We start from the raw sequence: 56,685 nt of genomic DNA, 5'->3' as shown, positions 1-56,685 counted from the left end.
AAACATTTATGTAAGATTTTGAATTTTGATCTATAATATTGTTTCACGCTCCATTCAACCCACAACGTGAAACCTTGAATATTTTAACCTAATCCTTGATAAGGCTTCGAAATAAGATTATGATTTATAAATTATGAATTACAGGTCTACAAGAAAGATGAAATGTTCAAGTGTTTTTCCAAAACAATTATAAGTGGCTTTTTAAAAAAAAATCATTCAATGAAAGTTAGATATGTGAGTTCTGTCTGTAATTTTATAATAATTTATTGGTATAATATGTATATACATGCATGCTGATCTTTCAAATTGTATAATCAGTACTAGAATATTTATATATTTTTTTGTGCTATTCCAATGAATGCGTATTTTGCATGAGTATATTGTAATTAAACAGCCTTGTGTGCTTGATTGTTTTGACCATATTTTTTTTACTACACTTCGGGAAAGTAATTTTGTATTACATTTGATTTGAATCACATATATATTTGCACAAAATAAAATGATTCTAAATAGTCTTCGCTGTTCAAATTTTGTCCATTTGTCAGAAGGGAAACATACGTTGTGCTTAAAAAAAAGTGCTTTTATCTTAAAATTATGCTTCTTGCAAAGTGACAGACGAGGTTTGATCATTTTACTTGCTTATACTCTTTCTCCCTCTGCCTAACATGTTTGTTCTTTTTCAGAGATCTAGCTTACAGGATGCTTGACGATTTGCTGTTTGTTTTGGGCGTGGCCATGGAGTCCATGCATTAGGAGCTCCCTCACTTGTACACGTCCAGCATCAACACGAAGATGCCTCAGGATTGTGTGCATTCAGAGTAAACGAGAGCATATGGGCAATTCCACGATTACGTTACATTTTTGATGTACTTTTGAGTTTCATTGGGTTGTAATTACCTTACTGAAAAGGTTTAATAACTGTTATCCCCATAGTAGATAGAGTAGACCTAGACTTACCTAAGCACCAAAGATGACATCCAGAAAAATGTGTTATGTATGATAAACAAGACCCACGAAATCGGTTACTCACGTTACATTTTCGTAACGTGAGTAACCGATTTTGTGCAACTTGTTTATCAAATTACCATACATAACACATTTTTCTGGATGTCATCTTTGGTGCTTAGGTAGGTCTAGGTCTACTCTATCTACCATGGGGATAACAGTTATTAAACCTTTTCAGTAAGGTAATTACAACCCAAGGAAACTCAAAAGTACATCAAAAATGTAACGTGAGTAACCGTGGAATTGCCCATATTAATTTGTGGCATGGGTGAACCCATGCATGCATGCAGTGTGTCTTTACAGGGCGAGTCCAAAAGAAAGTGACCAAATTAGAAAACAAGTAGTTTTAATTAGGTGGCTTGCTCCATTTCATAAAAAATATTAACAGGCATATAGTACATGTTGTTGACTGGTACCTGCACATTTTATTAAAAAGATCACAAAATCAGCTGTCCACCACTGATCATTTAACGTTTTACGAACTGACAAATACCCATGAAATACAATGGAACATGGACGTTTTCCAACCTCCATGGATGAACGAGAAATATCGGAAAACATACACAAATCACCTTTAATATGTCAAGGAAAAGAAATTAATTGTTCCTCATTCAAAACAAGCTGACAGTAAAAAGAATGTTTTATTCTTGATTTAAATGATAGAAATCTCATTTGCAATTTAACACTTGTGTGTCATGTAATTCTCACTTTCAATGACTTTCAATGGACAGCTATGAAAATAGGTTCTTTTAGTAAAACATCATAACTTCTGATAGCATGGATCAATTTCGGTAATCCTTTTTTTTCCAGATGAGCGGAAGAACATGCTCTCTTAAGACATACATCATTTGTGTATCAAATTTTAAATGCTTTTTAAGGATAAAATATAATCAGGGTCACTTTCTTTTGACTCGCCCTGTGTACAGTTCTTGTGGGTAGCCACACAACATATCACTTCAAGTAACACGGAGTGTTTTAACTAAGGTTGGGGTGGGCGGCCTACTTTGAGATCTCCCATCCCCTCCCCTCCAGATCCCCGCCCCCCTCTCAGACTTTGGGGTGGGCAAAAAAATAGCCTTTTACTGTTAAAAATGCATTGAGTGCCCCCCCCCCCCACCACCACCTAAGTGTCCTCCCTACAAATTGAACCCCAGTTTACGCCACTTGTTGGTAACACCCTCTAAAATAAAGTGAGCTCTTGAATAATATACAAATATTTGATCATACAATAAAAATCATGACGATCGTTAAACCGCTAAGACTCTAAAGCCCTGTCCGAGTTAATTGGCTATGGCTCGCAATCAGACAAGTGCCTGTGTGAGTAGCTGAAGCCACTTCCCATATAAGCCTACGTGTGTTTTCTGGTAGCCATAGCCGTAGGCATTTGGACACGGCCTAGTTATCAGTGATGATGGTTAGTCTGACTCGAGGCTCTTCCCTTCCCTGTCATCGGACACCACAACCTTGGCCAAGATGCTGCTCAGAAGGCTGAGATCATCCTTCAGCTCATCGATGACACTGTTGATCTGCTCAGCAGACTGAAGTATCTCCACTGACTGGGTGTAAGGGTTGTAGCGGATGGAGAAGGGGCGACGGATCATGCTGGCGTAATCCCTAGTCAGGATTGAAGAAAAGAGAATGGTGCAAAGTGAGAAATTGCAACAATTAAGTCAAATTTAAAGGGACCAAAGCCTTTACGCATTGTACCCGACTTTGCAATGCTGTATCATTTTTATGTCGGGAAGGAAAGTTTGGGAAATAAAGTAACGTCGGTCTGAAGTATTGGCGTGTGTTTACTCGCCAAAACAACCGCTCAACTTCCAAGCCCACCCTTGTGTGGGTAGTTGTTGTTGAGGTCAAAGTTAAGGTTAGGGTTGATTGGAAGAGGTTGTACAGGAAATAACCAGGTAACTATATATCACAAGACTGGGCTAGTCGAGCTGGACCAGAAAGTCTAAATTCAGGACATTAGGTATACTCAGTGACTTGGGGAGTCAGTCAGTCAGTGACTCGGTGAATTAATTAGTCCGTCAGTGACTCAAGCAGGGACAATCGGTTGGCCTTTTTTGGGTTGCCTTAATAGATTCAAGTATCAGGCAAGAATACCTTATCATTTCTTTAGCTTCTTCAAAGCTCTCAGAAACAAAGTACGCATCTTGGTATGTAGTGATACGACATTCCTGCTTCGTAGCTGCTATTGGGGAGAATGGTAGCATCTTGGCTTCGCTGGACATAGCATGCTGGGATTGGCAACAAGAGAAAAAAAAATGGTTGAAAGTTTTGATTAAATGTAAAAATTTAATTGATCGTTCATTTTGTGAAGATATAAGTGTATGATCAATGCACTTGTTGGGTTGGCAGGTGTTTTCTTTTGGTAGGTCTGTCGGTTGGTCTGTTAGTTAATCTGTTGGTTTTTCACTTTGTCTGTTGGTCTGTCAGTTCGTATGTTGGTGCGTCGGTTAATCGCACAGTTGATTTGTCAGTTGGTATTTTATTTGGTCTGTTGGTTGTCTGTTGCTGGGTATGTTGGATAGGTTATCGGTTGATCTTCTGGTTGGCCTGTTGCCAGGTAAGTTGGTTGGTCTGTCGGTTGATCTGTTGTTTGGTTTGTGGGTGGTCTGTCAGTCTGTTTGTATGTTGCTGGGCTCTCAGTTTGTCTGTGGGATGGTCAGGATACGAATCATATGATCAACTAAGGCCTGAACAAGTAGCATCTGTACCACATTACACAATTCAATGTTATTTTTCGTTTTAAATAGTATTTATTACATACCTGTAGTTCTCCACTTGATGACAGCAAACCAGCACCGTAGACCTTGAGCTGGCCCTGCTGTTTACAGAGACCAAACTCAATCGTGAAGAAATAACACTGCGAAGAAAATAATGAGTATAAATCTGCATAATATAATCAGTGTGATTAATTGGGTCGTTTGTCAATTATTTTTGTTAATTGGTCAAGTAGGCATAATGTAATAAGTCAGTATAGGTGGGTCTGATATTTGAACACATACCTAATTTTGATTTTCAAGATATGTAATTTGTTCTCAAATCTATATCGCTCTCTGTTATTTGTGATATAAAAATTATTAAAATGCTGTACAGATATTAAGGCCAAAAAAATTGTTCTGCTTCCGATTACATGGCATTTGAAAATAGGGTAGGTAGGTAGGGAAATAATTTTTGTTTGCCAATTTTTTTTTGTGCGATCATATGGAGGTGTCTGTGTGTAGTCAAGGGTAAAAGATAGAAATTGATGGTTTTGGGTGTTTTTTTCTCATTTTTCCCATAAAAAAATAGGGTAGGGGCTGTCAGAATAGGGTAGGTAGGGAAACCGGAAGCAGAACTATTGTGGCCTAAATATGAATTGGATTGTTCAATCTATTTGTTAATGGCGAATAATACATTAATATTTTAAGGGCTGACAACTCATTTCGATCTTTAGGAACTCGAGCAGTTTACCTACCGACGCTAATTTCTTGATATCCTCATCAGATGCCCCAAGGGATGCTAGTCCAATTTCCTGCGGGAATGAGGAAAAAAGATCAATCAGTTAAAAGGTGCAAAAAGTAACTTGATGAATCCTATTTTTTCCTCAATAAAACAACTAATCGCGTTTATTTCTTTATACAAACCTTAGTTTTTTAGGTTTTTTTTTTCAAATTAATGTTAAAGGGAAAATACAACATTTGCAAACATCAAAAAATAAACTACCAAATCATTTTGAAATACCTTGCTGGACTGTTAGTGAATGACAGTGTAAAGCATCCTGTAAAATCATGGCACCTGGTATACTGTCATTTTCAAGAAAAGTGGTATTTTTGTATCAATTTCCAACGCTGGTCGGCCGATCAGCGTTGGAAAAAAACTGGCTTTTTTTCAAATACTGGCCCCAATTGACCATCGCACTTGTTTGCAATCGATTACACACCTATGAACGGGTACAAGCCATCTAGACTGGTTCCCTGACCTTACAATTCCCCAATGTATGTAAACTGCTCTGTTTCTTCTTATATGGAGTCAGGGAACCAGATTACAGGAAAATGATTGTTTTTCTTGGTTTTTATAGCATTTTCAAACCCAAAGCCTCAAAAAAGTCAGAGTAACTATATTTGCTATATATTTCCAACCCCCCAATTCCATCCATTTCTGAAAATTACAGCAAAAGCAAATGATGTATATTCCCTTTAAAACATTTTCATCCAGGAAACAATTGCTCTATCAAGACGCATGGGTTCCCAGGTGAGTATTTCAACGTGTAAAATTCCATTTGAGAGCTGGTCTAGCAGAATCGATCACAAAAATATCAACAATTTTCAAGAATGTACTTGTGACACTGTCGGATTGTCCATTTTAATTATTATTTCATCGATCAAAATGACGCACTACTCCTCTATTATCTTACCTGTGAAAACTGCGCGAAGCTTTTGTCCGCCAGCATCGGCACGTGACCAAATAACTCGTGGCAGCAATCACTGGTATGGAAGAAAACAGTTGATTACAGAGTTTTTGGTTCAATCAATATAATTTTTTTTTTATTTGTTGAAATTTGTGGGCTTTAAGATGCATAACGTACGGTTCTGGTGTGTAGAACGGGTTGGAGGCATGACGAATGTACTGAGTGCAGTGAAACACTCGAAACGCCAATCCCGCTAAAAAGTCACGTGATGACAGATAGCCAGCTACCGGCCTGAGCAGAAAACCCGAGCGTTCTGAAATATTATTAAAAAAATAAATAAATACATAAAACAAAATATATCACAAGTAAGGACTTTGATTACAGAACGGTTGTGGAAATGTGACAGTTGTTTAGCAAGCAAGTCACGTGTTTTTCATTTCATTTCGTAATTTTTAAATCAGTCAAATTTATTCAAAGTTCTTTTTCGAGTAGGCCTAGAACTATCATTTTGAAAATCACCTTTTAAGAAGACCGAAACATCTTCAAGTTGTGGTATGTTGTCCTCTCTGCAGGAGAAAAAAAATTGCAGTGATGATTTTTAAAATATTGGTTTTTATAACTAATGAAAACCGATCAGAGGCCTGATTATGCAAATGTTATGCATGAATTGACGACTGAAAAGTATCGCGTCAACTTTGGACCAATCAGGAAATGCCTTGGCTCAGTTTCAACCAATCATGGAGTTGTTTTTACCTGAAGCCGAAATGATCGCGTAGAATCTGTAGATTCTCGTTATATTCCCTGCAGGCATAGAGCGGGTAAAGACCTGTCACATCGGAAAATACACGTCCCCTTGAAAAAAAAATGAAAACCGTAAGAATTATCTGAAATGAAAAAACTGATTAGATCAGGAAATAGAGTCCAATCATCTTAGATTTTTATCGTTGGCTACTTCTGTGGAATACAAGCTGGCGCTAACGTGTCTCGTTAAAGAAATCTTGTGTTGTTTTAGCCTGTTTTCATCGGCGTTTCCCTTTCCCAACCAATTCGTATTCAAAGTTTGACATCGCCTCGCAGAACCGATTGGTGTTGTCATTTTTAAGGAGTAAACAAAAATCGTTAAATAATATTAAAAATTGTAAAATCATTGTGAAAGAATATTATTTCACAGTATTATCAACACAAAAAGATACAAAATGATGTGGCAAGTTATTTGCAGAAATTTGCACCAACATTAGGCCCACGGTGGTTTTAACAATTAGAATATATTCGATGGACTTATGTCATTCCTAGCTCTCTCGAAAATATAATGTTCCTACCATGTTTTTGTTTCCTCTTCGGTGTATTTAACACGAGGGATTGGCTGACCACTGTATGGTGAAACAAAGAAGCACAATTCAATTGCATTGCTGTTTGGAAGTTCATAATACTTACATTTTAAACCGATTATCCACAGACTTTAAAACCAATTATTTTTTTTTAGATTGACTGCTGAGATTCCTGCCATTTTCATAAATTCCACAAAACGAATACTTACTGACGATACTGATAAGCGATGTCGGCGAATACTTTCCGTCGTTGTCGGTACTGGCTGTCTTTAAACCCCTGTTGAAGATCAAGAATAATCAGCCCTTTTAACATTTTGGTCACATATGTTTTAAACATGTAGGCCTACACAGTTTGTTCTTTAATCCTTTGTAGTTATTTTTTTATGTTATAAGCACGCACCACGTAAAATAAGTAACCAAGATTTTAGGTCCTTTGATTGGTAGGCTCGTTATTGGACTAGCACTCATGCATATTCATCAACCGGCATGCCAAGTGCTTTGTATTGTACGTTTGATAGTACATGCGTGGCACGCGAAAGCGAATAGTGCATTTGAAAATGGCGGTTTTGTCGTGCGGCCACATTGTTTGTCACGTCATGGTCACGTGCAGTGTAGCAGGACTGATTTGGAAACGTTATTCGAGTCAGTTCATACTTCGTGGCAATCTTTAACATCTAGCGAGGCACAAGAGTCAAGTCGTAAATTGTACGGTGAGTGCTTCAAAAAATGTCTTGGTTTTGTACAGAGGCTATGAATAGTGTTCATCCTTAATCCCTATAGCCAGGTGCAATTAATGTATAGGTTGACATCAAATTACGTACATGTACATGTATTTGAAAGTCCTTTTATAGGCACGTCCCTGCTTTGAGGATATAGAATCATGTCTCCGTTTCTGAATTAAATCTGAAAATTATTTCAGACCATAAAATGCAGATTGCTTAATGCATGCCTTGGAAGGATCTGTGCAGGATGCCGCCATGCTTGTAGAATCATGAGTAATTCATTAAAAATACACATTTTTATATTTATCATGTCTACATTTCTAAACTTAATACCGCTCAATCGTGTCAATGTTTTAAAATAATAAAATCATTATTCATAATTTTTAAACTGAACTGAGAAACTCTTTTAGAAAAAAGAAAACCTGTTTTCTGTTTTGCACCAAATATTTTGAGGATTTAATATGTGCACTGGTGCTCATGCGAATCAAAGTTGCGTAAGCCGTGCTTTGCGGTACTGACAACAAACGACATAACGAGGTACGTCTCATAAAGTGCAGAACAACGCCCCAGAGAGAAAACAAATTGGCAATTTTCCACACTTGCAGATGATTCAAAAGAATGTAAAATGCACCAGGGGCCAATTACCAAGCGGAGTGTTTACACTTGACGTCAGTGACTCGTTATATTGGCCAATTATAAAAGGAAAAAAAATAGCCCCAGTGATAGAAGTCGATTGAGAAGCTTGTCTCTGATTATGTGCTTGAAAAGGTGAGAAACTCGTCGCCATATTGATTAATGACGTCCTGGAACGGCGTCTATACGCGTTGCATCATGATGGGATGACACACCCGTATTTTGAATGATAAATTGCCGATCAACAGCGATCAACAAGTGATCAACATAATATGTGCACCAAGAACGGTTCTCTTTCAATCAAAATAAAAGAAGAGGATGTTGGGTCCATTGTAGTTTTGTTTGCTGTTGAGTCTTCAACGGGGGGGGGGGGGGGGGGGGGGGATCACGCTGGGGACGGCTGTTGGCTGTCAGCATCCGTCAACCCCCCCCCCCCAAGTAATTGGCCCTCGTCAATGAAGTGTTTCGAATTGTGTTTACTCGCCAAATACATTTTCTGTAGGCCAGACAAAATTTAATATACACACAGAGGCAATTCGGCTACCTTTGTCCCAATGCCTAGAATTAAATTTGACCTCTCTTGGAAAATTACTCATTGGCCTAACTCTGTACAAAATTATCAGATTCTGACATTCAATGTCGCATTTTAAAGTGGAAAGGCGTATCTTTCAAACCATACTATATTTCTATGTTGGTTACACATTCTAAGTCTGGCATAGTGGCATTCCGTTATATTTAGTTTGCATTTTTTTTTGACACACTGTTTATCACAACATAATCTGACATCAAATGGTGAATTGTTTTGGAACGATTTAAGGGTAGATTTGAAAGGGTCTTTCCCGCTACATTCTTTCTCAAGGAAACTGAATCATTTTCTTTGAAGCATTTACGTTAAACATGGAGACTTCCTCAACGTTGATGGTTTTCATTGTTTTACAAACATCGATGTAACCTTGTCTGGCCTTATAGCGTCTTGTGTTCCAGGTAGGTAATGTACTTGTGTTTTGCTTATTTTTTGTGGGTGTTTTTTTTTGGTATGCCATGTAGGGGTAAGTGTAAGAGCTTTTGCTTCACTTGAACCCTACCTGTCGGTAATTAGCAGATTAATCATTTACGTAAATAATTTGATTTATTGTAGTAAAATTATTATTATTTGTCTGTGTACATGTTTCTTTTCCCAGAACGAAACAAATGTTCATTATTGTACGTCCTTGCATAACTCGGGACGCGTCAGCGTCAGCGTTTATGTCAATTCGGGGCAACTCCGTAATCCAGTTCTCTGCGTATATACGTCCGACCAAAGTCGTGAAGGTGGTGGTAGCTTAGTTTGGTCTGTAATATTGTTTCTACTCATAAGATGTCACATATTAGCGATGTATCACGTTTACTTTCCCAACAGCAGCTCATTGAAGTGTCTGCGTCCGAAGTTACGGAATTGCCCTTTTACAAAAATCGCATTTACGATATTCACAAATACTGATACTGGGCCAAGTCGCAGATTTCGCTGCCGCGTCTGTGTTGAATACCGTAAAACCCAACAAAACAAAGCAAATTTCCTTTCTTTATAAAACAGCACTAAATGATATACCGGTAGGCCTAGATAAACTGTTAAAGTTATAAGATTGGTGTTCACGCTTGACATAGCCACTAAAAGCAGGCTATTACGATACATAGACCTAAGCTTATGTTGTAAGACAGTTCGATTTAGGTACGGTTCGATTGTAATTTGTAGGTGCCCTGGAATCCATGTTAAAAAAAAATAGTAGACATCAATCGAACGGGTGACAAATAATTTTTTATTTTGCAGTTTATTTTTTCTTTTGCAAGTTCTCATTTGCTTACCGGATGATCAGCATCAAGTTCCGCGCCGTACGTCAACACGCGGCACGCAGAGCGGTTCAGTTCGCTGATCTTACGGGGGAACCAAGGCCCGTCATCCACGTTGCCTGCGTATTCTGGACGGTAGAGAGAAAAGGAGACCAGTGCCATATAAATGAAAGATCGAAATCACGATTGTCTGTCTGTCTATTTGTCTGTCTGCCTGCCAGTGCCCATCGCCTATGGCCACCCGTACCTCTTGTCCTTTTTGCCATTATCCACTAGAGATGTGCTCGTCAATGAAGTCGATATTGTCAGGCGGTCAGGTCGCAAACAATAATACAATCATATTCAATAATTAAACGTTGCCGTTGCTTGTGTTTCGTTCAATATATTTCCCAACTTCTGTTATGCTAATAAATAGAAATTTGAAAAGGAACGTATCTTTCGAGGTAAAATTTAAAAAAGGACGGACAGTAAACAGACTTATTTATACCTTGTCATCTTATTTTCTGGGGGAGGAGGAGGAGGTTGCGAGATTTAAGATTATGTTGAAGCCTCACCTATGCCATCCTCCTGGCTGATGTGTTCTAGCGGTTCCTGCACGTAGCTCATTTGCTTCTGGAGTTGCTTGACGAGTTCCGTAAACAGTCCTCGCTCGCCTTCACAGTCCACGTACACCTCGAGCTCCGACTTACGACGCTGGGAGCGACGCGACTCGATGTGTAACACCTGGATCTCGTTCTCCTGAATAAAAAAAAATAGATTTTTGAAAAATAAAGTGTTTGTATATTGATTGGAACAAAAAGTTTGGATTTAAAAACAAAGTAATGATTTCCAAAAAAAGGGCCGGATCTTATTACGTTACCAAAAAAAATGGGCAATTTGTCGCATGGGTTCGGGAACGTTTGTCGATTTTAACTGCCTTTGGAGCAAATTCTTTTCACTCTTGGAAATTGTTGCGTGGAATAACATTTTCCACCATTTGTTCCACCAAACTAAGTGTACCAGATTTCGCTAACCATACGTTTGTGTCAGTTCAGAAACGACGCTCTTTTTTTTAGTAATTCATGTCATATTCATCCAGAAAAATAAGCAACTTTCATGGACAGGACAGGACCTATCCTAATGTGTCAATTCCTACCTTAAATGTCTTCAAAGCTCGAGCCAGAGCACCGACGTTGTTCTTGAGCGAGAACACGAGAGGTCTCCTGGTCAACAACTCAAAGGACACCCTGCGAACCAGACGGGAACGCCTCAACTTGGTCTGATTCTCAGCCTCACGTTTTGCCTTTAAAAACAAAACCCACAATGAACAAACATCTGGAAAATGTATTTATAGTATTGGCACTGATCATTTTTTTGTCAACTGTTTCACAGACCTATCAAGTCTCCGGCATCCGGCGTATGAATATGTCACATCACGCCCCAGAGTCAATTCACATTCTCACACCCACACGTTTGTTTTACATACCTAGTGTGGACATTCCTTTGTTTTCGTGTAGTTAAGAAAAACCAGTGAAAAAAACCCTCTTTTTTTCTCAAACTGTGAAAACTCTTTCAACCCAATTTTTTTTCTATGATTCCCTCTAGTGTTTCTCTTCATTTGGCCACTGATTAACCTACCCCAAAATGCTTCTAAACCTGTTTTTCAGAGAGGGGAAAACCTTATAAGGACGGGGCAAGTCCACACAACGTCGCTGCTACCTGGTTTAGGCCTATGTGGACATCTTTTGTTCGGAAGCCCACACAGTGAATGTAATGCTTGTCCACACCTGTACCTATAGCACGCTTGTTTATGGTGTAAATCACGGATTTTCTTTTGTTCCTCTTCCCTTTTCCTTTGCTTGTACTTAAACTGTTTCGCAACAGCGCTCATTGGTTTTGCACGCGTGTTCTAATCGAGGGCGTCCTCGATTCGGTTCCTGTCCTCGATTCACCGACGATGTTACACGTGTGTGTCCTCGATTTACACCATAAACAAACGCGTAATGGCACGCCTAAAGCTAAAATGTTGTTGTTGGGTGATCGGGCCGATCTTGTTCACCCTTTGTTTCTGTACAATTTATTCTGTGTCCATGCATGGTGTTTTTTTTGTTTTGTTAGTTGTTTCGGGTACATAGGCCCTACTCCGAAACAGCTCTTGTTTTCGATAAAGTTTTTTCTCCTTCTCCCCCCTTTCTTTTTCAGACTCCTCTCCATATGTTTTGTACAGGATTTTCTACCAGCCGCACACTTTGGCACTCTCGTAAATCAGATTGACTTCAGAGTTCAGACTTGGCACACACTTAGGCCACCACCTGAAGATGTATGCCGAAGTTTTCGTCACGATGACGTAATCAGGTGTCAAGGTACGTCACATTAGAGGTGCTCTTTTTTCTCCATAGATTTTGTACACGTTTTCTTCAAACCATACACTTTGGGACATTCGAACGTATGTGTTGATTGACTTTAGACTTGGCAGACACTTAAACCCTCAGCCGCAGATGGTCCCTGATGATTTTCGTTACCATGACATTACCAGGTGTCAAGTAACGTCACATTAAACGTGCATTTTTCAATGCCCTATATTTTCTTAAGTACAAGCCCGATTAGGCCAAAAAAAAAAAGTCTCCGGTTTCTGGTATGGAGCTTGCCCCAAAAGTGGTGCGGCGACGCGGCTTTTTTTTTTTTTACCTGTTTTTTTTTTTTTTTTGGCTTCAAATGTCGGCTGATGACTGCAAATGGTGCCCGACTAAACTTAGTGCAAATATATGGGAGTCCAGAGAGGCCACATAAATCTTATTCTCGATCATAACCCCATCTAAAAACACGTTAAAATTGTGCAGCAGCAGAATTCCAGTCAAACCAGTGGGTTTGGCGGTTTTGAAACATCATCTTGTATTGAAAAAAAAACTTTTTCATTTTACCGACGCGCATGGCTACGGCGACGCGCGCGCATACCAGAAACCGGAGACTTTTTTTTTTGGCCTTAGGTGGAATCTTTGTAAAATCTTTGCCACTAAAATGTAACATTTTCAGACCGTAAATATTACAGAGAATAGCGACAGGGCCAATCCAAACACTAATTCTTTTCCTGATAGGAGGCTTTACCGATTGTTAAACTGTAACTTGTTGTTACAGTTGTTACGATTGTTAAAAAGACAACGCTAAAAAATACAAATAGAGACAATATCTACATTAATTGTTGCTTTATTGACTTTAAACCAATTGGTAGCCTTGAATAAACTGAAAAAAAAAGTGATGGCGTCGTCGTTTGCGTCACAGTCGTCGTCCAAGCAATCACTCCATGACTATTGTCAAGGTGAATGTAATTCTCACTGTAAAACTAACAGTCATATTCTTCGTCCAGCGTCGCCGCCACTTATGTTGTGCACATTGTACCGGTCACAGTCACGATGATTGTACATTATCGTCTCCAACTTTATCTGTATTGTTGTCAGCCTCACGACAACTTCAAACACACCTCTACCTAGTGTAGTGGTAGTCTGTCGTTGTCACAGTTGTTCTAGATCCAGATACAAAGTTATGAACTTACCAATTCAATGGCATCATCTGCGCTGTGCTGGCGTAACGCTGTCTCACCTCCCCGCCTAGCAAGTATTTCCTTGCTTCTAAATTTCTCAGACATTATTAATTGCTTCAACTGAAAACCAAATAAAAAGCTATGGGCAATTTGGCCTTTTTCATTCGAATATCTAAGACGTCTAAGTGAATTAAGAGTGGTTCTTGTAAGACACTAAATCCAACTGCAAGGCATTGTGGTTTAAATACAGGTTCGAAAGCGTCCTTGATATCTATACCAAATGACGTAGACTCGATTGTTCGTTAGTGACCATACGTATGCGTATATACAATTTCGGAGAAACACCTTCATGTGGTTTGCCTCCCTAGAGAAAACTTAATTCAATGGAAGTGTTAGATAGGATGATGAGTTTCCGTTACCATGGAGACAAACACATCATTATCACAAATCGAGGCATCGCCACTCTAATTACGGATTTGGGATAATTACCACAGCGCCAGTCACAATGGAGATGTTTATTACGCGTACGCCATTCAGGGGGCAGATTCGTGATTTGAAAATGGAGGAAGAAGGTTTCTCGTTGTGGATCCAGGATTTCGCGGGGGAGGGGAAGGTAATGAAGTTAAGGGTTATTCAGATGTGGGGAGGTGATCATTAGGTGATGAATTTAACAGATACAGGGATCAAAGTCCTCGTGCAATAAATACAGTTATAAAATTGGTACGAAAGCCCTGTAGTGCCATCAAGTATATATTTAGTCCAAGTTCGTTTTTATGAGATATATTTTTCCCAAAGTTCGTTTTTACGAGATACATTTTGTCGAAGTTCGTTTATATGAGATACATTTTCTTGAAGTTCGTTTTTATGAGATACATTTTGTCGAAGTTCGTTTTTATGAGATACATTTTGTCGAAGTTCGAAGACAAAATGTATCTCATAAAAACGAACTTCGACAAAATGTATCTCATCAAAACGAACTTTGACAAAATGTATCTCATAAAAACGAACTTTGGGAAAAATGTATCTCATAAAAACGAACTTCGACAAAATGTATCTCATAAAAACGAACTTTGGGAAAAATATATCTCATAAAAACGAACTTGGACAAAATATATACTTGATGGCACTACAGGGCTTTCGTAAATTGGAAAGGAACGTTACATTTTTCCCCAAGGCCTTATAAAGGTCGGACATAAGCCACTCCAACCCGTCCCCCTCGCATTGCGTGACAGGGGGTACTAGAGGCATAAAGCTAGAAAGACGCTAATTTCGGAGCGGTTGGAAAGTTGATTTCCGTGAGACTAAGCGAGAAATGCATGCGATATAACACTGTGAACGGGTATATACATGTATGTGGTTTTGCATCCATACTGACGTGCACAGTCGTCATAACGTCAATTTCAACGTCATACGTTCAGAATCAAATCCGATTCCTCATTCCTCGTCTTTTTCAAATCTACATCTAGGATTAATCCAACAATCCAGAATCACTTTCTGTTATGCAATCTGTGATGTGAGTTTGGATCGTACTGAGTTTATACTCCAAACTTCTAAGGGAATTTGGATGCAAGTGTTTGTGTGCATGGAAATCGATATCCTTTTTACGACCCTGTTCGCTCTGAATGTAAATATCATAGTACATGTATTCCCAAAACTATGTAAGTGGCTACAGACAAACACATATGAATATTCCAATCGTACAAAGTAAAGGGAGGTTTTCGTCATTCATTTCCTAACGTTCTTTCCAAGATACTTTTTAACGGACTTGGTCAAGCATTCGGTTGTTTCATCTTGCAATAAAAGGAAGAACGTCTTTCAGTCTTCTATGTGTCTTGAATTTCTCCTTGGTGTGGGGGTTGGGGATGTCGTATAATCTCGCATTATGTTTTTTTCAAATCAGGGAAACCCGCTAGTCCGCCACGTACGCTTACAAATTGCATTTAAACCGGGAGCTAGGTTGAGTTTAATTAACAATTTGAGCAGAAAAGGTTTGATGGTACCAATCGATGGCCCGTCGGGGGGGGGGGGGTAGTTCCGAAATGGCCATTCTTAAGTTGCCCTAGGTCGGATTGGGGTCAGGGGACCAAGGTCAAATGTCAAAAATTTCGAGTTTAATTAACATGTCACGCACAAGCGCCGTTTTTGGACTTAAGTGTCGAGATTGACCCCCTGAAAAAGTCGGGTAAAGTTACTTAAGAATGATTAAAATATTGTATTTATACATGTGTATATGTTTTATATATACATGTATTACTGTAAACAAATGTACACGTATATATCCTGGTCAATAGTGGAGCTCTTTATGCCCATTATTTTTGCCCAAACCGTGCCCAAATATGTGATAAGAGCATGAAATATGGCGTGCAGATCCAAAACGGTCTGAGAATCATAGAGGTGGGCCCACCTTGAAACCTGCCAATTTGGGGGCGGAGCTTGATTTTTTTTTAAAGGGAGTGAAAGGAATAAAAACTCAGAAGAAGTGTATTAAACATTCATTTTCCTTCTTTTCCCATGCCTTGAAATAAATTTGGACATGACATTAAACATTCTAGCATTTTAAAGTCATATTTTTGGTTAGTTCAGACATTTGTCTGAACTAACCATATTATTCTGAGTGCCCTGGCAAGTGGCATTTTGGAGGGTTGAAAATGAGGTAAAAAAATGCAATTTTGCTAGTTGTAAACACATGCTGTATTGTAGTGCCTAAAAATAATATAAAAGTGATTTTTCAAAAGTGTTTCTATTTTTTTCTTGTAAGAATGATACTTTATTTCTGTACGAGTTCATCGGTGCAATAAGGCAGTCCCTTCATGAAAGAGGTTTTTGCCTGCTCCTTTTCTTTTAGAATTGTAAACATTGCATGGTAAATAAATGTAGGGCCCTCGTACCCCTTTTTGAAAATACCGCACTAATCTCATTCAATGAGCAACTGGGCTTGCTTTCAATTTCCATTGTTACATTCGAGTTCAATTTCCATTGTTGTTGCATAGTTGTTGCATTCTTAAGTCTTATTACGAAAGACAAAGGTAACCGTACACTAGGAGCTAGTTGATTGGCCAAGTTTTATTGAGTAGGCGCTCGTTTCAGCGAGGAATGTGATTGGACAGGACGACCGACATGATGAGTTGTCATGACAAACCGTCATGACTAACCTTCCAAAACGAAAGAACGCCAGTGAGACCTTTGGGTACATGTATACGGTATGGCATGGTCATTGAAGCTATAAGCAGATACCACAAACGTATCTAGCTCTATCTAAAGAAGTGTGTATCATAAGTTGCATAGTTTACACAAAACTTAAAAACGCAGCATCTTTTATGGGAAAGTTGGAAAGACGCACTTGTAGTGCTGCGGCCATAAAAAGTAACGTTGAATGTAATTCAACATAACGCACTTCGAGAATACTGTAGAAAATGTGCAATGAGTTCAAGCTGTTTAATTATTATTTAATGTCAACTGTTGGGCTAATACTGCACGGTCGTTTGTCTTGCGTATTTATCATAAATGTCTGGCAACTTCACGTCAGCATTCGAGCTTCCCACGTCATCTCGTGACGTGTTCAAACCTGATTCGCTAGTCCTCGTGGTTTTAGATTTCCTTTTCTTCTTTTTGATTCGTCCCATCGAGTTGTTTCTCTGTTCCTTAGACTGGCGCCGTAGTTTATGGATTCTATTCGTCACTTGATCCAAGTTGGAAGGGTTGGGAACCTTGACATTGGTATACTTGGTGATGGGATTACCGGTGACGTCATCGTAAACTTTGACCCCGTTGACGCCGAGTGCACTTTCTCTTGGTGGCGGGCAGGGAGTCTCGTAGCCAAAAGTGTCAACAGAGATTTCCTCTTCGTCTTCGGTGTAATAGTCCTCATCCTTAGATTCCTCGGTTAAGGAAGCTTCAAGTTCTTGTCTGCTTGCTACATGGATCTCCTCTGTTTGTTTTTGATATTTTGTTTGGGAGTCTTCGGGATCTTTGTTGACACTTTCCGTCTTTAAGGGCTTTCTTGTTTTGGGAATCCCAGACCTTTTGAAGGACCTCACAGGCGCAAAGTTAGGACTCCGGTTAGTGTGGAGATGAGTCCTTTGCGTCCTCAAGGTAGTTTTATGGGCGTGTTCCCTGTCTTTATCTTGTCTCACTGCGTCGCCGTTTACTGAATTAACGTCAGTAGTATCATCGCAAACACGTTGAGACGCGTTTGGCTGTTGTATGATTTTGATATTGTCCTTCATTCTCACGCTCAGTTCGTCCAGTCTGCGCCTCATCCCGTTCACATCCACTTCGTTGAGGCGTCGTCGAGGCTTCAGATCCTTGCGGAATTTCAACAGTTCGCTGGCGAGCTTCAGTCGCTTGTCGTCCTCATCTAGATCAACTGTACCAAACGGGGGCATAATTAACGATAACAAATTATTTCCAGCCTTTCTTTTGACTTATTTATTCTATATCTGACGACAATGTAAGGCAATATTTCTTTTGTTAATGCACCGTATACGCAAGGGCGGATCCAGGGGGGGGGGGGGGGGGGGCCAAAGGGGGCCATGCCCCCCCCCCAAAAAAAAACCGAAACCAACTTTTTTTTTTTTTTGATGTGACATCGTAATAAAGGCAGGCAATGAGTACACCACCATCTTTTCCTCAAAATAAATTGGTTAAAGTGGTCAGAAATTGCCTCAGATCGCACCACAGAGCATCTAGAATCCAAAAAAATTTCGGGGCCCTTAAGCGGGCCCCGAACCCCACGCCGTAATTTTTTAGACCCACTTTTTTGGGGGACCAAATTTTTTTTTGGCCCCCCCCAAAATTTGTGTTCTGGATCCGCCCTGTAAAGTGTAAATGGTAAAGCTTTGAAAGTAAGACTTTATTGTCTTCATGATAAATTCAATGGATTTGCGTTCACCAATAGCACTTTTTTTCCTGTTTCTCAACTGTCTTTTGTGACTTTGTGTGGTTCTGAGAACCAGTTGGTAACTCGACGTTTCGAACAGTATGCTCCGAGTCCGTCTTCAGGAGACTTGTGAAGTTTGCCAGCGCCATAAAATTACCTAGGTTGATTACTTGTAGTTATATTGAAAGATGATGTTCCCATGCCTGTAGTTCCCTTATAGAACATACATAAACACATGCATTACCAAATTTGTATGTTGGAGAACTGCCGAACTTTGCCTATTCCTTGGATTTGGACGAGAATGGACGAGCGCTTGGCGCGGGGTTTTCCGTCTAAACTCCGAAACAAGCCTTTACTTTTAACAAAACTATTTACCTTGATAGTGGTCGACGATGTCCACTCCCTTTCCCTTGTAGTCGTCCTGTCTGTCTGCCCTGAATTCCAAGACAATCTGGTACAAGTCGGGTCTGGCGATGTAGTACAGCAACGTCTGCAGGAAGTACAAGCTATTCTCTGCCAAGAGTCGTTGGTTCTCCAGTAAGGCGAAGAGATGGCGTGCATTGGTCACCTCGTCTACGATCTGCGGCGGTCGAACGTGATCTGCGACAGGCAAGAGAAATCTTGTTTGGAAATTCATTTGTTATCCTCCCCCTTGGCATTTCTTATAGAGAGCTTGCAGAAAGCGCCCTCGCTGTAGACATAAAAAAGACACTTAGTGTTTTCAGTGTCAATAAATATAAACATTTCAAGTCCGCAGTGATGGCGCCTGTATGATTTTGAGTGTATTTCGTACCATGGATCCTAGGAGTGAACCTTATGCATTCTTTGGACTTGTCAGTGACGAATAGGAGCTAAAATCTTTGACGAGACTGAGCTCGCCCAGACGCCTGTGTCCCTAATTCAGAATATGAATAAAAGAAATAGAGCTTTGTATTATTTGAATGGTGATTTAACCCATTGAATGTCGTCTCAAGAAAATTGAGGCCTAATGTCCCCAGCATCGGCGTTTCGGGTGTATGGAGGAGGGGGACCCCCCTTTTTTGTTCAAATTGCAGCCTACATTTGATTCGATAGCTCAGAATAGCTGATTCAATGGCTTCAAACTCGAAAATGATGTTTAAATGGTGATCTTTTGCTCAAATAAATTGGTTAAAGTGGTCAGAAATTGCCTCAGCTCGCACCACACAGCGTCTAGAATCCAAATGTTTCCGGGGCCCTTCAGCGGGCCCAAACCTAAGCTTGACGGAAACATTTTAGGGCTTTTCGTTTCGCGCTCGTATTAGTTCTGATCAAGGTATGCCCTGCCCCCCCCCCCCACCTTTGAGAAGCGATTGACGCCCTTGGTCCCCAGAATACTCGATACTGTTAATGCCTGTCCAATAGGCCTATGTACACAATTTTTTTTATAAATATTAACAGTTGTAAAAGGGTAAATGTTGAATTAGCATTATTTTGTTTATTTTAGCTTGTATTCCCAATGTTCAGCATTTCAATTGATAGATGAAACTCTGGATACTGGTATGAACTACATGTATTACACAAAGTTACAAAGCCAGAATCAAACACACCGATTAGTTATTATAATTACCTCTGCACAAGAACTTCATATCTGCGACATTGCCCAGCGTCAGGTAACTTGATAGTGTCGTCACCATCTTCCTGTATCTTGAATGTTGTCTGTCTCTACCACGCCCCCTCGTGCTAGTCTTTTTACAAGTCCCGTCGTCCTCCGGAAATGGTTGATGTGTAGCTCCGGTGGCGAGTTTAAGTGGCGGGAGGAAATGCAGCGGCTTTGACGGCCGGAAGTAACGACCACGGTGGAAGTACCGAATCTGTGGCATATTCATTGAATTCTGCAACAACAAAATAGTTAAGTGCTGTTATCAATACTGGTGTTGCATAACAGAGATTAGAGTGGGAAAAAGCTAATTTGGGTCATTAAAAAAAAAAGACAGCATCTGAGTTCTGTTTAGGAAGAAGGAAATAATGTACAATTGACTCTTATAATTTCGTCCATATACGGCAGGATCGTAATCATATTTTATTCATTACTAATAATCATTCATTGTTGATTATTTTTTGAATGATTCAAAGTCGGAATAACTTCATCAGTCTTAACTTACCAAGTACATGTAGTCAGGTTCCTCGTGCATAACACTTCCGCATTATGATACCAGAATCGCAAGCTCTAACTTTCTCCTCCAGCATTCCCTTGAATGATCGAACTTTCTTTAGCACTTATTCCATTCAGTCCTGGGTACATCCAACACGAATCTATGATGTCTGTGCATGTGTTGGAAAGTCTGAAAACGGGGTGGCAAGGAAAGACTGCAGAATTGTGTGACTATAAAGACGTCTCCCCCAAATTCGCCAGCATATATGCCAATGTACATGTATTGTAAATCGTCATATGGGTGAAATTACTGCATTATGCTGATGATCATGCTAACTACAGCTGTGTCGGTCCGACGATTCCTCCATAGTCCACAAGTCTGGCCACAATTAATCAGATCCAATGGTTCCAACAAGTGCCATAACCGAAGAATTCTACCGTTTTATCATTCGGCGTCCATGTCCCAGTTGACAGAGATCAAACAATATTTGCAGACATTTATCATGTATGATTATACACGTACACCCAGCGGGGCATAAGTGGTCGGTAATGGGTGCAGGTTTGTACCCATGGGTCCCCCACGCGCACTCTGTGCCTTGTTTGTTACTAAGTCTACATGACCTTCCTCGCGGTTTATGGAAGAGTCTATTGTTATTCTTGGGACTTACAGGTAATAGGATTGTTCCATTGGCTTTTTAGAGGGTGCTTGTTGTTTGTGAAGCACATCGTTCGAGTTGGTTTTCAGTATGGGGTAACTCAATACATGTAGATAATAGGCAGCCGTGCAAACATAATAGGATCAGCATCCGAAGACATGTGCGGAGGGAAAATGTGTTGTTTAATTGTTAGCCTTCTCAAAAATACTTGAAGAAATCTCTATGGCAAACTGAAATTATTATTTGTGCAATATGTCCACGAAATTTCCAGTACATTACAGGGATCGATTGAAGGTAATCTATTCCCACATCATTGATTAAAACTAATAACATAATTATTTTAAAAATGAACATTTTAATTAAAAAAGAAAGCATAGTAACTTAATATGCTTTTCCGATAGGAATTAGATAACGGGTAATATTTCACTACAGTAATATGAAGACGGGGTGGGACGTATTAACCTTAATTCGTCGGCCAAGTTAACTTTAATTAAGCCAACCCGGCCCCGCCGCATTCCCCCCACACTCCCCGTCCGCTTGATGAAAATATCCAGTAAATCATGTTACTTTTAAATTAATATTCGTAAAACTATGTTTTATTTTCTTCTTTATACTATGCCAATTTGCGATCATGAAGCTGCTTTGTCGACAACATGTCTGCAAGCGAATATCGATTTGTTGACAAGGCAATGAACAAAACACCAGCATTAAGGACAAACACTTCGGAGATCGAGAGGGCGACGGTCAATAATTTGTACAATAGATTCTTTAAAAAGATCTTGCACATATAAATTTAATATCATTCCAGCATTACTACTATCTGCCACTTTCTATGTGTATACATGTACTTGTAAGTTGTAGTCTTTGAAGAGCCATACGGCAAATCACACAAGTTTGAGAAATTCTTTAAATTTGGGAATTACGTTTTCCTTCCGAATTCATTTTTCGGCTCGTCAGCACACACACAGTACTTGTGGCTTTATAGTACACCTGCTTTTGTTGATATTTACCACCGTTTCGTAGCAACTAATTGATTGACCCGTACGGAAATACTACATTGTTATAATGTTGTTAAGGAATTGCATTAATAATTATTTGAAAGTTTTAAACAACAAAATTAATAATAAAGATTAGTTTTGAAATTATTCAGCAATAAAACATGGACTAAATTTGTTTAAAAAAATAATTTAAACAAAGAACATTTATGGAACATATTTATGAGCCTGTAAAGGGCAAAGGTCATACATGCCAAAACAGCAAAATTGTCAAGGATCGAAACGACGCTAAATCTACGCACATATTTCGGTCAATTTGTCAGCTAAGAGGTTGATTTTTTTTCTAGTCTTGGACTTGAAAAAGGTAAAAGACTTTATGCTGGATCTGTTTATCTTTCATGTCGTGCATCCAACTGCAGAAAGTTTAACTTGCAAGTGAAAACGAACGGACAACGGGAGAAGAAAGGTTTCCCGGACCAACGTCATTGCGTGCGAAATGAGCTGCGTGCCAAAATATGTTTTTGGCGGTGGATATTTGACCGTGAACCGGTCCCCAATTGTTTTTGTTGTTGAACCGATACTGCACTAAACATTCGCTAAACGTTTTTTTGAAAAAGGTATGAGTTCCTGTACGACTAGGAACCTTAACTTTGGAAATTTCTGTCCTGGATGAGAAGATAATCTCGATGAAAATCGGAAGCAAAATCGCTACATGAGAGTTTAGCGTTTAGGGGAGCATTGGCTGTCTGGCCGAACAGAGCTTGTGATAGTACTGTACGGCCAGATGCAGTCGGGCTATAAATCACCATATAAATGCACCGCAAGCGCATCGTGTTTAGCCAACATCACGTAAAATGCCACGGTAGATTGGTCCCCTATCCGTATACGTGCATTGTGCCACCCACCCCAAGACTTTTGGAAAAAAGGACGCTCACCAATTTTTTTTTAGTGGCCTTTCGGCATTGAAAAAACACCATTGCAAATCTATCACATTTATAACTACCTGTTCAACCAGAGCACTTTGGTAATGGTAGCCTGCTTGTTGTAGAAAGTGCAAGATTTGTTTGGTCTGAAGTGAAATGGAAGTAAAGTCCAAGAAGCAGTCAGTTGACACTGACGCACTGACGCATGGTCAGCTTGCATAAGAAATTAAATAGCAACGGCGTATTAATCTTTTTCTGAAGAATGAACTTTAAAAGAATGTAATGTCAGTGTGATGCAGATTGGATGGAGTCTAATCAACTGAACTGGCCAAGTCCTTTTCACTTCAATATACGGGTCCTACTAAAAAAGCGCGTCAACAAGCGTCAACAAGCCTTAACGGTCGTCAACGAGCATCAACAAATTTTGTATAGGCTTTTGAACATTAAAAACAGCTTTATATTGTAGAAAAAGCAATAAAGAACATCTTCTGCATATCAATTAAAGTTAAAATTATTTTAAAACTTGGTTTTTTGAACGCGAAATGTACGACGAATTTGTCGATAAAAGTTGGCCGCCATCGTGTTTGGATGTCAATGTACTGACGTTGGTTTTAATTGCATTATTTCAGGTGGTCACAATGCCATCAGCGGGTGGCATAGCGGCACCCAGTATCATCCCACTCAGGGTACCACAGCCGGGCAAAACAGCCAGTCAGATTGACACGAATACACTCATAGAAATCAAATCAGGTAAGACTTTAGAATCCATGTCTGTAGATAAATTATAGTAAAGCAGTTTTTAAAGGGAATGTACAACATTTGCTTTTGCTGTAATTTTCAGAAATAAATGGATTTGGAAGATTAGTATGTTATAGCAAATATTGTTAAACTGACTTGTTTCACTTTTTGGGCTTGTAGATGCTGGAAAATTCAAGAAAACCAGCCATGTTCTTGGAGTCTGGTCCCTGACCCCTTAAGATGAAACGGAGCAATTTATATATAGACTTTGGGAAATTGTAAGGTATAGAGAATCAGTCTAGAAGGCTTGTACCCCTTTACTACGTGTGTAATCAATTGCAAACAAAATGCGGGATAACTAAATATGAAAAATTGGGAGCAGTTTTTGAAAAAAGCCAGTTTTTTTTCCAACGCTGGTCGGCCGACCAGCATTGGAAAAACACAATTTTCTTGAAAATGTCAGCACACCAGGAGCCACGATTTTACAGGATGCTTTAGACTGTCATTCCCCATCAATTCAGTAAGGTATTCCATGATAGTTTGATTATTTCGTTTTTTGATGTTTGCAAATGTTGTATCTCCCCTTTAAGGGAATGTTTTTAATTATACAAATGGAAATCAGGGGGTTTTTTTTTGGGGGGGGGGGTGCTAGGATTGTCCACTGTTCATAAATTTCTTTTTCTGACAAGAAAACAAATTCTGTAAAAATCTGTCTTGATTATTTCACTCAAGCCTCTGTGTTCATTGTGTTCATTGTTCAATCAATTCACCTCATGAAGTTTTGATAGAAATTTATATCGGTCAGAATTCACATATTTTCCCCTAAGTATTGTATTTAAAATCATATGATTGGAGGACCATGATTATTCCAGTAATTTTACAATATTAGATCATTACCTCAAAAGTTTGTTTGACATTCAGGTAACCCCAAAAGAACAAAAACAATGTAACAAAAAATCTTTGTAATTGAGGTTTTTTTTAATTTCATTGCAGAAACTGGTGATGCAATCATTTATCTGACAACAAACGGCAGCCGACCTGATCCATACCGTAAGGCAGATAAGAGTACTATCAAATACAAAGGACCATTCCTTCTTAACGAGGGTAGGAGAACCATCAAAGCCATTGCTGTCTCCAGGTAAATGCAAAAACTACCACATTTGTTTTCTTTAGAATAGACCCGTAGCACCATGGGCGTCAATTCTGGGGGGGGGGGGGGATGTCCTCCCCCCACTTTTTGAAGGATGGGAGACACAATTATATCAAATGCCCCCCCCCCCCAGATTTTTGAAATCGTGTCTCATTTACAGGGCCCTATTATGCACTACAATGTATCTTTTGCTAAGAAAATATTGGTTAAAATGGTCAGAAATTGCCTCAGATCGCACCACAGAGCATCTAGAATCCAAAATTTTCAAGGCCCTTAAGTGGCCCCATGCCTTTAGCTCAGAATATAATAGCTGATTCAATGACTTCAGACCTCGATATGATGTTAATATTATTAGCTTTTGCTAAGAAAATATTGAATAAAGTGGCCAGAAATCGCCTCAGATCGCACCACAGAGCATCTAGAATCAACTTGTTTTTCGGGGCCCTTAAGCGGGCCGCGAACCCCACGCCGCATTGGTTCTGATGAAGGTATGTCTCCCCCCCCCCCCACTTTTGAGAAGCGATTGACGCCACTGGCTGGTTGCGTGGCAAACATCATTGCCACAGGCTTACATATGATTATACCTTTTTGTGCATTTGTTACTATAGTAAAATAACAAAAAAACTTCAAGATGGCTAAAGTTAACATTGGATATATGATGGACTTTGCGAATGAGTGTACCCGTAATGAAAAAATATGAGATTGAAGTTGAAGTACCACCAAACCTGGTATAGAAGAACTCTGACACGTGATCACTGTACACACATGAGGCCCCCTTCAATGGAGAAACCATTGTGCACGCAAAGCAACTGCCCCGTGATGGATCATCTGAACAATAGCTAGCACAGTGCTTACGCCATGGAAGGGGGCCTTCGTGATAGAATTGATAGTGTGCCCGAATTGGTCTTTACGTAGATAATGTAAATAGGGAACAGTTGGCATGATCTGGTGAAGAACAAGTACAAATGTCTGTCACACGGAACAGCGTTGGCTAACACAGGGCCCTTCTCGTTTTTAATCATGGAGTCCATAGTAAAGAAAAGACTACACAAAAATCCTAGAGATTAAACGTCTTTGGTTTTTTTTAATGAGCCAGTTCAGTATCTCAATGAAGTAATCCAGGTCAAAGGTCATTCGGGATAAAATCGCTGACGGGTGCAACAGTGCAAAAAAATTCCCATAGCCACTAGTGCTAAATGCCCATACTTCAAAATTCTTTTAAAAATACTCAGAACTCTCACAGGTATTTAAGCTATACAGAAAAATGATGATCGACATGTCATCTTTCAATTTCTTTTCATTTTTTGGTGGGTTGACCATTGACTTTTCGAGAAATTCTCGCCCAAAGAAGACGACCCCTATTTTCCCCACAGCAGAACGGTACCATCTTGAAAAACGATCCCTCCACAACATGGCAAAATAGCGCCACTTTCGAGCCCAATTGTTTTCAAAATGCTCAGAATTGGTAGCCCAGAGTCCGGGCCAGAGGTTCATTGCCATATCTCTTCAATTTCCCAATGTTATGGCTCTCAGAACTCTCTAATATAGAATATTTTGAGGGTATAACTTTTATTCATGAGCTTGGCGGATGGGTTTAGGCCTATCTGCTCGTAATTAACATGCAAGTGTTGTGCGCCCATCTCCCTCGGCGTTCATGCGCCTTCAATGAGCAAAAGAAATAATTGTGCTGTATTGAATTTTTTTTTAAATTTTAGCGACAGACGGAGTGAGAGCCATGTAGTCAGCAAGATGTTCAGTGTTGCCTATGCCGATCCTGAACCCGAACCTTATGAAGATGATGATGCTAGCTTTATCATGGACTCTAGGCCCAGGAGTGCACTCAGGGTAACTTCAAATTATACATTTCTGTTTTTGTTTACTAGTTAATATTCTTGATCTCATTGACCAGGGTTGCCTGTTGGTGTGTGAGGCCGAGGTGGCACCAAGAACTAACAGCGGACGTTAAACTGCTTGCGCTCACTTGTGCGGTTTAAGCGTACTTAAGCATACTTATGCTTACTTGCAAGATAAAACGACCCCTATGTGTGACTGTCTTGCCTAAATTTCATGCTTTGGCTAAAGGCCGGTTCATTCTTCAAGCGAATGTTGGTGTGAAGCAAATTCAGTAAGGTAAAGAAGAACGTCACAATTAAACTTCAGTTGTTGACGTCATGAAATTTGCTTTGCCTTCGCATGAAGTATGAACCGGTCTCTAGTCGGCATTTACATTTATGTCAGTCAGCTAAATCTAATGGTTGACTTGATAGTTTTCACTGTTGTTACAACTTGAGAACTCATAAAAACATGTTATCTGTAACATCAGATGTATCTCTATCAAGATTTCTGAAATTCGATATTCTTCCATTCATGTTGCCTCCTGTTAACAACTGAAGAATATATTTTTTTCTGCTCCAGAGGTCACATCAGTTCAGTGACATCGATGATGTCATTGATGTCACAAGATCAACCAACAACATAACCCTGTCCAAGTCATACGTAAGTACATCAAAGCATACTTATGCATACTCTCATAACCTAGTCACTCATGTTGAAACCAATACTTGGCAATAGATTGACCGGTCGGATGGTATATTTGGAATCTTGATATTGGGTTACGCTCTGACTAGGAGATGGTTGTGGCGTGCGGTGGCCTCATGGTCTGGAGCATTGAACTCGTGGTCTGTGGGTAATTCTGCAGGTTGTGGGTTCAAGTCCAGCCTGGGGTTATGGTGCTTGTGCCCTTGGGCAATGCACTTTGCCACTCATTGCTTCTCCAGGTAAATGGTGAACTGCGAGTGCAGAGATGGCTATTGTGATTGATTTTAGCTGCTCTGCACCAAAATGGCTGCATCAAGCTGTATACTCTGGTATTTGGAATGCTTCATTGGCCCAATGATCAGGAGTAATAATAATGTAAAGCGCTTTGATCTTAATTAAAAGCACTATATAAGTGCCCGCTATTATTAAGTCCTACCTAAGTAAACACCTTTTTGATACTGGTGTTCCAGATTTGCACTGAACCAAATAATACGAGCAACTCAGTAATGACTCAAGCAGACTTTAGTTTAGACAGCGGGACTTTATGTATTAATTTTCCTTCGATCAGACTTTAGAGTTGTTCCGAATGACTGCAACAGTTTGATGTAGTCATTCCCAACTGTTTCAAATCTCAAAAGTTTGTATAATCTGGAACGCCAGTCTGAAACGGCATTAAGTGATGACATTTTCTCAGTAGCTCTAGGGAAGGCATCGAGCATGGGCATATGGGCTCCGTGCACAAACAAGAGAGGGCGCTTGTGGGCGGCACACACTGCGTGCGCGTACTGGTTGGCCTTATGCTCAAAGCTGGGCATTGTTGGCAGTGCATTCAAATGTCTCTCCCATGGTCTCCCCAAACTCTCCCTTTCTTACCGCTGAGGGGGTACTTTGTGCCCGGAGCCCATCGTGCTTGTACCGTTACACCAGAGTGAGACAAAATTGGAGTTTTTGTTCTGAGGATGCAGTGGTAGTTACAGACAAGAAGATTTATGATGGTGACTTTGATTTTTCTTTTTGCAGCAAGGGATGGGCAACTCAGGCGTGACGATGCCATACAATGCATGGGGCTCCACCGCTCCACCTCAGACTCTGGCGACCTTACAGAAAAATCCTGATTACATGTTTCAGTAAGTTAGCATGTTCCTGTCTCCCTCCGCAACCCCCCTAAAACATACCACTCCTAACCCTAACTCAACCAAACCTCACAATCTTCACACAAGGCATGTTTTTGGTTCCTTGATTTTGTAAGTTTCTCCTTTTTATTCGTTGACATTCTGTTGACTTTTTTGGTGGTGCACATGGTTGAATCATAAAAACAGTTTTTGCTATGCTGGTGGGTAGAATTTTCTAGGACCCGGGGCTAAGTTTAAAATTTGGGTTGGAAACATAAAATAGCTTCTTGCTTGTTGTGATTTTTCCTACTTTTTTGAGATTTTGTAGAAATAATAACACAGCCACAGTTGTAGTCAAATCCTCACAAGACCATCTTAAGTCTTTCGGTCTTGAGTCAAATCACAAGCCATTCCAACAACTTGTGACAAAGGCATAACTTTGTTATTGTTCATCTCCTTGTAACTTGTGACCTTTCTTGTGATTGACTTTATGAATTGACTTGTGATGGCCTCGACTACAACTCTGACCACACCCACCACTCACACACCCTATCCTCTCACTATAATTGATTGACTTTTCCACCTGTTGCAGCTATCACATGCATCAGCAAACCAGCCCAAGGCAAAGCCAAGCACCTGTGCAGTACCGCCAGCCCCCTCCACCCCAGCCCCCACCACAGACTGTCCAACCGCCGGTCATTGTAGATGTGAGTCAATTGGCCAATTCTTGATTTAGCCATAATTAAGCCCCGCCCACTTTTGGTTTTGCATACATTTCTCACAGTGCATGTGACTAAAATTTTGATCTAATTTAGTATGCACTGTTTGATTGACATGCTGGAAGGATCCATTCTTGCATGCGGGCAAACCAGTTATTTCATATTTAAGCAATGATTTGCTTCTTTATCACTCAAACTGGCTCTCTTTCCTTGATTTGTTTTTCATCTGGTACAACAAACAACATGATACACTGAACGTATGAAGGTTAAATTTATCCTTCCAAAAAAAAGATGATTTTTTTTATTTTGGTCATAAATGCTCAGTAAGACTATAATAATTTAGTCTGGTTTTTGGTAAAAATACATTCTATATGAGTATTTCATTGATTATACATTTAAACGTCAACTTCCTAAACATTTTCGGTAGAATCTTCCTGAATCCTCCAAAATCCACCTCTGCACAGTAAATTGGTGCCAAAATTTTGGGGCTTTTAATGTGCTCTTAACCTCCGAAATGCCACAGCGGATTTATGAAAGTGCTAGAATGGTTAGGTTTAAGGAATGAAAACAGCCACACAAATCTGATAAACTGTAAGCAGCATGTTGTGGGCCAGGAGTCTCAAAAGCCTGGAATTTACTCTTAGATACATTCAGAAGCACCGAGTTGCTAGTACCGATTCCCATTAAAGTACATCCTTTTTTGAGAGGGAATGTTTACCAATGTCTCCTCAGCCCTATGCCAGTAGCTGGCGCCCCGTCAGCATTCCCCTACCGGCGGTCCTCAACCAGGAGATAGGAACGCAGACCGTGGGTCTGTTCTACCCGACCCACGAGCAGCTGGGCAGGAGAGAACGTGACGTGGAGGAGGTGCGGATGATGAGAGAGTCGTCGACGTCAATGTCGGCGTCGGCTAAGACTGAGAAGCCTAACTTGATGGAGACCAGCCCAGGCAAGGGGTACTGGAAGAAGCAGCTCGCCCACGTCGTGGCTCACCTGGAAGCCTTCACTCAGCGAGAGGCCGAGTTCAGAGCGGACGTGGGCAAACCAAAGATGGGAAAGGTAAATATAAATGCAGTGTTGTAGACAAGGCCATTACAAGTCCCCATCAATCCTTACAAGTCCATCACAAGTCCTCATAAATCCTTACAAGTCCATCACAAGTCCTCATAAATCCTTATTACAAGTCCATCACAAGTCAATCTTAAGTTAATCAAAAGTCATTCAGCCCCAAGTTAAGTCACAAGCTAACAGTCAAGTCGAAAGCAACAGTTCTTTTGTGACTGAACTTTTGGGAAAACTGATTTTCTGATGAATCAAAAGAACCATGCACTGACATGCAGTGCTTGGTCAGTTTCGGGCCCTACAAAGGCAGTAAAAGGCTGGATGGTTGGGATTGTACGGGTACTAATGAGTTGAATTATAAACTGTTAATCACCATAAGCTCAGTGTTCCATTTGCCATGGTATTCTTGTGGGTTTTTATTCCAGATTACATCTGCGAGTGTTGAAGACGACGGTGTGGATGTGACTATCACTATCAGCTTGGAGTCACAAACTGATACGCCTGCAGTCAGACCGAATCGGGCATCCATGGCCAGAAAGGGTGAGCAGTAGCTCTGTGTATTCATACCTGTCTGTCTGTCTGTCGGTCTATCTATCTGTCTGTTTATCAATCCAGTCAGTTGTCTGTGTGTCTGCCTAATCCCTCCTTTCTGATTTTTCTTCCACCCTTGCATGCTTGTGTGTCCCCTCCTAGTTTGTTTCTGTACCCCTGCCATTTTACCTTTGAGAGAGGTCCTGCCAGGTCCAAAACGTTCGGCCCGCTAATTGTTTTGATCTGTAGATTTCAGGTCAATCCAGTCAGTTATTAGTTTGCAGCAGGTTTATCCATTTTTCATTTTAATTTTTTAATTTGCCATTTTTTCTTGTCTTTTTGACAAATTAATTTATGTACCATTCCTTTTGTACGGCAAGCCATTTGCCAAATCTCGACTTTACTGCTAGCTTTGACCCTATCTCAGTATCATTTTCAAATCTTTCATCTCCAAACCAAATTGAAATAAAGCCAATTTCAGAGATTTAGAAAATCCCCTAATTAATAATTTTGTTTAATCATCTGAAATTGTTCTCCTTTTCACAGAAGCATTACTGGCCAAGTCTCTTGCAAAGGACAGTGAATCTGGTGAGGATTTTTTTTTTTATAATCCTGATCCCTTTTGACATTTCTGGTGCCTTTTTTAACAATTATTTGCTTATTTCTATCTATCCTGTTTGAGACTGCTTGACACATATAATAAACTGAAACCTCAATACTCAGAAGAATGAAATGGTTACTTACTACTTGTTATCAATTTTCCATATTTTATTGAAGTTACATAGTAAACTGTTCGAGAACTATTATCTTTACTATTATTGCAAGCAACAATTGTTTTGGTTTCAGATTCTCCGTACGGCAAATCAAAGAAGAAATCTATGACCAAGAAACTTGCTGCCAAGAAGAAAGCTGCAGAAGAAGAGAGGCTTTCAGTGAGTAGTTATCTTTCCTGCTCGTTGTCTGTACTGCTGATATACTTGCTAGTGAACTGTCTGGGTACTTGCATGGCTAAGGCAGGCCGGTTTGCAGGCTTTTTGGTTTCGTTGTTTGGATGGCTGTCTGGCTGGCTGGCTGGCTGGCTGGCTGGCTGGCTGGCTGGCTTGTATTTTCTTAAAAAGAAACATTACACATGGCTTATATTTAACCAGTTCGCGTCGGAGGCTGTGATAACACGCACTGGCTGATTTTGTACACATGCAGGCACAGCTGACGGATTAAGACGTCAAGATTGCCTCAACTCGCCTCCGGGTGACGTCTAAACATGCTAATCCCTCGTGCCTTTTGTACACACACACACAAAGTCCGTGTAGTCTGTGGAGGTTGACCGTGTGCTGAGCATTGTGTAGGCTGTTGTGCACAGCCTAATGTACAATTTACGCTCCAGTGCACACCCCGGAGTATTGAAACAAATAAGGTTTCGGCAAGAAATATCGTACGAATACTGTTGAAATCACTCTAGCGAATCAGTATTTGTGGCGTTTGGCTGTATATCAGAAGTTGGCTGGGAAATTTTACCTTTCGAAAATTTCTAAATTTTCATCAGAAATAAATCTGGCGCAAAAGAGTTAACAAACAGATTTCTGTTGTCATTTCTCAACCAATCAGGAAGAGGATCGTCATTTATTCAAGGAACTCAGCCCCAAGGGAGAAGGGGACCCAGACAACGTGCAAGACCTCCTGGACGACGGGGCAGACCCAAACTCTGAAAACAAGGATGGCGTGCCTGCCCTGGTGGTCGCTACCATCAACAACCACGCAGAGTGTTTGCCTGTACTGATAGATGCCGGGGCTAAAGTCAACGCTAAAGTCTCTAGCAGGTATGAAAAGGGTTGCTGGAAGTTATGTCCGGAATCTAGGAGGGATAATAATGCAGAGTTTTAAACACGACTTGAAGCTTAAATGGAGTATATTGTGAAAGTTCCGTTCAACGAATACAGTGGGGTCCACAAAAAAATAATGTGTATTTATAAAGCGCATGTATCCACCAGTTTTGGTGCTCAAGATGTTACATCATTATTACTCAACTCATTGGGCCAATGAATCATTCCAAATACCATCTCAGCTTCCTGGGAGTATACAGCTCGATGCTGCCATTTCAGCGCAAAGCAGCTAAAATCATCTCTGCCTTCCCAGACACCCAATTTACTCACTTACTCATGAGTGGGGAAAAGCAATGAGTAACAAAGTGCCTTGCCCATAATCCCAGGCTGGACTCGAACTCACAACCTGCAGACCACGAATTCAGTGCTCCTTACCACGAGGCCACGGCACTCCTCAAAACATTGTTTTGGAAAGTTAAAGTTGTTTGATAATATTAATATGGCATTTCATTATTGCATCTGCAATGCAGTGGTGCTATAGTACATAAAATTTGGTAGCCGAAAATGGAGATATTTGTTATAGAAAAATGTTTGGTATAGAGGTGCTCTACTGTAGAAGAACTTGGGATAATTCTGCTATACCATTGGAATTGACTAACAAATGATTGGAATACAGTTACGATTGATATACGCCTAAGGCGCCTTTACATGCCTTCGGCTTGACCACGTTGTAGTTGCATCCTTCACAGTTCAGCTTCTGCTGCAAATAAAGATGACTAGCCCCCCAAAATTTTGGTTATTTTTATTTGTCCTTGTCTTAACAGGAAGGGCAACACAGCTCTCCATGAGGCCGTCCTCCTAGGACCCGACGGCCAAGAAGCCATCGAAGCCCTCCTGGAAGGCGGAGCCAACGCCAAAGCCAAGAACGCGAAAGGCGAGACGCCCTACGACCTCGCCATCAAGAACGGCTACAACAGCATCGCGGCTCTGTTTGCCTCCAGTATGGGCCAGGACATGCTGGATAAGATGTCCGACACTAAGAAGAAGGACAAGGGCAGCAAGGCGAAGGCCAAGAAGAAAGCCAAGGAAGAAGAAGAGGACAGTGAGGAGGAATTTGTTGTCAAGAAGAGGAAGGCGTACAGGGAGAAACTGCCACAGGTAGGTGTACAACGTCGGTCTGAGTTTCTGGTTTGATTCTCTTGAAGATTTGCGTGTTTGAGTTTACATGATTGAAATTCTGGCCTGATTTGTTCAAAACGTTATTTCCTGCTCTTTATGGGTCTTATATGTTTTTTCCTTCAGTTAAAGATGTATTCTGAAATTGTGATAGAAAGTAGATAAAAAGTTCAAGTAAGTTCAACAGGTGCTAGGATTCAAACAACATGAGCTGAGGTTCATCAACAGTCTGACAAAGTTCCTATTTAATTAAATGACCTATTTTGTTTTACAGGATAAAGGTTCAGTGGTGGCAGCATCACCATTTGATGCACAGTCAGATTCTGAGAAGCTTCGCAAAGCCATGAAAGGACTGGGTAAGACGAAAGCATTCTATTTTCACTTGTAGAACCTACATAGACTAACTGAGCAAGTAGTCATTTTTTAGAGTGAATACACAACATTTGCTTTTGCTGTAATTTTCAGAAATGGATGGATTTGGGGGGTTAGTACATGTATTTTATGGCAAAGATTGTTACACTGACTTGTTTGAAGGTTTGTGTTCGTAGACGCTGGAAAAACCAAGAAAAACAATCATGTTCTTGTAGTCTGGTTCGCTGCCCCCACTAAAGGTGAAACGGAGCAATTTAAAGACGTCGGGGAATTGTAAGGTCAGGGAACCAGTCTAACTGGCTGGTACCCGTTCATAGGTGTGTAATCGATTGCAAACAAAATGCGGACTAACTAAATATGGTAAATTGGGGGCAGTATTGCACTGGTCGGCCGACCAGCGTTGGAAAACAATTTCCCAACGATTGGGAAAAAATGTCCAATGATCATTCCAATTTCCAATGCTGGTCGGCCAACCAGCATTGGAAATTGATACAAAAATATTACTTTTCTTAAAAATGTCAGCACACCAGGTGCCTTAATTTTACAGGATGATTTACACTGTCATTCACTAACAGTCCAGAAAGGTATTTCATAATAATTTGGTGGTTTTGTTTTTTGATGTTTGCAAATGTTGTATATTCCCTTTAACCCTAAAGAGGTTTTTTTTAATTTCATATTTGTCCTATTGATTGTTTTTAGGTACCGATGAGAAAGCAATAATTGAGGTAGTGACGCACCGCTCGAGCTCTCAGCGACAGAAGATTTCCAAACAGTTCAAGCAGATGTTTGGAAAGGTAAAGCTCATCAACTGTTGAGTGTTATGACTTGCAGTTTCATGACCATGCTCTTCAACAAGTTTGAGTTTATTTCTTGTAATGAATTTCCAGTTAGAATGTTTTATTTAAATAATAGAAAGCCATAGTTTGTATCTCTTTTGCAATCTCTCTGCAATTGCAATGCTCTGAAACAAGTCTTGAAACAAACATGTCCAATGCACATGAGATATCATACACCTGAACTCTTGCCGTTTTCCAGAGAATTTGGCCATTTTGTTATCAGAAACCTGAAAATAGCAAAGGGAGAACAACTTTAAAGTGAATATTTTGTCATTTTCTGTCAGGATTTGATGAAGGAATTCAAGGGAGAGTTGGGGGGCAAACTTTTGGATGTTGTCAACGGATTGATGATGACTCCAGAGAAATTTGATGCCTACCAACTTCACAAGGCTATTAAGGTATGTATTACATATGTAAATTTATTTAAATATATTGGCGCAGAACGCAGTGGTGTTTACCGGCGGTTTAAAACCACCCATGTGACAGGGTCTCGACCAATAGGATGTGGTAAACTGTCTCAGGTATTTATGAATATGTGTTAAAATATTGTTGTATAGCCACGTTTTAGCTTTTAGTAAATTTTGCCACATTTTTCCTACTGGTACTACACTGGGAATGTAGTCCTAATTGTATTCATTTTCTGCTCAGCACTTTTGTACCATGAGGTTTCTGAGTTTTACTGTTTTATTTTCAATTTAGGGTCTAGGCACAGACGAGGCAGTACTGATTGAGATCCTGTGCACACGAAGCAATGCGTCCATCGACGCCATCAAATCTGCCTACGAAACAGGTTGGTTCACTTTTTGAACAAAAATACATTATTAAATTGCAATAACGATCACAAGAAATCCAAAAATTGATCGTTCAATAAAGTGGACTTTGTTTTAGTGTTTTTTGGCATCCAGAGCTCCGTACAATTGTACATAAAATATGGTTGCCAAGTGAATGTTTGTTTTAGCCAAGTGTTCTAGATATCAGTGATCTGTGTAACAGCATTCAACTGCTACTGCAGAAGTTTTAGACAAAATTAGGGGCTTCAATTTCTGTGTCCCCCCCCCCACGAAAAAAAAAATGACATTTCAAAAACACAATCAAATCTTTCGAGAATTTTCAAAAAATATTGTGTAATAAAATAAGGATGTGTCTTGGAAATAATGTTCACAAGAAATGGCCAAAGAGAAGGTCATCACATTATCTGAAATTAACACCTTTTGGTAAAAAAGCTGCACCTCGTAGTGTGACAAGTCGTATTTCATCAGCATTAACTCATCAGTAACCATAAGATCCTTAAAAAGTTACCAGGCTGTTTTGGATAATTTTGCAGGATTGAATATAATCCAGTTACTATTGCATTACGTGGGACTTGATACTCTTTGCAGATATAGTACAAACTATAGCTGCACCTCGTGTCTTGGAAATAATGTGATCTGTGTTACTCCAAGTCCCAAGAAACTCAAAAGTTGTATCTTCCTCCCAGCTTACAACAAAAATCTGGAGGAGGACGTTGCTGATGACACCTCAGGGAACTTCCAACGTCTCCTGGTGTCTGTCCTCCAAGGAGCTCGGCCTGAAGGGGATGAAGTCGACCCTGACAAGGCACAGGCTGATGCTATGGTAAGTCTTTTTTAGTAGATACTACCATGGGGCGTGCTCCAGTGGCCTTTAATCACTGGTTCTTTTTTTTAGCATTCTACTTTTTGCATTGTACTTGCTTGGCTGTCACATCCCTTCCATTCAATGTTGTAGTGTTTAGGGGAGTCAGGTTGGCGTAGCGGTACTTTCCTCGCCTTCCACCGCTGTGACCCGGGTTTGAATCCCGCCTGGGCCAATATGTGGATTGGGTTTTCAGTCCCTGCCTGATTCTGTGGGTTTTCCCCAGAATATTCTTCTGGGCTTTTCCTCCCACCTCTAAAACTGTAATTTCTTCTCATTGTCTTCTCCCCACAGGTTTCTTCAGGCTTGTGAGCTACAGTGCCTAGGGCGCTTTTGAGGAATCCTTGGTTTCATTACCAGAAATTATTAATAATAATAATAATAATAATAATAGTGCTGAAGGCTATACCTGCAATATATTCGTCAAGTATTTTGCCTCCTACTGCCCCTCTCTGGAACTCCCTATCCAAATTTTGTTTCCCTTCTATCTACAATATTTTACACTTCAAAAGAAATGTGAAGAGATTTCAAATATTTCATGCTTTGTACACACATAGTTGTAGGATGTATTTTAAAGGATTCGGTTTCTGGATGTAAATTGTAAGCTGTGTGGTAATTACAAGAAATAAGTCATGCAAACTTCGAAGAATCCACAAAGCTTGTATATACAAGACCCGTATGCTAACCATTGAACATGTTTTTAAAAAAGCAGAAATTGATGATTGGAAGAAACATGTTGGTTTGAAAGTGTCACGTTAGTGAGCACATAGGTTTTTTCCTTACTTGCTTCATTAGTGCACTTACTCTGAAATGTGCATTTGCAAAAATTACCACTTTGCCGCTCTGAAAATACCATTTTAACAAGAAGCCATTATGAGTTTTGCCGCATTTTTTATAGTCCCTGTTTTATCAATTATATTTCTCAAGGCCCTCTACAAAGCTGGGGAGGACAAGTGGGGAACTGACGAGTCGCGATTCAATGCCATCATGATGTCGCGTAGTTATGCGCAGCTACGTGCAACGTTTGAAGAGTACGGCAAGATCTCGAAGAATGACATTGAGCAGGCAATCAAGAAGGAAATGAGCGGTGACCTGAAGGAAGGAATGCTGACTGTAGGTAAGAAAATATGGAGACTGATGAGTGGAGGATCAGGTACCAGACCTGCGCATAGCTGCTTCCCCCGTCTTGGTTTAGATCCTGGAAGGCAGGGCAGTGTTGCAGTGTTATTTAAATAAAATGTATTGGTACCAGCCTATAGTTTACAATATTTTCCTGCATAACTCAATATTCAGATGCACTAGAACACAGAAATGGTAGTTTTAATATATTAATAGAGGTTGATTGACCACTTTCTTACAAACAATTTATTTGTATTTCTTTTCAGTGAGGTGTGTGCGTAACAAACACAAGTTCTTTGCTGACAAACTTTACAAATCTATGAAGGTAAGCATTTCAATTGAAAAAATATAAACATTGTTACAAATATCAACAGCAGTGGATTTACAGAAAGGTTAGGGGCTCTAAACCCCCCCCCCCCCCCACCCCCCGGCTGAAAACAAAAATAGGAAACGGTGCAGAAAAACCCCCACTCCTGGCAGCTAAACTCGCCTCTTGATCCAAACCTCTTGAGATTCCTTGTGTCACTAGGAATAAATGGCAATGCATTCAAAATTTTGTACTGACTGGATTGACCTGAAGCATACACATTCATAAGTTAGAGAGCCTGAAGTTTTAACCCGTGCAGAATCTTTCTCAAAAGTAAACTATATTCTTAGCTTTGTTCTTTTGTTCTTTTGTACACAAACTTAGCAACAGTGCTTGCTTGATTTCATTCTGATTGAGGGACTTTTTCGGTTACTTTCTCAGGGTCTTGGTACCGACGATGACACACTGATGAGGATCTTGATTTCTCGCTGTGAGGTCGACATGCAGAACATCAAAGCAGAGTTCCAGAAGGCCTACAACCAGACACTTGGAAAATTCATTGCGGTAAGTCTCTGATTGTGTTAAGATATGTCGTATGGGGTACCTGGACCGAAAAGTAATTAGAGGGACAATGGGACCCCACAAATTGGTCTATACTATAATTTGCCAAATAAAAGTAGAAGCCATTTTCTTGCGGTGAGACCACTTTGTGCTCAGGTGGTATGCACGCACTTCGGGCTCCTTCGACCAATGGGGTTACAAAAATGTTCACGCTGCATGCGAACAAAAGTCGTTACACCCCAAAAATGACTTCTAATTTTGTTCACCGAATTAGTTTTGTGAAGTCCAAGTGCCCCACATTTAGAAAGTTCATGAGTAACAAAGGAGAAGAAGGGTAGGGAAAAGTAGACAATAATGGTACCCCATGACTAACCGTAATGTGAGGGTGTCTGTGTGTGGTTTTGTGTAGGCTATTCACGAGCCAAGTAGGTGCTGATTTCATTTGGTCACAAAATTACTTGGCAAAACGTTACCAGCTCAAATAATCATGTCCAGTATATTGATTGTGGTTAGATCTCGTCTATTGAGCGCATGAATTTACCAAACAAGTCGTATATCAAGTCTAATTCCAAGTCCTCTTTTTTCTTTGATTTCAATTCGCACAGGGTGACACCTCGGGAGACTACAAAAGGATCGTGGTTGCTTTGGTTGGAGGAGAAAGCTAAATGTAGTTCCTTTAAGGTAAAGCAATAACTAATCATGAGGCAACAAGCCCAGGCTACAAATTCAGGGGTGATTTGACTTTCATGGACAAGGCAAAAAAAAGTTGAGTTGGTTTAGATAAAGTTGTTCTCCCTGTGCTTTTCAACCAATTTGACTATTTTCTCTTGATGAAATTTCTGTTTGTATGATTTAGTAAAAAAAAAAAAAACCTATTTTTTTGTATTTTTTTTTTCTAATAGGGCTTTTACATTTTAAGTTGCTTTTGTGCTTCAAATTCACAAAAAGATCTGCCTGAATTTATGTCAGGCCACATAATTTGAAATTTGGAAATGTATTTATCCTCAACTAAACACAGACCTGTTGTTTTGGTTTAATGTCTTATTCAAAAGTGAATCCCTTTTTCATATCCAAAAATGTATATCTTCCAAAGTGCAACTCTAAATAGCATGAGGAGACAACTTTAAGCTATGTATTATAATTCATGGATGCTGCCAAATCTTTTGGGGAGTTTAATTCACTTAAACCTGACAAGTACATTCCTTACGTCGACTTCAAAAGGACCGAACACCACACGCCCCGTAAACATTTCTGTATATTATCGTGTTAAATACATTCCAAATCATTATCAGGGCGGTTGCCTGGGATATATACAAACCTTGATAAAAAGTGGCAAACACTTTTGTAAAAGAATGTAAAGTTGTTTAAGATTCATAATTCATGTATTGAACTCAGTGAGGTAGAGTACTTAATAAGTATGTGGCAATATGATGTTACTAGTGCAAGTGGTATTTGTCAATTGTGATCTCCCATACAGCTGTAAGGCCAAATAAAAAATTAAAAAACGTGTTTAGCGTCCCAGCCCGCTTCCTTTTTGGAGGCCGCCTCCCTTTTTTTTTTTTTTACACGAAAAAATTATAAATTTTAAAGTGACATCATTCTGACCTCTTTGTCTGTTGCATTGAGCCCATATAAAGCTGGTATGTCATTCCCGAGTCCAAGTGGCGGCCATTTAAAAAAAAAGCTGGCGGCCATCTTGAAAAATAGCCCGGTCGGGCGGCCATTTTGGAAGGGGGAAAAAAGGGTCTCCTTCCCTTTTTTCAAAAAGCAGGATGCTAAATATTTTTTTTTTTTTTTTTTTTTTTACTTGGCCTAATAGATAGGAAAGGTTTCTTTAGTACTAAAGTGAACTTGTGTGTGAACCCTAACAAAATTTGTGTTAATTCTTTAATGAGGTTTTTCAATCCTTTATTTTGAAAAGAAAGTTCATATTTTAATTTCTAAAGAGTAGAGATACTTTGAATAGAGCCTAATGATTTATTTCATATTTTGTTTGTACAGGGTGACCCACAACAATGCAACCCTGAAACATGTGCCTGTTTTCAAAAACGTGAGCTGTGAATTTTTATGTTTTGAATATCAGATTAAAGCTGAGAGTTTTCTCTTTCGAATACTGAAAAAAAAGCAGGAAAACAGCACATTGGGTTGCTAAGAAAATGCCAGTTGTGTAACGCAACTCCTTTTTTGGTCCATTCCAACGGCATTACCACAGTTAAGGGATTACACTGTACCTATCTGTGCATGAAATGCATGTATCGCATTGTGTCCTAATCCTTACAAACAAAACGGCACACAATATGGGAAGAGTACAAATTAATTTGATGTAAATACCTTTTATTTTCCACCTGAACAGGTATTTTATCCTTTTTAATTCTATTTTAAACCTTTTCAGCATCATAAATATGTCAAAATATTAAAGAAATTGCACAAATGAAAGACAATTGCACAGTGGGCTTACAGTAACATGTTTCACTGTTTGAACCACCGTTGGAAAAGATGAAAAATCACTTCTTTTACATAATTGGCATTTCCTCAGCAACCCAATGTGCTGTTTTCATGATTTTTTTCAGTATTTGAAAGAAAAAAACTCTCAGCTTGAATCTGATATCCAAAACATAAAAATTCACAGATCACGTTATTGAAAAAGGCAAACGTTGCAGGGTTGCATTTTTTGGGGTCACCCTGTATTTGCCGACTTCAACACAATTATTTCTGTGCAAATATTCTCAAACTAACTTTAGGTCGAAATTATAAGCAAAAAAATTAAGTATCCAGAAACTGTTTTTCAAAATTCAGCAAATGGGATACAATGACTTTTAAAATGTAATTATTTTTTTAGACCTGAATGATTTCTTGTCCGTAGTTGCTAATGCTCTGAAATAAGTTATAGGTATCATTGTATTCTTAATTTATTTTCTCGTATTTCCTGGAAGCTTCAACAATTTTAGCTGTAATAGTCAATAATGTCTGTACATAAAAAGAAATTGACGTATTTTATTGGGTAACAAGTATGCGATGCATTTGTTTAATGTCAGTTTGCCAAAAGCTGCCGAACAAATCATTATTATGCTTAACCGTTCACAAATCTTTGCAATTACTGTTTTCATCAGGTGTCGGGTATTTTAACTACAAAAAATTGCAATTTAGCCAAGTTATTGAGACGTCAGTTTAAATGTATGTCTTTGTAGTGCAACTGGTGTATGTCTGGGCTAAAAGTAAGTCATAGAAGTGTAATACGAGTCGTCTTTGTTGCAGTTGTTTGATAGAACAAATGCTTGCAGTTATCACAAACCTGTGGCAATTTTAGTCAATGAGTATTTTTGAAATTGATGTACAAACTTACGGGAATACATTTACAAATGTACATGCAAAAGTTTGTACATATAGTCAACTCCCATTGATTTATAGTAGTGATTTCCACAGGCGGAAAATAGCTCCTTTTCTGCCCGAGCATGTTCAATAGATTTCTTAGATGATCAAAGGAAGCTATTAAGCGCATTCATGGCTACCATTATGGAAAAGACAAATCCATGTTTACTTACCCAGAAATACAATTCAATGATACCTGCTATAATAAAGACATCATTTTGATCAATTGACCCTAAATAAAAACAAAAACGTAACAGTGAAGCAAAGATAATATCGTGTATAATTTTAGCAGAAAATGGCAGGCTTTGTACTAGCCCACCCCTGGATCGACCAAAGACCCAAACTGCAAGCTCTAAACTTGCATGGCTTGTATGACATGAAAGATCCGGATGTGAAACGATGTGTTACTTCAGGGATCTTATAATAATTGGAGTTTGACTGCAATTTAGCGAACTGTAAATAAAAGACAAGTACTGCAGACAAATAGACTACTTAAATCAATTGTCTGTTTTATTTTACATTGTTCACAAATTCTTATTGCAGTTATTCGTCTTTACACTTTATGAGAGTCTCTTCAGCTGCTTCAGTAATATTTTTTGTACAACACACAATAATTATATTTTAGTTGGAAAATGTCTTGCTTCTTGGTCCAATGGACCATGGTCACGGTGTTTGGCTCGTGTGTGATGGTACGTGGGTTCGAACCCTGCCAGGAACATGGTGTTTGTGCCCTTAGGCAAGACACTTAACTACAGTTGCCTCTCTCCACCAAGGAGTATGGATGGGTACCTATGAGGGTAGAGGGCGGAATGTGCGCTGATATCGGCTGCTGCGTGGTCTCGTGGCCTGATGAACGGGGGAATAGTAAAAGTGCTTTGAGATTGTTGATACGATAGAAAGCGCTACACATTGTATAAGCATTACATTTTTTCTTCTTGTATCCAAGTTGTTTGTAGCACGAGGTTCCCTGTCTCTAATGTTAAGCACCTCCCATAAACTTTAACTATTGTCAGATGCCCCTTCCCCCCCCCCTCTCGTTGCCTTGACATTTCACCTCTTGTTTTTTACCTCCAGAGCATCTATTAAAATCTGAGGATGTCAGAGTGAAATGAAGGTTGGAAATAAGACATTTACTGACCTTTGACCCTATTTATCCAAATGAAACAAGTTCCTGAAAGTTAAGCACACTCAGGGCCCTATGCAAGTCCTGAAATACAGGATGTCCTGCTTGTTTATATTTTCAGATAACATTTCCAGTGTTATCTCTCGGACTTCACGACATTCTTTCAAAAAAATGTTGAAGTACACTTTAACATTCCTGGGCACTTGAGGTACATGTACATGTTTCTTATCACGTGCTGGAAGAGCCAACTCGTGTAAAATTCCTCAATGATATCGATTCCGTCATCAGTTCCTCCATGATGCGAATGGCCTGGAAAATGAAAGCGTTTTATCAGGGATGAATCTTTGAAAAAATTAACAAAAATTAATTCATATACTTGTAAAAAAACAAGTAAACTACGGTATGCAACCACTCTAACAGTGCTCAATCACGCAAGTTTAATCGTGTTTTTTTAGTACCCTTGTACACATCCATTATATGACTCTTAATTAGAAAATATGAAAGAACCTGCTTTACATGAAATGTCATATATTCAAAGTTCTTTTTACTTATCAACTCATGACAAACTGTTTCGTAAAACCAACCTTGAGTCCACCTTTGTTGGCAAAGCCTTGAAGAAACATCTCAATCATTCCGCCAAAGACTCCAAATCCTTTGATGTGGAGGCCTCCCGTTTGCTTCAGCTTGGTCCTATGAATTAAAAAAAAAAAGGTTGTGAGTTGAAAAATTGTGATCGGATCCCACAAAATGAGTCTTCTGGACAATTTCTCACTATTAGTTTTTCACATTGAGCAGAAGGCGCATATCTTCTCCAGCTTTTGAATTCTCACTCTCTGGTTAACAATATTGTTCCTGTTGATTTCCATTGTTTTCAAATGAACCACAAAGGTTACCGCAAACATAGGGCTAGATAGCTCAGTCGGTAGAGCACCGGAATGACAATCCGGAGGTCGCAGGTTCAAGCCCCACTCCAGTCAATTTCTTTGTTCAACTTTTCAAAATTGATTTCCATTGTGTTGGGTTCTGTCAAAAGGTCTTTCTCTCAGAAGAAGCCATGGCAACTTATGACTCTTTCTGTTGGGTTGGGTCACAAATATAGACATGTTCACAGGATTTTCTGAAGGATCACGCGTGACACTGCAAGTCCAATTTTGTCAATGACTACTGTTTCAAATGGGCTGCGACAAAGTCATTCCTTTGTCATTGTTCATGCCCAGTATGACTTGTGACTGGAGTTGACTTTTGACACACTTGCGGTCAACTCTTTTCAACAATTGTTTGATATTTAGCTGTGTGAAACACATTTTCTTGGTCAAACTTTTTCAGAGATATGTCCAACAAACTCCATTTGCTTGTAATAACTTAATCCTGCAGTGTTGTATTTGAATGTGCGATGAGCCGATCACAAGGAGCGGGGCATGAACAATAAGAATGGAATGCTTTCGTTACAGTTCCTTTGAATAACTTTTTGACTTGACTTAAGACTGAAGGAGTTGTGATTGACTCATACTGGCTTGTGATGGACTCGACTTCCACACTAACATCCTACATCTTATCTTCTCATCATACCAGTTTGTATTCTCAGAGCAAATGCTATATTCAGACTCCTCCCAGGCATCTGCGTATTTGTTCCATGTAAGACTCCGGCTCTTGACAGTGAGACGCTTGCCTCTGCGGTCGTGCCATGTCTCTTCTTCCAGATACACTGCATCCTCATTCAGTAGCTGGATCTGAAATGTCAAAAATATATAACCCTTCATTTCAATTTTTAACTGAGAATAGGGTTTCTTTTAGTGAAATAAACAAACTTCAAGGAAAACAAAACTCAAAGCTAAAGATAATCACAACAGTTTGACACTGCATAAATTGCATAAGAACCAGTGGTTTTGAGTCTCACTTTTGAGGGTTAATATAAAAAGAAAACGGAAAACAATTTTCCAGTGTCAAAATTTGTAATTTTATGATTTTTTTGGGCATGTGGCCGGGAGTTTTTTTTGGTTCGAATGAGGTCCCTTGAACGATGAGGAACAAATAAAAAATTTTGGAGTGATTGGAAAAGCCCAGAATGACTTTTGAACTGCCCCATTCAACAGGATCAGCGGTGAAAGGCGAGGGAAGCACACTCATAATATGAGTGCCAACCTGATTCCCCATAATTTTGAAAACCGTTGCATATTAACCCTCGCATTTTTGCTGGACCACTGCATAGAGAATGGATTTTACCTTTCTGAAAATGGACGGTAGTATGTTTTTACACGTGGCTACTCGTCGTTTGTATTCCACACCACTTTCTCTATCTGTGGGAAAACAATACATATGCACTGACAATGTTACAATCTTTGTATCAGTTTTGGAATTTTTCTTCTCAAGAATTAAAGTAAATTGTACTCTTGCACCAGTAGCCAAACAAATGTGTTAAGGGGAAAAATTGTACAAAAAATCCGAACTAAGATTGGTCAAGTCTATTTGAAAACAATATTTTCAAAAAAAAGTTTAAAAAACTGGGGAGGTCAGGGACAGGGTTTTGAGGAAAGGAGTGAGTTTTTTTTTGTTAGGGTGAAGGTTTCTTTTCAAAGGAAGGCAAAATGTCACATTCATTAAATTGGATGATCAGTTCATTGAATTGTTGCAGTTTTACCACCACTGACCACTTCAATTAATTAATTTTATAATTAGCGACGTGGCCTACAAATTAATATTATCCCTGTCCCTATTAATATTATCCAATATCTTACCTATTCGTTCTTCCACTGTTTTCATTCCAATGACATTTTGTTCTTTGTTGGTAGGATACTACAAAAAGCAAACAAACAAATTTGACTTCAGTCAATGCATAGGCAAAGATATCCCTTTACATAAACTCTGGTAATAGAAAATTCTGGTATTTTAGTGAGATCACACGAACTAACATGGGAGAAAACTTGACATGCTTATATTTTCTTACCTTTGTAAAATGTGTCCTAACAACCAGATCGAATGGAAACTTGTAAACATGATTAATAATTACTTCAAACATAGTCCCGAAATATGCAGCACACAACAATGGCCTGGGAAGCAGATGCTAGATGAACGTCTTTTGTCTAATTCTGCTCACTTTAAGGTCGCCACAAAAATTCTAGTGAAATACAACGCACAATGGATTGCGATCCATTCTGTACGTAGGATGCACCTGAGCACCTTTCACTGAAGACCAAGTATTATTGAACTGCTGTGCGAAACGTGTGTAGATGCAGGCAAATTTTAAGTTACGTAACAACAAAACACGAGTTACATAATCAGCTCAGATAATCCGACCCCGCAAAACATGATGCAAGGATCTCTTTGCTTCCCATACATGGATATTGTCTTTCCGGTTCCAAGACACATCCGATGCTATTAAGTAAGGAGAAAATAAACAAAAAGGTTGCTTAATTTAAAGTGAAACACCAGTCCTGAGCACTGAACAAAAATGAGTAAAAAACGTGCGCCGTCGAGCCCACTCTACGAGAACTATTGAGGGCGCTGTTCATGTGTTGCAAATTTCGCGCAATGCAAAACATGGCAGACGACGCGACGGACGTGTCTACCCCCGACTCCGACGTGAAACTTCTGAAAATTGAAGCGAAGTCTGCAGTGAACGAGGTGAAATTTGCCGTGAAACATGTGGAGATATCAGAGAAGCTTTCCAACACAGACGAACAGGCGTACCTGAATGTGAAGACTAAAGAAGGGGACGAGTTTTGTGTGGAGTTGACGGTGCAAGGTTTCCGGGTAAGTTCACGCACGCTCGAGTTCCACGTGTTGTCAACGTTCATTGGCGCTTTGGCGGGATGGCGATCGTGTAATCTGGTTGCGGGCCCGGTTCCCTACAATAAGGGGACCTAAATTAAATTACTTGACTTACCAAACTAGTTGGCGACATTAAGAACATGCAGGTATGTCATAGATAGAGGGCAGGGTTTGGAATTTTTGAGGGAAACTTGGGGGTAAAATAAAGATTACAACAACAAAACGCAACATGGAAATAAGGATGGCAAGGATGGTGATCACAGTGATGTAGGCCTACTGATACCGTGCAAGGCGTGCTAAATCACATGGCACCAACCGTAATCCTCGTACGAAAATAATTATTTCTACCCCAAGAAACTGTCCCAAATTACAAAAAAAAGGTGTCATTATTAGAATTGAGAGAAATCTGTTTTAGGTTTATTCACGGAGCTACATGTATAGCTCCATGGTTTAATATAAAAACACGATTGATTGACTCTAATTTGATCGAAACTTAAGAGGGGCCCTATGCTACATGATCGCCATTGAAGTATGGCTAACACTTTCTGAATGGAAGTTTTTTTCAGGCTGAATTATTTTGAGGCTGCCAAACAACCTCACAATTTGTGCAGTATACGTTAACAACTGAAGTCCCGCAAATAGAGTGAAGCTGGTGTTGCGATAAATTGTCACATTTTTAAGAGTAGGTAATCTTATTTAGAGAAATGAAAAAAATCTTTGTGAATTTTAAAAGTAAACAAAACAGTGCAGAATATACAGAGTGTAGTTGTGTGTGGAAATACAAGTAATGAATGTTCCAGTAAAAACAGAAAATACTGCCATCTGTTTTTGGCATTGTAGTCCCTTTAATTATAGAGAAAGGGCCAACACAGGAAATGAAGCTCTGCAATATCAGTAACTAGACACTGATGAATGCAGCATGGGAGTAGGAAGTATGTAGCAACGGATGCAGTTGTTTTCTCAGAAATGTGCACATGCTTACAACATTTCCTTTACAATGTAATGATGCGGTAATAATATGGGATTAACTACATGTGGTCACTGCAACAAAAACATCTGTTCTCTGTAATTTGACTGGAACATAGAGTAACACATCAAGATAAGTAGGCCTAAACCATAAAGTCATATATATTTTTTTTAAAGGAAGTGGTAGGCCCTTTTTTTCCCCTCCAAAATGGCGCCCGACCGGGCCATTTTTCAAAATGGTCGCCATTTTTTTTTTAAATGGCCGCCATTGGACTCGGGAAATGACATACCAGCATTATATGGGCTAGATGCAACAGACAAAGAGGCCAAAATGATGTCACTGTTTAAAATTTATCATTTTTTTCGGTTATTAAAATAAAAAAAAAGGGGAAAAAAAGGAGGTGGCCTCCAAAACACAAGCGGGCGGGGACGATAAACATGTTTTTTTTATATGGCCTGATATTCCTTTTTTTTCATAACTACTGTTTGATAAGTCACAGACAGTCAATAATTTGTTCCACTTCCCCTGCCATGCACTTTTATACTGACCAGTAAAAACAGTCAGATCACATTCGTGTTGACACTGTGACTAAATTCCATCAGCAGACAAAAGAGGTAACTGGTAGGTACAGCTGGCCTATCAATCACCTCCAGTCAAAGCATGGAAATCAAATTAACAAGGGAATTCTTAACTGTTAAAAACAGTCACTGAATTTGTCCATCAGAGAGGGAGGGTTACTTATACACGTACATGTAGCTGAATGAGGATTGTAATATTTCAGAATCTGTTTAGTAAAATATAGTTATGGTTCACTCAAAGAAAAGGAATGTGCCATCCCAACTACATTGTTGTTGTACAGTCTCACCGATATTTATGGTTAATGTTCATTGGCGTGTCCACATCACAATTGCCTGTGAAGAGATGCACTCCAGAGGCGACTTTTAGGGAGTGGGAAAGTACAATAAAGCTTGTAGGAGCTTTTGAGGGGACGCATCACTTGGTGTTTTCCAAGCAAATACTGCATTCCGCGCCCCTTTGTTCAAACTATTGACATGTCTGATAGGGATCTGATTTATGTGGGGTATTGGTTAATAAATGAATGAGCAAACACCAGTCTGAAGTTTTCGGGTTTTGTAGGGCAGAAGTTCATTTCGGTATTTAGACAGGAGTTCAGGAAAAGTAGGGCAAAACATCAATTTTTGTGAAAAGATTGAAAAGAAAATGTTCATTTAAAAAAAAATAATAACCTGGACTGTACATGTGTACACACTGATGATTTACTTGGATTTGATACAGTATATAGAAACAAAAGAATTTTTTTTAATTAAAACATTCCTAACCACATCAGTTAACTTTGATCTGTAAGCATCTCTTAAATGATCTGATTTTGTTTTCTTCTCCAGTTAGTTATAAATAATTTTCATCACCCTCCAGCTCAGTATATCCAAGACGTGCCTAAAACCTTGAGCCACCAATAAGTAAGAATCAAAAATGGTACTTGTCAGTTCGTTTATAAATATGTGATTTCATCACTTAAAAAGAATGAAAATGTTGTTTGGAAATCACTTTTTTTTTTGCTGCATTTTTCCAGAGATACATGTAAAAGCCACCCCTGTATGATAAAACATTGACAAAATGTACAGTGAATGTGCACACCCTGTGCAATGCTTAAAATGTATGCTTCCCAAAATGTGGTTTTTTTGTTTTTCCATGAAACCAGCTATTTTTTAATTAGCACACTCAGTCAGCTTTGTTGTTGCACCTGTCGCAAGTATCATTATTGCAGAGCTCTGACATGTATTTCTTCTTTTGCATTCAATTTTGCTGTAGATCAATTGATCCGTGACTGTCAATGGACGAGACCAAGTCTAGAATTTGAAGGGAATGTCATGTGAAAATCATTGCCATTGGGGAACATATTTTATAGTGATTTGAGTTTCAAATGATGGCGCATGGATTTGTTGAACACATGTTCTTGATTATTGCTTTTCTGGCAGCGATCCACTCTGCACATGAATACATTTTTTGGTATGCACATTTTTCAAGTACTTGAACATGTCTGTTTTACAAGGTTGTGTTTAAAGGAAAGGATGTACAATTTTAGTAAGTGAATATCAGACAGTGACATTTTGTGATAATTTTTTAATTAGTGTATAATTGTTATGTTATGGCTTGCCTTCGAGCGTATCTCATTTATGAAAACAATTCTAAATTCTTGTCAAAGTATGCAATTGCATAGATGACAGTACTTAAAGGGAATGTACAATAACATCATTGGCTTTTGCTGTAATTTTCAGAAATGAAATATTTAAGGGGTTAGTATAATAGATCAAATATTGTTTAACTGACATGTTTGAAGTTTTGTGTTCGAAAATGCTTGAAAAACCAAGAAAAACAAAAATGTTTAAGTAGTCTGGTTCCCTGACTCCACTAAAGATAAAATGGATCAATTTATAGATGTCAGAAAATTGTAAGGTAAGGGAACCAGTCCAGCTGGCCTGCACCCGTTCAAGAACATGTAACCAATAGCAAACAAAATTTGGACTGAAAAAATTGTAAATTTGGAGCTGTAGTTGAAAAATAGTTAGGTTTTTCCAACGGTGGTCGGCCGACCATCGTTGGAAATGAATACAAAAATACCATTTTCTTGAAAATGACTTCACACCAGGTGCCATAATTTTACAGGATGCTTTAGACTGTCATTTGCCAACATCTTTGTAAGGTATTTCGTAAAAACTTGGTAGTTTTATTTTTCGATGTTTGCAAATGTTGTATATTCCCTTTAAGCCTTTCCTCAGTATGTATGGATTGATTGTCCCCCTAGAGTTTTGGTTATTCAGAGAGTGGATCATTAATTCAACCAGAGGTACATTAAATATTTTGCACTGGTATGTAGATAGAGTGTGGTCCATTTATTACTTTCCTGTCCGGACTGATAGCTCATCTCGTGAGATACATCCTATGTGCTGAGTTTGTTGATATCTGTGGCTAGTCTTGATGTTGAGGGATGACTTTGTGTGTCGGAAGGATGGATAATTCAACATCTGGGACAGGAATTAATCACCATAGGTCAGGAGGGAGTCTAGCTGATGAATAGTCAGCTTCTGTATGTGTGTAAGTTCTGTCAGGGGAGGGTTGAGTGAACGTTGAATGATCGTGCAATTGACTACTCTCTCTGTGTGACCAGAATACACTGTGCATGCTAAGTGAAATTTATGCTTAAAGCTATAGTCCATCATTTGCAGCCATCCGAAATGTAACTGGCATAATTATTGTTGAAAAACAAACTTGGTTGAAAGATAGTAAGGGAACTAAACTCCCTGTGAAATTATTCTTTCTGGGAAGCTGTCATTTTGAAGTAATCAACGAAAGAAGGCATTTCCAACAGTGATTCTTAAGAAGCACCGTTGGAAAATTTAAATTAGTAGTTCGTTTTGTTATTCAGCGCAGCGCGCATAAGTATTGGAACGACGCACACGCGCGCGCGGTTGTTATAATTCGTCGGATCAGTGCGCGACGTCGTGTATAGCTGCAATTCAAAACAATTCAAAACATGATTCAGTAACATTTGATTTGAAATTGAGATCTTAGAATGCTGTTTTTCTCGGAATGTACAGCTGAAGCTTAGCTGAAACTTCATCAGGTTAGTTGCTCAGTATCCTTCATTAGATTTTGAACTCTTTTGTTGCTTCAAACGAACAAAATGCACAAATTACAAATGATGGACTGTAGCTTTAAAAGATACGTGTACCATTGATGCTATTTCAAGTTTCAGTCTGACTTTTTTTTGGATGTTTTCTTAGCGATTTAAAATTTGTTCACTTTTTATTGAGACATGGAATGAAAAAAATGGCAATGTTTAGTTAAATGGAAATATTGCTTTGCAAATTTCAAATTATTCGTGTCCCAGGAATAATTCAATTCTCGCAGGGTAGACTGGCTCCTGTCTCTGTAAGAATTGATAATGTACAAGGATTTCATTGCACCCCCTTGCCCCCCCCCCCAGAAGTACAGAGCTTGTGATAGTGTACAGCCAGAGGCATTCGGCTAAGCAATGGTCAACAGACTCGGACAAGTCTACAGTGCCAGATGATGAGAGAAGTATTCTCCACTTGACATACCAACTGCAATCTTACTGATAATTGAAATGAGGTCTGGTGACAGACTACAGTACCTTCCAACTCACACCAGCCAAATCATCTGCGTATCTCCATGGAGCAAGGAAAACGTTTTCCTTGCTCCATGGTATCTCCTACCAGTGCATCCCCCACTATGCCTGCTGTGATGACAGACGCACACAGTTCTTATCACGTTTCGCTCTGCCAATTCGTACTGACAGGTCACATGTGTGCCTGCTGAATATTTGCTGTTACAACAATCATCAAATGTCATCACTGTGTTTGGAGATCAACATTAGGACATTGACTTCAAAATTAGGAGAGATTTATTGTATAGACTGTTTTATCTTGTTTGGTTTGGGTTGTAGTATTGGTTGAGATATTGTCTTTAAGTGTATTGAATTTCACATTTTCAGTGCCCGTTGAAATATGTAGTACTCGAAAATTGAATGAAAAAATGACATAGGCTACATTTGTACATCAGTACAGTTTTTTGTAAACAGTTACATCTCGTGCAATTTGGGTTTTGTGTTGCTTTAGAAATACAAACATTTAATGACTTGTAGTGAGCATTGAAACAATTACACTGGATAAAAAAACACTATCATTGTAGTTTGCAATTAAGGTTTTGTTTTGCTCTACTAGAGTCTAGAAATTATCCTTAATTGTCTAAGTTCTGTATTTAATCTTACATTGTCATTATTTGTTGTGCACATTCAGACAATCACAACTGATAAAAACGCACTTTAATAATGTTGCTCTACAGCTTAAAATGTCACCACTGGCATTTTTGGTTAAAAACGTTTTTTTGTAGACTGTGCTTAAACACTGCAGAGCCATTGTACACGTTGCGCATTATTGTTCCTCCCTTGTCAATTAAAATGCATTGGTAGTGCCTGAGCTCATGTTTTATTCTTTAATACTACAAAAACCACATCACGGTCCGCTTCCTTGAATCCCATCAGACAGAATTATGCTAATGACCAGATGACAAGTGGCATTTGATTAAATTCAATTCTTATGCTGACATATCAGCCCTGTGAAAATGTTGGAGATAAAACAATTGTTTCCTTAGTTTAGTGTATTTTGTCGCCCCATGGTGAAATGTGGTTGGCCAAACCTGCTTCATTAGTGACTACAATAAAACAAAAACACATACAGCAAAGGTATATCATTAAATCAAGAAAAAGAAAAAAATTCATGTGACACTCTTCACTTAAACATGAAAAGAAAACTAGAAATATTACACAAAGTTAAACAATCACACAGTAAGGTTGACCTATAACGTCATTCAATTCTTCCCCATTTTCACAAAGAACCAGTTTCACATCCCTTACCAAACTCTAATCTTTTTGTTTCAACAGCAACAAATTGATTACAAGAGTTGAATATATTGAATTGTATTTCTACTCATTTTTTCCCCTCAGATTGTTGGCACCTCATTTGATCGCATTGACGACAGCGATGAGTCCACATACTACGAGACCATCTATGCCCTCCTGGACAAGCACAGTCCCCAGTATAGACTCACGTTTGGAGAGACCCTGGCCGACAAACTCCAACTGCTTCAGACGGAACGAGAAGATCCTCAAGAGGATGGAGAAGAGAACTTGAAAGATGTAAATAGAACGCAATGATGTTCAGCCATCGATGGACTCCCTGCGTGAGCGTGGTGCTTTGTCACCAATTGAGAGGGCACCAGTGGGAGGGACACACTGAGTGTGCGCACTGGTTCGCATGCCTACGGCGTGAAGCACCCAGGATGAATGTTATTTGAAATTTGCACAAACCTGCTTTCAGAGTCCTCGCGGTGGTCTCCCCCAACTTCTGCTGTGTTACTGTTGAGGGGCACTTGTACATCACGGAGCTCATAACGTCCTTAGGCCTAGCCCCACCGATGTGGAGACATCAGATGAGTATGTTTCATTTCAAGGAACAGCTATCATTTCTAGGCTGGTAAACTCCAGCTTCTTTAAGACGGAACAAGATCATCTTCAGAAAGGAATGGAGGAGAACTATGTAAAATAGAAATCATCACAACCTCTCTTGTTTTAGTTATTGAGAGATAGTTTGGAGAGAGACTTTCATTTATTTGCAGGTAAACTCCAACTTCTCCAGAATGAACAGGAAGATCAACAGAAGGATCGTGGAGTAGAACTTAAAGGCTGTAAATAGGAGCAAGTGATCTTCATTTTTTGTCAACCCATCAAATTCCTGTAGCCCTCCAACATGGAGCGATACATCGAAAGAAGACACCATCATTCCTTGACTGGTAAACTCAAGCTTCTTCAGACTAAACTTGTAGACCAACAGGAGGAGGTGCAGCAGAATTTTTTCAAACTGTAAACAAAATACATGTATGTTGATATTCAACCAGCCATACTCCCTAAGAGATGAAGGATTGCTCTGCACTGAAATTCCTTACTTAACCATTGACTCGGTACTGGATAGTGACAACCCTTCTTCTGCACTTCATGTGCTGCAAAATCATTGTAGCCCATAGAGTTTATAGCACCAACACTTCAAATTCCTTTGAAGTAATCTGTGGAGTATGGATAACACTTGAAATCCTTGCGCAATTTTTTAGTGAGGTTAATTTAAGTTCAGGGCAAGCGCTAATATTTGGTCATGCTTCACTACTCTCCACAGTGCTATTTTTTTGTCCAGTGACTCTCTGTCACAGTTACTTGAACACTTCCTCACATCCCTTCACATGAAACTGACCTGCAGGGTTTTAAAAGGTTTTACATACTGCTCTGAATATTGACTTCCCACTAGGAGGGTACATGTTCAATATTCTAGCTACCACAATGTACATGTACTAGACTTGATCAGAAATCCAGCAGATAATCCGACATATCTTGTGGCCTGGTTTGGTACACTCCTACATGTAATCATCTGCCACAGAGATTACTATTGCCACTCGTTTCTGAGGGCAGAGTTTTCCCACCGTGTGGCTCTGTGGCTTATTATACTGTACCAGCTTCTGCTAGTATAGCTTGCCTTTAGTCACTGGGTAGAGTTGAATGCTTCATTTAATTTCAATGAGCCAGAACATATCAGCTGGGCCAATTTTCAGAGAGTGACCGAGTAGAAAATGTTGCATTCTGAATGTGTACATGTATTGTGCTGACTTGTTTGTCATTTGTGAATCAATCACAAGTATGTGCATTGAATATAAGATATTGACTGGAGCGGGGCTTGAACCTGCAACCCCCGGATTACTGTTCAAGCTCTCTACCAACTGAGCTGTCATTACAATTGTTCAGACACAAACTGCAAAGGGAAACTGACTCGGTGCATTATAATAATTGTAAAGTTGAACCTGCGACCTCCAGATTTTCGGTGCTATGCATTCTCTTTTGCTTAAAAGCGCATTGAAATTGACCTAAGATTATACATTGTAGGTTTGTGATAATTGCTGAGTTGATGTGTTATTTCATTTTTGTTGTTTTTGTCGTTGTCTTATTATTCACCAAATGTATTTATCAAGAAGAAAAAACATATATGGGCAAGCAGCACTATACATTTTTTCCTGAAATACTCTGGACTCTGATACAGGCTTTCTTATAAGTTGTTACTAGCTTAAAATACAGTACATGTACATATAGTCTGTTCAAATCATGTATTATTTACAGTACATGTATACTGTGGAACTATTTTCATACTGACCTTGCGTGGTAAGCTACATGTAACTGATCATCCCTAATAGTCCTGAATCCTCAAATTTCAATATGATTTTGCACACCCCCTAGGGAGTTAGGGTTAACCATTCTCAAGAAAGTATTTTGGAAAGATGAGGTATAGCAAAAGCGCAGTGATGATCGTTTCTGAGAAGAGTTGTTTTGAACACGATTTTTGGTCCGTGTAATCGTATTGCTTCAAGCAATCCGGCAGCTTACCCGAACTATAACACCTTCCCTCATCGCTTTACAAATCCCCTGGGACAGCAGGTCCTGCGTAATTTCCCTCGAAGATAGCTTTGCTAATAGGGTTTCAAAGTACCAAACAGTGCAAAGCTTGCACTGGCAACAATTCTACCTTTTTGGTTAGAATGTCGTACTGTTCGTGATTGTTGTCGACTGCAGTGTTATCTATTGGCAGCGAGGGGAATAGCCCCATAAATGTGGCCAATTTACTGGACTACCTCCGTAAATAAAGGCCACACTTCCACCGTGTACAAAAAACATGTCGAACTTTGCCAATTTTGATTTTCACATTTAGGCTTAGTTTGTAGTTAATTTTTGCCTTAGAAGCATACTCACCCTCCTTATAGGCTAATCAGAAAGTGCTGCCTTTTTCAGATGTCTATTTTTCGTGAAATTTTCAGATTCGTTTGCACACGTTTGCGTATCAAAATTTCAACATTGAAATTTCACGAAAATTAGACATCTGAAAAAGGCAGCACTTTCTGATTAGCCTATACAGAGGGTGAGTATGTTTCTAAAGCAAAAATAAACTACAAACTAAGCCTAAATGTGAAAATCAAAATTTGACAAAGTTCGACATGTTTTTGTAGAAGGTGGAAGTGTGGCCTTTATTTACGGCGGTATTCCAGTAAATTGGCCACATTTATGGGGCTACGAGGGGAAGTGCATTTATATCAAGATGCCCGATCGAGACGTCGACGATTCTAACTTGAACGCTCATGG

At 39.4% G+C, this 56,685-nt stretch overlaps 5 protein-coding genes and 1 non-coding gene across 8 annotated transcripts; 3 read left to right on the top strand and 3 right to left on the bottom strand.

The window, feature by feature from the left end:
* Positions 1–1,405: 1,405 nt before the first annotated feature.
* Positions 1,406–14,145, bottom strand: LOC119740445 (tryptophan 5-hydroxylase 1-like). The gene is made up of 14 exons (XM_038215760.1): positions 13,441–14,145; positions 11,047–11,193; positions 10,466–10,649; positions 9,927–10,039; positions 6,939–7,006; positions 6,721–6,771; positions 6,155–6,253; positions 5,921–5,967; positions 5,579–5,714; positions 5,408–5,477; positions 4,469–4,525; positions 3,779–3,874; positions 3,112–3,245; positions 1,406–2,619 (listed from the first exon to the last, which is right to left on the bottom strand). Exons 1-14 carry the CDS (start codon positions 13,531–13,533, stop codon positions 2,421–2,423), a joined length of 1,494 nt encoding a protein of 497 aa, XP_038071688.1. The 5' UTR covers positions 13,534–14,145; the 3' UTR covers positions 1,406–2,420.
* LOC119740444 (double zinc ribbon and ankyrin repeat-containing protein 1-like) lies at positions 7,289–39,700 on the top strand. 3 transcript variants are annotated; one of them, XM_038215758.1, is made up of 23 exons: positions 7,289–7,439; positions 12,093–12,253; positions 23,624–23,744; positions 24,726–24,870; positions 26,598–26,727; positions 27,298–27,378; positions 28,441–28,547; positions 29,125–29,239; positions 29,984–30,310; positions 30,739–30,853; positions 31,391–31,432; positions 31,691–31,776; positions 32,450–32,661; positions 33,489–33,822; positions 34,115–34,196; positions 34,912–35,006; positions 35,333–35,446; positions 35,748–35,838; positions 36,526–36,662; positions 37,629–37,818; positions 38,087–38,145; positions 38,569–38,691; positions 39,294–39,700. In XM_038215758.1, the coding sequence occupies exons 3-23, from the start codon at positions 23,633–23,635 to the stop codon at positions 39,351–39,353; spliced, it is 2,757 nt and encodes a 918-aa protein (XP_038071686.1). In that variant the 5' UTR covers positions 7,289–7,439; positions 12,093–12,253; positions 23,624–23,632; the 3' UTR covers positions 39,354–39,700. The 3 variants fall into 3 exon arrangements, with proteins under 3 accessions (XP_038071686.1, XP_038071685.1, XP_038071687.1); XM_038215757.1 differs by lacking the exons at positions 7,289–7,439; positions 12,093–12,253 and adding an exon at positions 22,298–22,435; XM_038215759.1 differs by lacking the exons at positions 7,289–7,439; positions 12,093–12,253 and adding an exon at positions 22,298–22,437 and having other exon boundaries at positions 23,627–23,744.
* On the bottom strand, positions 15,876–21,158 carry LOC119740446. The gene is made up of 4 exons (XM_038215762.1): positions 20,431–21,158; positions 19,896–20,160; positions 18,683–18,907; positions 15,876–17,794 (listed from the first exon to the last, which is right to left on the bottom strand). The coding sequence occupies exons 1-4, from the start codon at positions 20,458–20,460 to the stop codon at positions 16,893–16,895; spliced, it is 1,422 nt and encodes a 473-aa protein (XP_038071690.1). The 5' UTR covers positions 20,461–21,158; the 3' UTR covers positions 15,876–16,892.
* Positions 39,701–43,009: 3,309 nt separating the features above from the next.
* On the bottom strand, positions 43,010–46,441 carry LOC119740944 (PRELI domain-containing protein 2-like). The gene is made up of 6 exons (XM_038216451.1): positions 46,125–46,441; positions 45,916–45,973; positions 45,404–45,477; positions 44,750–44,910; positions 43,765–43,870; positions 43,010–43,489 (listed from the first exon to the last, which is right to left on the bottom strand). The coding sequence occupies exons 1-6, from the start codon at positions 46,194–46,196 to the stop codon at positions 43,409–43,411; spliced, it is 552 nt and encodes a 183-aa protein (XP_038072379.1). The 5' UTR covers positions 46,197–46,441; the 3' UTR covers positions 43,010–43,408.
* Trnav-gac lies at positions 44,085–44,157 on the top strand. The gene has a single exon. It is a non-coding gene; the product is annotated as a tRNA-Val (tRNA).
* Positions 46,442–46,612: 171 nt separating the features above from the next.
* LOC119740945 (GSK3-beta interaction protein-like) lies at positions 46,613–55,449 on the top strand. The gene is made up of 2 exons (XM_038216452.1): positions 46,613–46,930; positions 53,461–55,449. Exons 1-2 carry the CDS (start codon positions 46,688–46,690, stop codon positions 53,668–53,670), a joined length of 453 nt encoding a protein of 150 aa, XP_038072380.1. The 5' UTR covers positions 46,613–46,687; the 3' UTR covers positions 53,671–55,449.
* Positions 55,450–56,685: the final 1,236 nt, after the last annotated feature.

Source organism: Patiria miniata, unplaced genomic scaffold (assembly GCF_015706575.1).
Source record: "Patiria miniata isolate m_02_andy unplaced genomic scaffold, ASM1570657v1 HiC_scaffold_5, whole genome shotgun sequence".
NCBI lineage: Eukaryota > Metazoa > Echinodermata > Asteroidea > Valvatida > Asterinidae > Patiria > Patiria miniata.
Note: the sequence above shows the minus strand (reverse complement) of the source record. Positions and strands in the feature narration are given on the sequence as shown.

Bases quoted from the DNA above. Each gene is read 5' to 3' on its own strand.
- LOC119740445 (XM_038215760.1), bottom strand. From the start codon at position 13,533: ATGTCTGAGAAATTTAGAAGCAAGGAAATACTTGCTAGGCGGGGAGGT. The intron at 5,968-6,154 runs GTAAAAACAACT...TTTCTCCTGCAG, and splicing joins CGCGATCATTTCGGCTTCAG to AGAGGACAACATACCACAAC. The intron at 3,875-4,468 runs GTAGGTAAACTG...TTTTCTTCGCAG, and splicing joins ATATCAAGAAATTAGCGTCG to TGTTATTTCTTCACGATTGA.
- LOC119740446 (XM_038215762.1), bottom strand. From the start codon at position 20,460: ATGCACGAGGAACCTGACTACATGTACTTG. The intron at 20,161-20,430 runs GTAAGTTAAGAC...TTGTTGTTGCAG, and splicing joins AACCTGACTACATGTACTTG to AATTCAATGAATATGCCACA. The intron at 18,908-19,895 runs GTAATTATAATA...TGCCTGTCGCAG, and splicing joins TATGAAGTTCTTGTGCAGAG to ATCACGTTCGACCGCCGCAG.
- LOC119740444 (XM_038215758.1), top strand. From the start codon at position 23,633: ATGCCATCAGCGGGTGGCATAGCGGCACCCAGTATCATCCCACTCAGG. The intron at 29,240-29,983 runs GTGAGTCAATTG...ATGTCTCCTCAG, and splicing joins AACCGCCGGTCATTGTAGAT to CCCTATGCCAGTAGCTGGCG. The intron at 35,007-35,332 runs GTAAAGCTCATC...ATTTTCTGTCAG, and splicing joins TCAAGCAGATGTTTGGAAAG to GATTTGATGAAGGAATTCAA.
- LOC119740944 (XM_038216451.1), bottom strand. From the start codon at position 46,196: ATGTTTGAAGTAATTATTAATCATGTTTACAAGTTTCCATTCGATCTG. The intron at 45,478-45,915 runs GTAAGATATTGG...GTTTTCCCACAG, and splicing joins AACAGTGGAAGAACGAATAG to ATAGAGAAAGTGGTGTGGAA. The intron at 43,490-43,764 runs GTTGGTTTTACG...TTCATTTTCCAG, and splicing joins CCAACAAAGGTGGACTCAAG to GCCATTCGCATCATGGAGGA.
- LOC119740945 (XM_038216452.1), top strand. From the start codon at position 46,688: ATGTGTTGCAAATTTCGCGCAATGCAAAACATGGCAGACGACGCGACG. The intron at 46,931-53,460 runs GTAAGTTCACGC...TTTTCCCCTCAG, and splicing joins TGACGGTGCAAGGTTTCCGG to ATTGTTGGCACCTCATTTGA.